General features: G+C 45.0%; 6 protein-coding genes and 1 long non-coding RNA gene across 12 annotated transcripts in view; 4 read left to right on the top strand and 3 right to left on the bottom strand.

Moving 5' to 3' along the window:
- The first annotated feature begins 4,143 nt into the window (after positions 1-4,143).
- wnt4 (wingless-type MMTV integration site family, member 4) lies at positions 4,144-13,742 on the top strand. The gene is made up of 5 exons (XM_027024958.2): positions 4,144-4,705; positions 12,225-12,460; positions 12,547-12,678; positions 12,778-12,920; positions 13,019-13,742. Exons 1-5 carry the CDS (start codon positions 4,629-4,631, stop codon positions 13,487-13,489), a joined length of 1,059 nt encoding a protein of 352 aa, XP_026880759.1. The 5' UTR covers positions 4,144-4,628; the 3' UTR covers positions 13,490-13,742.
- Positions 13,743-21,542: 7,800 nt separating this feature from the next.
- On the bottom strand, positions 21,543-33,379 carry cdc42 (cell division cycle 42). Of its 3 annotated transcripts, none has more exons than XM_027024955.2 (6): positions 33,278-33,379; positions 27,715-27,858; positions 27,326-27,398; positions 26,393-26,502; positions 26,054-26,251; positions 21,543-22,815 (listed from the first exon to the last, which is right to left on the bottom strand). In XM_027024955.2, exons 2-6 carry the CDS (start codon positions 27,817-27,819, stop codon positions 22,726-22,728), a joined length of 576 nt encoding a protein of 191 aa, XP_026880756.2. In that variant the 5' UTR covers positions 27,820-27,858; positions 33,278-33,379; the 3' UTR covers positions 21,543-22,725. The 3 variants fall into 3 exon arrangements, with proteins under 3 accessions (XP_026880756.2, XP_026880755.2, XP_026880757.1); XM_027024954.2 differs by having other exon boundaries at positions 33,217-33,325; XM_027024956.2 differs by lacking the exon at positions 21,543-22,815 and adding an exon at positions 23,758-24,578 and having other exon boundaries at positions 33,217-33,326.
- Positions 33,380-34,006: 627 nt separating this feature from the next.
- ap5b1 (adaptor related protein complex 5 subunit beta 1) lies at positions 34,007-37,578 on the top strand. Of its 2 annotated transcripts, XM_035520358.1 has the most exons (3): positions 34,010-34,035; positions 34,251-34,437; positions 34,526-37,578. In XM_035520358.1, the coding sequence occupies exons 2-3, from the start codon at positions 34,294-34,296 to the stop codon at positions 37,178-37,180; spliced, it is 2,799 nt and encodes a 932-aa protein (XP_035376251.1). In that variant the 5' UTR covers positions 34,010-34,035; positions 34,251-34,293; the 3' UTR covers positions 37,181-37,578. The 2 variants fall into 2 exon arrangements, with proteins under 2 accessions (XP_035376250.1, XP_035376251.1); XM_035520357.1 differs by having other exon boundaries at positions 34,007-34,437.
- c20h1orf50 (chromosome 20 C1orf50 homolog) lies at positions 37,354-42,208 on the bottom strand. The gene is given in 6 exon segments (XM_027024964.2): positions 37,354-38,141; positions 38,602-38,733; positions 38,898-38,983; positions 39,082-39,148; positions 39,150-39,199; positions 41,994-42,208. Coding segments are annotated over 6 exon segments (567 nt in total). The 5' UTR covers positions 42,040-42,208; the 3' UTR covers positions 37,354-37,955.
- Positions 42,209-43,105: 897 nt separating this feature from the next.
- p3h1 (prolyl 3-hydroxylase 1) lies at positions 43,106-51,379 on the top strand. The gene is given in 16 exon segments (XM_027024027.2): positions 43,106-43,635; positions 44,473-44,625; positions 45,343-45,532; positions 45,620-45,751; positions 45,953-46,092; positions 46,436-46,525; positions 46,623-46,675; positions 46,784-46,905; positions 46,989-47,143; positions 49,099-49,194; positions 49,371-49,521; positions 49,727-49,856; positions 49,959-50,034; positions 50,190-50,330; positions 50,592-50,915; positions 50,918-51,379. Coding segments are annotated over 16 exon segments (2,643 nt in total). The 5' UTR covers positions 43,106-43,176; the 3' UTR covers positions 51,149-51,379.
- A 2,978-nt stretch (positions 51,380-54,357) lies between these two features.
- On the bottom strand, positions 54,358-55,983 carry LOC113586046. The gene is made up of 3 exons (XR_003411571.2): positions 55,893-55,983; positions 55,674-55,806; positions 54,358-54,727 (listed from the first exon to the last, which is right to left on the bottom strand). It is a non-coding gene; the product is annotated as an uncharacterized LOC113586046 (long non-coding RNA).
- Positions 55,984-65,693: 9,710 nt separating this feature from the next.
- Positions 65,694-70,615, top strand: part of cldn19 (claudin 19) — a 9,272-nt gene continuing 4,350 nt past the window's right edge. For 2 of the 3 annotated variants that reach the window (XR_003411618.2, XM_027024579.2), the window contains exons 1-2: positions 65,694-66,476; positions 70,113-70,277. Coding sequence is in view for 2 of the 3 variants with exons in the window: in XM_027024579.2 (XP_026880380.1) it covers positions 66,254-66,476; positions 70,113-70,277 (388 nt within the window). In the remaining variant the exon portion in view is untranslated. The remainder of the gene's footprint in view (positions 66,477-70,112; positions 70,278-70,615) is intronic. The other variant, XM_027024570.2, reaches the window with a different exon arrangement.

Here is a 70,615-nt window from a genome sequence, read left to right as displayed (position 1 = left end):
AATCAGGGTTTATACTTGAGGGCAGACAAGATAGCAAACATGATCTGCTGGAAACTATGATAAGAGACCTGCAAACACTTTCACTGAACCTCTGAGCAATGTCCCCCATACACACACACACACACACACACACGCTCGCACACACACCACACACACACACACACACACACACACACACACACACACACAAGACACACGCACACACACACACACACACCACACACACACACACACACACACACACAAGACACACGCACACACACACGCACACACACTCATACATTATGATCCAGGATATGTTTCTTAGCAGTTATTTTACAAGTGTTATTTCAATGAAGGTTATGTAAAATGCAAAGAGAAAGACCACACTAAAACGCATTCCCCCACGCAGGACCATCCCCCAGACTCCACCCCCCCAGATGGCAGGACTCCACCCCCAGATGCCAGACTCCACCCCCCCAGATGCCAGACTCCACCCCCCCCAGATGCCAGACTCCACCCCCAGATGTCAGACTCCACCCCAGATGCCAGACTCCACCCCCCAGATTGCCAGACTCCACCCCCCCAGATGCCAGACTCCACCCCCCCTGATGCCAGACTCCACCCCCAGATGCCAGACTCCACCCCAGATGTCAGACTCCACCCCCAGATGCCAGACTCCACCCCCCAGATGCCAGACTCCACCCCCCAGATGCCAGGACTCCACCCCCAGATGCCAGACTCCACCCCCAGATGTCAGACTCCACCCCCAGATGCCACACTCCACCCCCCAGATGCCAGACTCCACCCCCCAGACACCTTCCTGTGGGGCATATTCCTTTTCTCTCTCTTCTGTCCTTCTCAGTGACAAAACTTTTTCCCTCCTCCTGCAGTTCCCGTAACCCCACATACTGCAGGCTTCCGTTATAGGAAAGGTCTGTGTTTGCAAAACACTGGAACATTTGAGGGGGAAGGAGATAAAAAGGAACTGATGGTAAAAGGAGTGATATTTTCTGGGAGGAAGGCGAAGTGGCAGTGTCGCTCACCACAGGCATGGCGGGTTCACCCACTCCTTCTCTTCCAATGGTGATGGGGTGGATTCAGGAGTGGGACAGGCAACCACACGCAGCCATAACTCCGGCCAGGGTGGAGGGGGTGTGTTTATAGTGGGCCCATGCTCAGTGTAAATGTTAAAGGGGTGCTGTACACCATCGTTTGAAATGCCTCCGGGATAGCCGTTGCTACGGAAACGCCGTGGAAGTGAGGCTATATAAAATCTGTCCAGCTTTAGAATGTCATTGTGGCCAGAATATACGTCCTAATCCAGTTGCCAGGGGCGACGGGGCGGTGAAGGAAAGCCTTTCTGTGACTAAGCCCTTTTCGCCTCCTAGGGTCCATTCACTGGGGGGTTATTTATCGTGGACAGTGATGCTCCGGCCAGATCCTACTCACTCACCTCTCTGCACTTCTCGGGCCATTTCTCAGTGCATGTGACGACCAGTGTTGCCGTAACGACTGATGTTGCTGTGGCCATGATGATGCATTTTGGTGGCCGATCATGTTGGGTTACATTTTTTGGTGACGTTTTGTGCCAGAGAGTGTACAGTGAGGAGGCTGGTGATAGACACACAAATCCTCTAAACTCTAATCACTGGAGAACAAAGTGCCAAGATACCAGACAGCATGCTAGAGCAATTTCCACCTCCAAAGCAGAGGCCACGCCACCCAGACAGGGTTGTTATTTTCTGTCCTTCACATTCTGCTCTGAGTTTGAGTTCTGAATTTTTTTGTCTGGAATTATCATCCTGCTGTTTAAACTCTGGGCCTCTTCCATCAGAAACCTCGTTCTGTTTAGGACTCAACACAATGCAGAAGTTGTGTGAGTACGTTGGAGTGAGGAGAGAGAGAGAGAGCGAGACTGTGCCTTTGCTATTTCAGGATGGTGACTGGATGCACAGTGTGGGCTGACAGCAGCATGCCACCGCTGGGGGGGTTTGGGCCACGATCTCAGAGCGCCGCGGTTACCACAGCCGCCGTGTCGTAACCGCGCTGGGGTTGCTAGCCAGCGTTACCAGCCAGAGATGCAAAGTTGCTGCATGCAGGCAGGGTATCATGGAAGCAGCTGCTCGGCCACGTCTCTTAGTCTTGTGCTATGCTAATGTGCCCTGCGTAGTTACATACATTATTGTCTTTAATGTCATGGAGAGAGTGTAGAGAGCAGGCCTGAATTTGGTGGCCAGTCAATCATTTTCTCGGGGTTTATTCAGGACCGCACCACAGAATCGTATGTGCCACTGCCGCCCACAAGGAGCCAATTTCACGAAAGCAATGTGGTCCTCATCTGTGACACCCAAAGATTACAAGACTGGTAGGAGACATACTGCAGCCAGAAAGAGACAGCCGTGTCTGACCACATGCTACACCAGAGCAGCTAATCTTACCCTGGGCCACGCCTCCCCCCAGAACGAAGCAGTCTCTGTTGTTTGCTGTCCCAAGACTGATACTCTCTTTCATTGGGAAAAGGGTGAGAGTGTAATCAGAGTGAGAAAGAGAGAGGGGGGGTGTCTCCTCGTCTCCTTGGCTGCAAGTCTCATTGCCGACATGGGCAGCAGCGTCTGTGGGGATAATGGATCACACACTTTTTTCTCCCTCATCGGCGTGGGACGGCGTTGCGTCCAAGGCTCTGTAATCAGCGTCGGTGGGGTTTGCGGGTGGGGCTCCAGCACGGCACTTGCCTAAGAAATGAGCCCACTGGAAAATGTGACACAGAAAATCACGGCTCACCAAGCAGCTCAAGCCTGGTGCTGGAGGGTAGCAGGAGCTCTGGGGAACTACTTGCAGAGTACCATGCTTGATGCCTTGACAACTCACGTCAAATGACGATGATGATGATGATGATGATGAGATGCAGAAAGGGGTGATGGGAATAATCACAGCTGTAATGACTTTAAGTCACAGTAGCAACCTCCTTTACAGACTGGAGGTTGACGTTATGTGGCCAGGTGTATGACATTAGATGCCCTGTCTCGCTGTTAGAGCCTTCAGGTTACTCACTCTCGCCCTCTGTTGGTCACTGATATACTTCAGTAGCTCAGTGAGGTTCATTTTGCTTCAATAAACTGTATCTCATTTCATTAAAAAATGCAACAACAAAACGATGCAACAAAAACTTAATTCCTTTGTTTATACACAGGAAATTAGCAGACTTTTAGTGCATGAAAGAATTGATTTTTTTTGGGGGGGGGGGGTTACATTTTAATTTCATTTTAAGTTACAAGTATCACAACACAAAAATCACCATAAAATGGAAGATAGAATAGATTGCTTAGATTGTTGTCTTTGAGATTCAACACTGCAACACTTCAGGGGAGATGGAAACGGATCACTGGAAACGGATCACTGGATCCTGGTTCAGTGGGAGTCTGGAAGAGAAGGCAAATAAGAATTCGTCTTTCCTGATGCGAACACAGTCCGACCTTCGCAAAGATGCATCGCTTCTGCACGCACACAAGGTGCGTTTTTGGCATTGCACGCGCAACGAGTCCAACTGCAATTGCTTATTCAGACTGAGAGTCTAAGTGTCTAAGCAATGCTGCACTATAAAGACTTCCAGCAGGGCCAACAAACGGGAACACGGGCGATCATTTTCAATAAACCATATGAGAAAGGTCAACCGATCAGGTTTTTCCACTAGAATCATGTAGAAATATTACGTTGAAGCCCCATCCAAAAACGCGTTAGCCTTTAGAGTAGAAGAAAGAAAAGAAAAGTAGCTTACTTGTTTAATTTATTATTATTTGCCTCCCTTATTAATAAGGGGGGAAACGCTGCCAAAACGTTCTACCTCGATCACGGTGAATAGCTGCTGTATTGAATCTCTCTGGAGGACTCCCAAACCGCTGGGCAGTTACGGAGGGGAGAACGAACATAAAGCGCTGCGCTTTAGCATGCGCTAAACCCGCCTTTATCTCCACACACACACACACACACACACACACACACACACACACACACACACACACACACACACACGCACGCACGCACACGCACAAGCACACGCACACGCACACGCACGCACACACACCAAAACCTCCCCCAAATTTCGCACCGCCCCTCCGAAATCCTTCAGGAGTTAGTAAATTCGGCACTCAGTCCCGCATCGCGCTCAGAGTGGCATCTCCCGGGGTTATCACACAGGCCAGAACTTCAGCGAGAACACACCGGCCCGGGCTCTACGTTAGGGCGCCTGTACAAACACCGGAGGGATTCAAATCAACTCGTGTCGTTAATTTCTTTTCTTTTTTCTTACAGCATTCATATTTGCCTGATGGTGTTAATAGAAAAACAAGACCTGAGAGGCGATTACGCACGACACGGGGAGACGGAGGTGGCTGACGTCGGTTAGGCGACGATCAGACTATTCGGGTTATCTCGCTCTGTTTGAGAAGGCGAAGGCTCCCACCGTTGGCCAGGACCCGCGCCTCCTCGGGTGCATGTCCGATGATGGATTAATTGCTTTTAAAGGGATCGACTGATCTGAGCGGCCCGTTCGCGAGGCACCCCCGCGTGCTTCACCGCGCGAACTACTTAAATAAACTCACCTCCTGTGGATTGTACACCAGCCTTTGTGGTTTTTATTCGGATTCAAGATGACATCGGGATATGTGTTAAGGTCACTGCTGATGCTGTTTCTGGCTCTCTTCTCCGCAAACGCGAGCAACTGGCTGTAAGTACACGACCAAGTGTCCTCATTCATTCTCTGTCGCGTGTCAGTGTCGCGCTGGCACGACAGCTGATTAACCTGCCAATGCATGTCAGTATTGCTGAGGACTGCATTCGGTAGGCCAACATATCTGTACAGGCGAGCTGTACCTCCGGTGTGAGTCTTTTTGCACACTCCTACTTGCGAAGTAACCCAGCTGAAATGCGCGCGGCCTTTATTGGCAACCGTCTTGTTTGCGCTTCATACCTGTGCAGCGACTCCTCGCGCTGCACGCGTCTCGCATTGTGAAGTCCGCACAGCCGCGCGCGATATACGAGGCGCGTCGGGAAGCTCGTTTAAGGGTAAACTGTTGCAGTTTGTAATGGACAGAAAATGCACGAATGTGGACGGCTGTTGTCGTCTAGCAAGGGGCAAACCTAAGCAGAGGTCTTGGTTTACAGCTGAGAGTGACGGGCGGCGCGCTTTGGCCAGGTAAGCAGCGACATGAATGACAACTCATCAGTACGCGATATCCAACTATCAGCCAGCAGCAGTTTGAAGTCGATTCATGCAACCAGTCCTAGCTAACAGAATGGGTTTCACAAACGACAGATTTACACTTATAGTCTGTGAGCAAACGCACCTCCCAATAGTGTTTCTGACTGTTTTGGACTTGCTATAGGCGTGGTGAGAGGAGCGGGTCTCGGACAGGCAGGGGCATGCACCACACTCGAGGAAAACGTCTTACCTGTCTACAAAATATGATTATTTTGACAGAGTAATGCGAACAGGAGCTCGGGCCCCTACGCCCCCTTCTCAGCACAGGCTGCCAAACCGGACAGAAACCAGAAACGTCTGGATGTCCGATTACTGTGCATGAAGTCGGATTTCAATTACAGGAACGAATTCATTTATAATACAACATAACGCGCGCGAGAGTAATTCTGACAGGTTTAAGACTAAATTCTATAACGTTATATACTATTACAGTGTAATATTAATTGCACCAATAGGCCCCGTGAAAGTTCCTGGGTTACGCGTCTTAAAATGCGCTGCCTCCGTAGACGGCGGATTACAGGTGTATGAACCTGGGCATTTAGAAGCTAGACTACTTGTAGCCAATACTGCAGCTGAATAGGAATAATCAAACTCCAAAGAAAGTAGCTGAAATTCAGTGCGAACACTTTATTAAAAACGGAAATGTTCAGTGGATGATTAACCAGCCGACGGGTAGAGCGTACTGGTATATACTGGTATAGTGTACTGGTATAGCGTACTAGACAATTAAGTCCGAATACAGATTTACACAGTTTGTATACTAATAGCCTAACGAACGTGGCATAAAGAAGAAATGTAAAACTGCAAGGGTTCAGTGGGCCATCTTTCACACATTTCCATTCATTCTATTGCACAGTTCACACACTGCGCCAGTTTATTGCGCTTTGTGGCACTTTAAACGCGCTTCTTAAACAGCATGTGCGACGAATTGTGGGACAACAGTCACAGAATTGTTTGTACTTTTTCGTATAGATATTGTGTTGCCATTTTTGTGTAATAATTTCAGGCTATAACTGAAATGTTTCAGCAATACTCATGCGACCTCTTGGCGTATGATAGGGTATTTACTGTAGTCAATTTCGTTATCGACGATGTTAATGAGCATTTACAACGAACAATGGATATTTGGGTAACTTTCTTTTGGGTAAACCGAAACAGTTTTTAAACATTTCAAAAACCTGTTCGCGAGAGTTTTTATAGTCATTTTATTTTTCCTACCACTTAAACGTAGGGACCAAGTACGGGCTTTGATATGCGTATAATTTTACGAAATCCATGTTGACGGTTTAATTAGATGTACAAAGGGAGAGTCAATATTTTAACCATTCCCCGTATGTAGTTCATCGCCCATCGCTCTTTGGTGAAGCCAAGGTCTTTTCATTCGGGGATTTCTGCAGTATTGTTGTGCGCGAGTCTCTCAGCACTTCCACTTCACATCGCGCCCTGTGACCAAACACGTTCTGCTGCACCTGCGCGTCTCGTGCAGCTTCATTAAACTCACACGCGAGCGTGTGGAGTGGGGGCACGAGAGGAAATGCCGTGTAGAGGCGCACATCAGATACGCAAGCATAAGGGACTACATCGTTAATAAAGAAGTGAAACAATTAGGCCTGTAAATAATCGACATTGCAGAAAGGCCTTATTTCATCACTTTGAAGATTGTTTTACTTTTTTTAAGTTAAAAGGGAACATCTGACATGAAGATAAAAGAACTTACATATTAATCAAAGTCAAAAATATTTAAAAAAATTTGAATTTACAAAGACGTATGAATATTACTCAGACATTTAAAGGTATTCTGTACCATACACTCCTTGTGATATTAAGGAGTTTGTGGAGTGCTCAGTTTCATATTTGTAAGTTTTAAAACGGCTCAAAAACTTCCCAGGTGTTTAAAAATAAACCTCATGAACATAACATTTGAATGTTTCTTCTGATTAACTGGTTTTTGTATGTAAGTTGTAAAGGTTGATATATCTTATATCACTTGTGTTGTTGAGGAAGGTTTAAATGTGCAGGTTGCATTTTCAGTTTTAAAAGTTTTAAAAGCTCACGATTAATTTGGAGTCGTTATTTGAGATTCACTGATCAACACCCATCGTCGTGTCTGATACTGCCTAGCAGTGCTTTAGGAAAAAGCTTTTCTCAACAAGATCACTGATGACGACAAGCGTCGATGTTGTGCTCAGGACTGAGATGAATATGGATACACAATTCCCCTTATCCCTGGTGTCCAACCATCGTCTGGTCTGATCATGTGTGAGGTGTTGGGACATCATCTGGTCTGATCAAGGGTGTGAGCCCCACCATGTCACAGCACTCTGCCATGACCGTGAGTCACACTGGCTGCGATGGAAAGAGCAGAGGTTTAACCATCTGCGAAGGACGGTCAAAAAATAGTTCACAGCTGATGAGCAACACGAGAAGAGAACAAGCCCTAATGTGAGCCAGATCCTGGCACCTAAATAACCCCCCTGACAACAGGTCAATGAAACTGGGAAAGCTGGAATCTCACATACCTCCTGGGTCTGGCCGTGTCCTGCGGCTCCTCTCTGGAGCCTTGCATGGCTGCTAAAACCTTCCCTTCCACACTCCTCCATCAAAGTTTTCCTTCATTTATTGGGAGAAAATGAAAAAAAGCTTTAACAGATTTAGTAGAAGTAGACAGTGACATGTCAATCACAGCTCAGCTCCCATGGCCCAGCATGCATTGCTGTGGTCCTGGCCTCTTTCTTTAGACGTATTCGTTTGGGGATAAGGGTCAAGTGGGCAATTAGCATGTCTTTCTTGATACGTTCCTTCTAGCTAGACCACCATTTGAAATGGGGCACTAATCTTGTTAAAGGTCTTTTTTTCACATTATTTTTATGAGCAGTGTGATGTCTGCAAAAAAAAAGAAAGAAGACGACGAAGAAAAAAGTGCCTGGTTTTGCTCGAGTTAATTTTCTCCGAAAATAAAACAGCTGCCAGAGCTGGAAATAGCCTTCACAGTAACCCTGCGCATCCGGCAGCACCAGCGCCAAAGCTTCCTACCCCTCCTCCACTATTCCTGACGTTCCCACCTTCCCCCCAATCCCTCCTCACTCCTAATGATCTGAGTTTTCTTATCGGGAGATGGTACATGACACTGCCGGGCTCCGGGGCTCGGTGGCTCCGTGGGTTTTTCCAACGCTGTGATTGGGTGTTTGGAGGTGAAGGCACCACTACATCTGAGCCAAACGTTTGAGACCCACAGCTGAGTTCTCTACATCTCATGTAAGACAATTATGACCTTTGACCATGCTAACCATAGTAGTCCACCATTTGTTTTTCCCAGCTATGGTTAATTGCTTCAGAGTCTTTAACCACATTCATGCCATGGTGTGCATGGCAGATACCTGCAGCCAAGGGGCTGAGAATTCTGGAGGAAACGTGGGTATTGACTACCTGCTGGTTGTGGAGAAGAGAACAGCATTTGTGGACAGTTTGTTTCTTTGTGTAGGGTCCAGTTCTAGATCCAGTGTGATGCTATCATCTCCCCCATATCCACTCTGGACTTCCCAAAACTACTGCAGTCATTGTAAAGCATCAAGCATCACTGGATTTGAATGTTTGTATATAAAACTCAAGTAACTGCTTCTATAACAGCTGATCTTCGAAACAAAAATCAAACCTTTTGCCTTAAAGACGTAGAGACGCAACACTTGCAGCTTCCAGTTGTTGTTAGTGAAAACTCCTTCCTGCATACAGGACTAGACTGGAGCTATATTGGTGGCTTTGTTTTGTTGTAGTAGTAAGGCAACAGATTTGCATCAGTCATGTATGCAGTTCTCCAAATAATTCCCAAGGGAGCAGCTGGGATCGCACTGCCCTCTAGAGTCCAACAGAGATCCTTGGTGCTGCGAGGGAAGAGAGGAGTAAAAGCTGTTCTGTGCTCGCGCACATCTCCACCTTGTGTGCGTTCCCAGAGCTGAGAGCTTCCGGGACAGCATATCGGATGGGGCTCCGAAACAGGGAGTGGATGGTGTGATTTAGGTGGTTGGTGGTGTGATTTAACGGGAGGATGGCATGATTCAAGGGGTAGATGGGGTGATTTAGGGGCTAAGTACATGTCCCCTTTGATACTGAACACAGTTGTGTGCTGTGTGATGGGGACAGGAATCCACTTTATAAATGTCCAGTTTAATATGCCGACGTTAGGAGCGTCCAGTCACGTATCTGCATGAAATCAGAATACAGACTGCCAGGTTTTATTCATTATCCATTGTGCAGAAGACATGGTTTGAAAGCATTTTTAACATAAAAAATAGATTTGATTAATGCCAATAATTGAGGAAAAAGACATACATTTACTCTGTGATAACAGGCATTTACACCATCGAAATTCAGTGTTTTGGGTGGGTTGTCGTATTTAAGTATTCCTCATTAACAGGTGGTGCTGTTTGATTCAGAGAGTGGTAAAAGAGTTCAGATGAGGGGGATTCACCAGCTTCTCTAAGCATCCCCCATTGGATGGTGAAATAACTCCAGATTGGCTCTTCAACACGCAGTCATGAGCATTCAGAGGTGCTGTGCAGAGAAATATGTAAATATCAAATATAGTTGTAAACACAGGGAGTGTGAGGCTCGTCCGTGGCGTGACACACATCTCTGTTTGCAATAAGCAGCTCTGACACACCTTCTATTCACCCCCGCCTATTTACCGCTGACAGTTTCCCCCAAGACAGGAGATGTAAACAGTGCTGTAAACAGGGAGGATTCATGAAACTGACAAACATCTCACAAGGAGCTCTGCTTCTCGAGGACTCCGCTGTCTCATTCTCACTCTTCTCTCTCATTCTCACTCCTCTGTCTTATCACTCTTCTCTCTGTCTGTATCCCGTTTCTTTTTTCATCCCTCACTTGGCTCATTTTGCTGTCAGAGCTGTCCAAGGTGAGCAGAGTTCCAGAGATCTAGAACTTTTATGAGTGAGCTGCACCTTTAACATACCTCACCCCCATCCTCCACACCACACTCCCTCCCCCATCCGCTCTCCCTCTGATGGACAACCTCAGGGGTCACGTTCGACCCTCGGAGACCAGAGCAACTTAATTACACACACACAAAAACCCCACACAGCAGAGGGAGTGGGAAACACTGCAGGTGGAACGCTCCGAGAAGCAAAAAATCCCAGATAGCAACAGTGGAGGCTCATTCCTGACACAGCTGCCTGGATGCCATCGACACATTTAGCTGTTTTTTTAACCCTAGAAAGTGGAAGATATGCAAGCAGAACACAAAAACCATGAAAGCTGGCCGGGAAGAGAGAGTGCGGAAATAAAACATGAAGCACCGTAAACATCTCCCTGCCCTCCGTTAGTACCGATGTCTGGATCAAATTTTTTCCCCACACGAAAAGGCTTCAGAACTGAAGAAGAAACCCCCTCGCATGTGGTTCCTCAGGTGTTTCCTTTCTGGGAGAGATGGGTTTGTTATGAGTGTTTGCACCACAGCGCCAGCTGGGGCGGATATTTCGTCTCTGATCCGGACTTCATCCCACAGACCGGAGCAGTTGTCTGTGATCTTTATAATCGCGTGTGTGTATGCTGAAAGTTTTGATGAGACGCAAGTTTAAAAAACGTTACGTTTATAAACTGAAACTGTAAAAGCTCCTAAAGAGTGTTGTACATTACACAGGCACGTAAAAGGACTTAACTGTTTTACCAGCCATGACAATTTATGTGAGAATATTAATAACACATGAAGAAAGGTCATATGAGAGAAGCCACTTGTGACTAGTCTGGAACATGAGGTCATCTTGCTTGCCTTAGCGAGACAGAACTTGTAGACGAGGAAGGTGAGGAAGGGGTTATCAGTCTAGCTGAGTGCTCAGATGAGTGTGTCGCGGACGAGGAGGTGTTTGTGTGCCATCTGCCCCAACCCTGGCCCACAAAATCAGGCCCTTTCAGCAGCAGAGGATGCTGGAATATGTCCCAGCCTATGGATTCAGATAAAGGCTTAACTCGAGAGAAGACCATCCAGGGAAACTTGGCACCAGTGCCCAAGACTCATCACGCTAAAGGAACAAAACTGAGCTTCGGCACAGATACAGTACGACTTAAAAGAATCTGCAGTATTCCCTGATGGACGTATGAAAGTGACCAAAGTGACAATCAACAAAAAGCCCTGAGAAGTCAACTTCACCAACAATATGGTGTATGTTTAAACAGCCAGAGGGAAATGGCAACTGACACACCACATATTTTATATCTGTATCTACACATGCACCCCCCCCCCCCCCCTCCAACCCACAGTGCCTCAGTCCAGCCATTAAACAGCAATGCTTTCATCTGACCCAGTCCTTGCTCATGACGCTCTGGGAAAAGATTTGTGCTACCCAGACGTTTCTTCTTTCTGCCATTAAACTTGCAAGAGGACTGGTTGTTTGGACGGGAACCCCTAAGTGTGTTTTTGACGAGCTCGTGAAAACGGCCTATTTTTATAAGGTGCCGTTAAAAGGTGAGTGGGCACCGTAGAATCTCCCTGACCTCTGTGCCCTGGAGGTGAGAGCGCCAGATAAACTCCAGCCGCCCCTCGGTGTTCCACCGACCTCCTCCATGGGCCAGAGACTTCCAAGAACCTCGTAGCAATTCCCCGTTGTTTAGGCTTTCGATGTTTATGTTCACCAGATGGTTAAACAAACAGATCTCCATGACGGGGTTGCTGAACTCACAGAAGGAAGCTTTCGTCGATGAAGTGCTCTGTTTGGTCAGTCTCAAATTATTTACCACACCACATTACTGTCGTCCTCTCTCCATGCCATCCGAGTTTGGTGATGTGTTCTGCAGAGATTTATGTTTTAAATGATACAAAAGCCCCTTAGATGCATTTTCGGACGCAGACAATATCCGAAAAATCGGTTTGCAGGTGTTTCCACGGCGACCCTTTCCTGAACTTGTTTGCCATCTGTCCATATGTCTCTGTGCAAAACTAACTCCCCACAACTTTTCTGCCCCTGTCTCCAAGGTACTTGGCCAAGCTGTCATCGGTCGGGAGCATCTCAGACGAGGAGACCTGTGAGAAGCTGCGTGGACTCATCCAGAGGCAGGTGCAGATCTGCAAGCGTAACGTGGAGGTGATGGAGGCAGTACGCAGGGGAGCCCAGCTGGCCATCGATGAGTGTCAGTACCAGTTCCGCAACCGTCGGTGGAATTGCTCCACGCTGGACACTGTCCCGGTCTTCGGCAAGGTCATCACGCAAGGTGAGCACCTCCCACCCTCAGCGAAGCCACAATGAACGTCGCTTTATTGATTTATTTGGTTTTTTGTGTGTACGATTTTGGAACAGGCACTAGGGAGGCCGCCTTCGTGTACGCGATCTCTGCGGCCAGTGTGGCCTTTGCGGTGACCAGGGCCTGCAGCAGTGGTGAGCTGGAGAAGTGTGGCTGTGACCGCAATGTCCACGGCACCAGTCCCGAGGGTGAGAGACACACGCCACAATGGCACTTGTCTTAAATCATTAAGATAAATGAACCGGGGACAGTGTCTCACCTGGCTAAATGGCTCTCTGTTGCCACAGGCTTCCAGTGGTCAGGCTGCTCTGATAACATTGCATATGGAGTCGCCTTCTCACAGTCTTTTGTGGACGTCAGGGAGAGAAGCAAAGGCCAGCTGTCCAACCGGGCCCTGATGAATCTCCATAACAACGAAGCAGGAAGGAAGGTAAGGCTGACGGGCACCTGCCTGAATGCACTTCTAGGTTCATTGGGAGACATAGCAATGCAGCTAAAAACTGTAACCGTGTTGTCCGCTGCCCCCAGGCGATTCTGGGCCACATGCGTGTGGAATGTAAATGCCATGGTGTGTCGGGGTCCTGCGAGGTGAAGACCTGCTGGAAAGCCATGCCACCTTTCCGCAAAGTGGGAAATGTCATAAAAGAGAAGTTTGACGGTGCCACAGAGGTGGAACAGCGGAAAGTTGGAACAACCAAAGTGCTGGTGCCACGGAACTCCCAGTTCAAACCGCACACAGACGAGGACCTGGTTTACCTCGACCCCAGCCCAGACTTCTGCGAACACGACCCCAGGACGCCAGGCATGCTGGGAACTGTGGGACGCTACTGCAACAAGACCTCAAAGGCCATCGATGGCTGCGAGCTCATGTGCTGTGGGCGGGGCTTCCACACAGAGGAGGTGGAGGTGGTGGACAGATGCAGCTGTAAATTCCACTGGTGCTGCTACGTCAAGTGCAAACAGTGCCGCAAAATGGTGGAGATGCACACGTGTCGGTGATCCACCGTGTCGGCCCCACGGAACTTTCTGGAAAGACTTTACTGCCCCCTCGCCGCCCAACTACCTGGGGAAACCAGGAGAACCCAAGCAAAGACACAAATAATCCCTCTCACTACACACGTTTATGAAAAAACATGTCATACACGGGACATATAAGTGTAGGGGCAAATACAGATCTCTCTTTTTATTTCAAGTCCCACTTGAGAGTATTTTTCTCTCCATGTTTTCAGTTTTCTTTCCTATTCATTTTATTTCCTTTTAATTGTGGTTGATCGCTTGTTTTTTTTGTTTTTTTTTTAACTTATTGGATTCAAAGAGTGAATTTTTTTTAATGTGACTTACTACAAGGAGAGTGGCATTGAGTAGTGGAGAGATGATCAATTATACGGTGGGAGGGGCTGAGTGGTGGGACCAGACAACAGGGGCAGGGTAAATGCATGCTGATGGATTATTGCCCCTCCTACCACCTACGCTGCTTAAGAATTTCATCAGGCGTGACGGTTATCAAGGGAACTTCCATCTAAACTTCTGAACATCAAGAATCAGAGATATTACATTATGACATTATGACATGCAGTCCAAGTGTACATTTGAACAGTAGCATGTTAGAAGTACACGGCCATTTTTATGTGGCTGTGATGCTACATCAAAGAATTATATCATACTAATATGTACAAATCTGGTGTGTGTGGGTGTGCATACACACCCACACACACAATATTATGGACTTTCTCCTCTTTCATGGGGAATCAAACCATCTCTACGAAGACAGAGTGGAAATATCACGAGCGTCGTGTTCCCTGGATGGACGTGTAACTTCGGCAGGTAAACCCAGTGAAACAGCTGCAGAGGTGTGAATGGGACCCAGTCATATCGGCGCTTGTTCCTGACGGACTGACAGTCACGGGAAGCGTCAGCCATGTTTCCATGGATACTGTACAGAGCGAAGCTGGCACTTTTAATCTCCAGACGCACATACCACAAACACATGAACCCCAGATCATTCCCGTGTCCATTAAACGCCATGGAGAATGACTGAATTATTTATGACAACTATGTACAGCTGCCGTAATTCCAAGTTGTTCTATAGTACAAACATGATATTCAGTATGTTTCTAAAGAAACATAGCTCTGTAAATGACTCATACACTGAAGACGACTATACTGCATATGAATGTACATTTGAAATATATGCCATGTGAAAAACTGACATATCCATTGTGTTTCTTCCCAAACTGCTGAGAGGGGGAAAAATTCCCTTGTCAGGATAATTATCTCCTTGTGTTTCACACAGACAAAAGCATCCTATTATAAAACCCATTCTGTAGAGGAACTGACTAAACCTTTAAAGACTGAAGTCAAGACTTTACACTGTAAATCTTTGGTTTGGCGCAGTCGTGGATTTGGAACAGCTTCTTCCATAAATGTAGCGTCCCCACCATCGAAGCTTTCACCGAGTCCCTCAGACTACACTCCAGAGGCGTTCTTAACCAATATCTAACGCAAGTAACGTCAATCGCGCCTGCATAGGAGATGAAAGCATGAATGTAGCCCCCTGCTCCACAGACTAGGCTGGACCCAGTCGGATGCCAAGGACAATAAATATTTATAGAAACTGTGTGTGGAATAATGGGAATACTGGGAGGAATTGGGGATGTAACCCACACACATGCACAGTCCAGCTCCACACCTCACAAGTGCTAAAGATGGGGTTCACGCTCGCCACGGCGTCACCACTGGTGCAGTCGTTCCCTGCTGGGGCTTTTTAGAAGCATCAAATCCCCCCACCCCCGACCCACAAACCCACACAACCACACACTTTGGGACTTTGGGAATGAGATAATTACCATGGAGGACGTGCGAGTCAGTTGACACCACAGTGGCTGGACAGAAGGAGTATATGTAAACGCAAGCCGGATAGGAAGATGCACTTGATGACAACACATGGTGTCGTAAAATATGGAAGAGAAGGCACTTATTCGTTGAGGTTACGCCCTTAGGGAAATAAAATCAGATGTTAAACGGTTGTCCAGGCGACTGGTAAAGCTGTGCTCAGAACATTAGACCGAACACATGGGGCAGTGCTCAGTGCTCGGTGTCATCCTCGCCTAGAGTGGGTCTAATGCTTACTGTGCTGTGGTGAGACACCTCAGGCAGCAATGCATCTAAGCTGACACTTTTAGTTTAGTGTATGTAGTGTAGGTGATCAGACTGCCCGGGGCCGTGAAGGTGGTCAGACTGCCCTGGGCCGTGCCATGTGGGATGAATAAAACGACACCTTTCATTACATCTATATGATGATTTCCAAAACAAATCTACTTTTATAACTCTTGCTTTATATCATGGATGGAGGTATGCCTAGCACAAGAACAGCTGACGTCTCACCAGCACATGGCCTCCAGAATGACTTTTATAGTCTGGAGGGGTTTTATTTTTTTTGGTTAGGTCTGGTTCTAATAGGAGGCAGTGATGGTCTGGATTCTGGGTGGGGGGGGGGGTGGAGGATGGGTGGAGGATGGGTGTAGGATGGGTGGAGGATGGGTGGGGGATGGGAGGAGGATAGGACGTTCAGGGAGTCAAGACACTGTAACTTTGGATGGCAGAATGAAAGCGGCCATATCTCTGTGGACACGGGATGGGAAAATCCCGAAGGAATCCTACTAACGTTGGAGCATCCTGTGGAAGTCCTGACAGGACTACGGCTTCTGTTCTACACTGCGGTCTGCAGCCAGTTCAGTTACACACACATTAACCACTTTGCTGTAATTTGCCCAAAGTTGACAGACCTTTCTAGAAAAAACTAATAAAATGCTTGCTTAACCCTGAAATTAAGAGTCACTACTCAGTATTTGATAAAAAAAAAGTGTCCCTTTAGAAATGAATGGGGTGTGTGTGTATGTATGTGAGAATGCGTGTGAATAGACCTGAAATGTGCTAGAGGGAGTCTTCACTTCGAGAAATACAATGCTGTCAACAGAACAGCCCTGTCACCACCTCTTTGATGGAAATACCACACCGTAATTTAATATTTGTAGAGGCTTTTCCTGGGACATAACATAATTATCAAGCTACAATTCAATAAAGAGACCCAAAGATCAGGGGCTTTTGCCTTTCAGCTACTTTTAATATGACTTTGGTCTCTGGAGTCGGCACCGAAAACTTTGTTTGGTTAGGCGAGGACATGAAAGTGTTTGGGCAACTGGTTGGTTGCAGAAACTAATCTGGGATTCCTGAGGGCCATGTTCCAATATTCCCCCACTCACACAAGTCTCTCAAACTCAATGGAAAGTTAACGGTGCCCACCTCCAGAGCCAGGCTGCCGTTCACGGCCGCACATCAAAAACATGGACAAGCACGACCTGTTTATTTTCCTTTATCAGAACCATAACCAATAACTGAAGCAAGTTAGCAAGTTTCGCTGTTTAAAGACCATAAACGCAAACTTCAGTCGCTCAACACGAGAGTGACTGGAGTTCCTACTTCAGCATATTAAAGCGGAATGACATGGAGGCAGAGCAATACTAGAAGTTACTATGTTCTCTACCTGAGTTAGGTTGGGGGGACACATGGGATAGGTCATCTACAGGTTTCCAGGGGTAAAACCTCAACTGAAATGGAATGAGGTCGAAGAGACCTGAAGTGTTTCTCTCTCTTCCCAAGCCTGCTTCAACGTTCACGGAGCTCCACCAACATACTTCTCATATTAAAAGAAAACAAGTTACACAAATGAGACAGATGGTTCTTGTTTGTGATGACAGTTGCAATACTCCCCCCTCCATCTACTGTTTTTTTCTTCTTCGTAAAAGCCCCAGGTTGTGCAACACGCGAGAGGGGCCCTCAGTAAACACCAACCCAGTGGCTCTTCGCTGTGGGGCCCAGTGACGACCACATCGCATTAGTTGGAAAGGTCACACTTTGTGTGGGACGATGTCAATTTCTTCCCGGAAATCTCCCTGGCTTTGCTCACCCCAAGCACACAGGTGAGCTACCCAGGAAAGCTACCCAGACCTTTTCTAAAATTTTAAAGAATAGAATGTCTTCTAGAAAGAGGAAAAAAAACCCACCATGAGATGTATTATGAAAAGTTTTTAGAGGAGCCCGTGCATGTAGATGATAAAAGACACTTTTAATCCTACTGCATTCTCGTCCTGTCCTGTTGGACTGCTTCCCAGGTGGCTGCCGGTGTGGAGTTTCTGCGCAGACACTGAGCTGTCTTGCTGAGGCAAAGCTCAGCTCTGCTGTTTATGCGCCATAAAGCGCAGAGACCCCATAAACCTCAGTGTCCAGCCTCACCTATTTGACTTTAACAAAGACAGTCAGTAGTGGTAAAGTGACCGAGGTTGCAAACTTTAGCGTCATGATCATTAACGTCACTACTATTCTCGCATTTAAAAAAACAACAAAAAACCCATCCCACCGTGGGCGTTTTGAACGATTGGAGCGGAATTTCAAGTCAAGGCGGGCCCTGATGTTGCTAGGACAGCCCCTCCGCGAGGCGTATTGTTTTAGTGTGAACCGCAAGAATTCTTCCACGATGGCTCATCCGTCAAGAAGTGATATATGAGGTCTTGCCCAGCACACCAGCTCGCCAGTCAGGAATCTAAATTTGTATCCACATATCTGATGCAACCGCTATATCGGCAAAGGTGAGGTGCTTTCCATGCAACCCAATATCGCGCCTCGGGATCAGGCATGGCGGAATTCGAGGACACAGGTGCGGAGAATATTATGATATTGGTAACCAAGGACCAAAACGTTTGAGGAACCAGAGGAAAATAACGGGAATGGAAGGTTATTGGGTGCAAGATGAATCTGTCACCTGGGACGTCTCTTGTTAAAAGGTAGAACCCTTCCAGCCACCTGTACCTGGGCGCATGCAGGCTTCTCTAGTTTAGATACGGTTGTCCTGCGCCCGTGTTATGCGCGAGAGGACAACCGTCAGCGCGTGACGCGTCTGGACACACCTGTAGGATTTCTAGTTGGAGCGCGACGCTCGAAGCAGGCGGACCGTGGAGGAGACACAGGTACACAAGCGATCACGCGCGTCATAGTGCACTGCACCGAGGCCTGGTGCCGTGTGGCATACGGCTGTAGTTCTTAACTAGCCACTTACAGAATACGTTTAAAATAGAAAACGTAGCCTGTAAACACTGAAAGAACCCCCTCTACCTGTCTATTTATGTAAACAATATCCATCCATTTTTACATAAATAATATAAATACATAAAAACCACCTTGCAAAAGCTCACCAAAAATTTAAAATTTTGCATTCAAAAACTTCGTCTCGTGGATGTTTTCCCCCCCTTCATGGACAAATTAAAATTAAGCATGTTTACAGATGTGATATTTCCCCCAAAGACAGTGAAATTATGACCAATACTCCAATACTAGAAAGAAAGAGGACCAGCAACGATGGCGAAATTTAGACCACGATTAAACAAGACTGATCTACGACTTCAGCGTCAGCCTATAAATACGGATGAGGGATTGCATTAACATTATAAAAAGAAGTGTATGCACATGAAATGAAACCGAGTGCAAAGAAAAAGGAGAGGCAGCGTTTGGCCCGAGAATGCAATATGTTCCCTGAGCCTGTCCAATATAAAGACATGCTGCATGTTTCGGCATAGCAGCCACAGTAGCGAGGCATGCGAGGCTTCGGGTCCAAGCCCCGCACGTTACCGTGGCGCAGATGGCGGGCGGGGTCGGGAGAGATGTGGGCTTTGTGATTTAAGGCACTGTGGTATTTCACTGCGCATAGCTGTCTCAGTCCACAGGCGCGCTTTTCAACAAATCCCGAGCATGTTTGGCTCCGAGTGGCACACGGCAGTCGAGGCCTCCCCGAGCACTTCTGCAGACACAAGGGCCTCGTGTACGCTTCGTCGCCCACCGCGCTGACATACAGCTGACACGTCACCGACAACACCGTTACGCGCAAGGCCAGGGGGAAAGGATGCCCCTTCCACCGCGAGCATCTATGAGGCTCATCAAGCCTTCGGTGGTTCCGCTAGTGTTCAGGGCTTAGCATTCGACCCTAATTGGTCTTCCCAGAGGCACCGATTAAAACAAGGCCTCCAGAAATGATGAAGAGAAACGCCATCTCGAGGGAGACGTCACACCGCAAGCGAGCGAAGCGAGCGCCAAGCCACGTGTTTGCTTTGGCCTGGACTCAGCTCTACCGCTACGCCCATTAAGGACTCGCACCACCCGTTACAGCCTCTCCTGGATGACAGGCAGACCGTTTTTGTCTCAGATATGTGTTTAACGTTTTAGGAAAGTCTTTTGGGAGCCTGGCAAATACATGCATGGAAAGCACGCGCAAAACCATGTTCTGAGGTGTCCCTGCACAGCATCAGTCCAGTTTCAGTCAAACCTCTGAGGACACGTGCAAAATATAGCGCCACAGAATATACGGTATAAAGGAGAAACGTTGACAAAGAGTTTGTTAAATGGGTACCAAGGGTCCCTCCTCTCGTCTCAAGGTCACTTAAAGGGAGTAGGGCGTTAACAGCCAGTGATAAATCCGAGATAGCTTGGTAGGTTTGGCAAACCAGGCTCAACCATGTGTGCAATATATAAACTCAGCGGTTGTTAACAGTTGTACCTCATGTAACTCTGTCCCACTCACTCCCATAATACATACTGACCTTATTTTTTGAAGGTTTTATTAAACTAACTTTGGAAAGTTAATGCGCCGACAGCACAGCAGGCCCTGTTTCCACCCCATGAATGGATGCAGGTAAACCGACCAACATGCTTGATAGCGAGATCCTGCAGGTGGTCACCACCAACTACCAAACCCTGACAACGTCCACCATTCCACACGTGTCATAATTAACCGTGTTCTGCAGCTTTTTTACCACAAGTGCTCGCTGAGGGACGCCACACAAGATACTTGAGGAATGCGTAAAGGACCCAGCCTAGCCCCATGGAGAACGCTGAAATTGCGGTATGTGCCTTGAAGAGCTTCTCTTACATTTAATATACAGAGATTCCCACAATGCAGATCTCCTAACATATATGCCCTAGGTAGGGATTAAGTCTAAACTTGCAATACATTATAAAGACTTGACTATGCCAACAAAAATCTTATCTATAGGTGAAATATCTATGCTTTTAAATACTGGAATACATCTTGAAGATATAGATAAATTAGAATTTTAGTTCTGGACACAGATGAAACAGACTAAAGATTTTTCAAAGCAGAATCCTCTGAGATTACTTGATGTGTGTCCAGATATTTGGCCCTGCACTGCTCAAGGTTCAGGTCCTCTCTCTCTTCCTCACATGAATGATTTATGGCTTTCCCTTTAAAATAACGCACTCCATGAAGGAAACCGAGGTGAAAGGATGACATACAGTTTCTTTTCCAAAGACATACTATCTCTCAACAGCCAAGGGCAGGAACGCGGTTCCAGAAGCTCACTAAAGCGCCATTAATCACAGCCCAGTGTGATGCTAGTGTACATGTCGATGCTCTTTGCTGAAGACAAGTCCAACATGGGTCAACAATGTCTGAAGCTTTAGAGCCACAAGCGGAAGCAATAATTTAATTGGTGGCATGTCGTACTTCCTTGAACTGACTTCACTATGACACTAGTACAAGTTGGCAACCCATTTCTTATTGCAGATGAAGTGCACTGAGACTACACACAGTAAGTTGCACCATGTGGAATGGTAGTGCTAAAGTCAAATATGTACATTTCTTTTCTTAAAAAAAAGAGAATATCCTAAGCTTTAACGTCACAAGTCACAAACAGATCATAAACGAGCACACAGCACCCTCTGGTGGCAGTAATGTTTTAGATGGCTTGTCACCCTTTGAAAAATGAGAAAATCCAGGAATCTCAACCTTCTTCACATTCAACTTACACTCACTGAGTTGAAGAAAATTAAACTGCATTCCCTGCTCTTACCTAGTCTGTCAATAACTGTTAAAGCAGGGGTGCAGGGAGACCATTCCAGTAGAAACTCAGGCCTGGCTGTAAACAATATTTGGGCCCAGAATACACACAGGCTCATGATCCTTCATACACAGAGCAGCAAAACAATGTAAAGGCAATTAAGATATAAGTTTAATATTTAAAGATTGCTTGTACAGTACAAAGGACAGACTTCATACGTAGTATTTGGTTTTACACCAAAAACAAAAGTAAATGACTGAAAAGACCAACCATGATCCACCTGTGCAACACCAACAGTAAACTGGATAATTTGGTTAATGGGTAACAGAGGCTTAATTTGCCTGCTTATTTATTTACTTTCTGATGAGAGGAGAGGTGCCTCACAGATGGAGCAGTGTATGGTCAGGATCCAGCCCCTAAACAAAGTGGAACAAAACAATTTAGCGCGCACACACACACACACACACACACAAAAAAAAGAAAAAAAAGGAAGGGGGGAGAGGGGGAGAGAGAGAGAGAAAAAACAACCACAACAACAAAAGGTCACAATGAAAAAGAAGATTGTTTTGGTAAAAACAAGTGGAGCCTACAACAGCTTACATTTTTTAATAATTAAAGTTAACTTAAAGGAACCCAGAGGCTTACCTACATGCATTACACCAAGTTTCTAAGCAATGCTTCTGTCATCCCTGGCAACACATTAGGACACGCCACTCGTTCTTCTAACACTGTTAGACATTTCCCTGCCTTGAAAAGACTGATTCTTGTGACAGGTCGAGATCACTCATTTAGAGCACTCTTATTTACATGGTTACCGTCTCAACCGTCCATCACATGGGGTGTTGGCAAAAGCAAAATTGGAGCTCATCTTTTTAAAGCCTTGGGGGGGGGGGGGGGGGGGGCTTTTGTCCTTCAGGCCAGTAACTACTCAAAAAATAAAAACAAAAACCCAGAAACACATTTAAAAGAGAAATTAGTTGTTAAGTCTCAGTTAAATGACAAACCAAGTCAAGGCAGCACTGCCACAGTTCCCCATGAACTATAGAAACAAACGCATCTCATATCAAACATGGAAAAGGCCCTACAGGTTCTTACATTGACGGGAACTTCAGCCGAACAAACCCCTGTTGTGCGACACTGATCTGTGTGAACGTGTTTGAGAGTATGTAGGTAGGGTAGCCTTTATTTATTGCAAGAAGGAGGAAGAAAAAAACAACCAACCAAAAAAACAACCAACCAAAAAAAAACAGAACTCACTTCTTTTCTACATTGCTTTTAGAGTACAAAGCTGTTGGGCAGCTTTAGCAGAGCAAGGAGAGGGTGGAGAACTGCTCAGAGCAGCACACATTTACGCTTCTTCTTGGGCTCTGGGGGTTCCAGGGCTGCCAATATCGCCTCGTCAAATACATTCTTTAGGCCTTTCTGTGGACACAAAGCAGGGAAGACATGGAGACTCAATGTGGGTCAACACGTAGACAAAATAAGGAGGGGTGTGTGCAACAACACTGCAACTGAAAGCGAGTGAAGTGAAGGGGACAAATATGGAGCAGTACATGCATGTGGGGTTTCATATGAACTGATCACGCAACACATGAAATTAAAATGACAAAAAAGTGAGCAGATAAAAAGAAGTATGATCAAGACCAGGGAGGTGCTGTAGGACACAGTGCTGCGTACAGCAGCTGACCTCAAACCCAGCAATCCTCTGCTTTGCATCAGGCTGAACAGAACCGTCATCGTATCTTTTGGATCAGATGAATGACACTGGGACAAGCCAATAGGCCATTTAGAGAAAAACAACCCCCCCACCCCAAAAAAACAGTGGTAAACAAAGTGGAGAAGCAAAACACAGGCTCAGAGACACACAGGGACTGGAGACGCGAGGGGGGCGGGAAATTAAATGGAAGGCCCTGGACTAAAGCAATCGCGCGTGTGTGCGCACACACACCAGAGCAGAGTGATGTCCTGCGAGCCATGGAAGCACACACGTACACATGCTTGTACGAACATGGCCTCTGTCAAGTTGTCGCAGCACACAGGGAGGTTTCAACAGAACCTGGATCAGCAGGCCAGCCAAGAGCGAGCACTGGCAGGGGAATCTCCCCCCACAGAATGACCTGGAGGACATCTGTCAACCAGAACCTCATCTGAAACAGGCACACACACGTGTACGCTGATCTACTGACATCACAGACACGCCTAGCTCAGGCAAAAACCTGACTGGATCTTCAAAAACGAAGCATGAATTCAACCAGTATTCCCCATGGTACACACCATTTCATACAGTATGTAAATGTTTAGTTTGTGGCACCACAACCGATTAGTGAAATTCTCAAATCATAATTAAGGACACACACGCACGGGCAATTTTAATTGTCCTTTATTAAATGACACAAATCATTTCACAAGATTATAGTAATTCACCAAGATAGGTATTAATGGCACCCAATTGCAAATTGCAGCCTTATATTATGCTGAGATTTCAGTTTCTATGATACAATGGTTTTAGTACAAAATAATACATTGAAGTAAAGAATGAAGATAGAAGACGTTTTTAAATTGCAATGCAGTTGAGCTGCTTGCTCACAGTACCTCTCTGACCGTGGCCCCTCTCAAACAGTGGACCTACCAGAGAAGTATGTAACGATCTCACTAATGCCTACCCCAACAATAACAGGAGGTGTGACATGGGAAAGGGGAAACAAACCTGCGTGATTATGACTACTCCTCAGATTACTACCAAGAGAGTTCAAAAACAGCAACAATATGAAAACAACAACAATCATAATAATAACAACAATAACAACTCTAAAACTGGAGATGATAAACATTTCTGTCCAATCCAAAATGCAATGCAAAATGACACAGGGGAAAAACTGAATACAAATCAAAAAATAAATAAAATAAAAATTATGGTACAGAGAAAATACTCCAGTATTATAAAGCAAGAAAACAGAACACATCAGCTTTATTTGTTAGCTGTCAGGAAAGGTGTTTCATGGTGTTTTTTTTTTTTTTTTTTGGAATGAAGAGGTAAACTGCAGGCAGCAGTGAGCGTGTGGAGGAGTGGGGCGTTAGAAAGAGCCAGCACGCCTTTAGAATATACAGCACTTCCGCTTTCGCTGAGTTTCAGGGGGCTCAAGGGCGGCTAGGATAGCTTCATCAAATACATTCTTCAGCCCTCGCTACAAAGACATAGAGGAAGGGAAGAGAAGAGGTAGCAGGGTTAGCAGTTACAGCAAACAGACCTCAGCACAGAAAAGGAAGGGGGGGGGGAGAGTAGATGGAGAACAGAACAGAATGCAGAACAGAGCAGGTAGAGGAACCATGACAGCCTCAGAGGACCACTGAGCAGGCAGCCATCTTCACAGCTGAAGCTAGAGTCTTCCTCAGTAAAGAGGAAGGAAACTGGTAGAACCGCGCAAATGGGGAATCTAAGTGACAAAGACGTTTGTGCACAAGTCGCCTGCACCAGTGGCCACGGTGCTAAAATCACAAGAACATGCTTTCACGATCAACACTTCACACTACAGCCTTCATTTAATCGAACTCCACATACAGGAACGTCACAAAAACATGGTTTCAAATCAGGACACCTGCCAGAGTTTGGTAGAGCAACTATGATGAGTCACATGGTACACTTTGGTCATGCATCTATAGTTCAAGATCAGGAATCATTCTAAATTAATTTCTTTATCCATTTTAAAGTTGCCACCTTGTGTTATAAAAGAAAACCGGCTGAACAGGGCCTCAAAGCCCATTTCAAAAGGTTACGGGCTATCTGATGACCCGGGACAAGGACAGGCCTTTCTGCCCATTAACAAATGGCAAAGCTGCAAACCCAGACTGACGCAAATACTGGTAAAAAGCACAAGGTTTAGAAAAGCAGGCGTTTCCAGCTCCAGGACAGCCACAGCGTAACAGGGATGAGCCCAATGTGTCTCTGAGCCTCTGTATGAAGCGCTTCCACTTTATTAAGTGGCACTGGCTTCGCGCGCTCGCGTGCACACACACACACACACACACACACACACACAACCCTAAACAATGTCCACTGTAGGGCCAATTAAAATCTAACAACATTTGCAATGTCATGATATTATAATTATCCTGTTTCAGGCATTTTATTACGCTGCTATGACTCATCAGGCTCAGCGACCACAGAGACCAACACAGAGCATACGACTGAACCAAACAAGACCATGAATCTATGCATAAAAGCTCCTGTGATTCATAACAGCTCATTTGGAGTGCCAGTCTAGGCAAACAAAAACACTCTGAATGCTGTGATTTAAGACAGCAAGGAGTGAGTGTTTTCCCCACAGTTTACTGTTATAGGGAAATATTTTAATAATACTATATTTATTACTGTTTAATACGTTTAGTAATAACATGCAGCCCTCAATACACTTACGCTTTCGTTTCCTGTCGAATTACCAAAAAAAATGTGGTGCTTCCTCTGTGTTCTTCAGCTCGAGTAAGAAACGGCCGTGTGTGTGCGCACACACGTAAAAGACTCAAGGAACCTTAACCAAGTGGTCTGACACGGTCTCAGCCTGCGTGTGTCTTCGTCATTATCTGTGTTACACTGCAAGTTTGAATGACCAAGCCTTAACAAGGAAGTATTCCTGGCATGGTGAGACAAGAAGGCGTCACCCACCTGAGTGAGGGCGGAGCACTCAACGTATTTCACTGCCTTCAGGTCACGGGCCAGTTTCTCAGCCGTCTCCGGGGTGATGGGTTTCTGTTTGTTCTTGGCGAGCTTCTCGATGGTGGACGGGTCGTCTCTCAGGTCGATCTGCGTGCCCACCAGCAGGAAGGGGGTCTTTGGACAGTGGTGGGTAATCTCAGGTACCCACTGAGAACAAGGCACAGAAGGAGAGGGTGAGATGCAGGAGGGGTAACATGCAAGAGAGACCGTCAGACGTCCACTACAGGGGACATGTTCCACCTCAGACACGTATGGAACAGCTCATATAATGAGAAAGGCCAAACCAACCTTTTCTTTGACGTTTTCAAATGAAGAGGGAGATACGACAGAGAAACAGACTAAGAACACGTCTGTTTGGGGGTAGCTCAGAGGTCGTAATCTATCATAATCTTCCTGACCTGGTGGGAGATGGCAAAAACACACCATTTTAGATGCACATAAAACAAAAAAGAGCAGACACAGCTAAGATTGAACTAAATTCCATAAATTCAATGTTTTCAAGCGGAAGTCATGCCTTTGTTACCAGTTTGTGTGTAATTGTGTGTAATTACATCCTGCCGCCTCTTTTGTGGTGTGTAAGAGAACTGACATATTTTGAGGAAGGGGAGGTATGTCAGCAATTGTCTACAGAGGCAGCAAAACTGCTGCAGTCAGCAAAACCCTGTTCTGCCCTTTGGATAGAACTCCACAGATCAGCTGAGTGACAACCCAAGGTAGTGGGAACAGTGGCTTCTGCCACACCAAGCAGGTGTGCTCCTCACAAAACTACCACAGCATATGATGAGCAGAAAAACAAAAACACCTCAAAGCAAATAAAAACCAAGAACACAAACACTGAATAAAGTGTACAACATATGCTGACATCATACAGCAATGGAGGAAGTGAGCCAGTCATACAGCGGCAGGTCCAGAGGGGACATATTGGGGGGGGGGGGGGGGGGTGCACAGGATGTGACATACTCAGTCAACATCCCTCATAACAACAAAAAGACCTTCAGATATCCACCTCCCTCCACAGGAAGGTGTGGAATGCAGAGAGGACCAGTAAACCCAGCCCTGCAACAATGACCATGACGAACACCGCCCTCGTCATCGATACTGGAGCTCCTCCTGCACCTCCAACCACTGAGCGCATGCCAGCTGAGGTGAGAAGGCTCCCTAAGCAAACATCACACCACCACACAGCAACACAAACGAGCCACTTAGGGTTGTGAACCCTACCTGCAGTGTCGAACAGTCCCAGGGTGTAGGGCTCCCCACCAATCATAACTGTGACTGCATAGTTATCGAACACCTGCACACAGACAAGATGGGTCATGAGATATGCAACAGATATGCACAGGCCTTGTTTTGTGACAACATTCACAGTTCTCCACATTCAACTCCATTTTTATATGTTCTCCTTATAGCGTAGTGTGTGTATTAACAGGCCAAGGCAGAGAGAGCAAACATTTTGAAGCCAAGCTTAATAACATAAGTTTCCTTTTGAGATGTTAAGCCTCATTTTAATCAAGAAGAAACAGCTGTTTCTCAATAGTGTAACCTACAGCACTACACAAAGTTAAATTTAGATGAGTGTGAAAGGTGTGAAGGAGAGAAGTGCTACTCACCGTTGGTACATATTCAGAGGGGAATTTGTTAGTTGTGTAGGAGATTAATAGGCAGGTTTTACCAACAGCACCATCGCCAACCACAACGCACTTGATCGTCTGCATAGCTGTGCCTTTTCAGAATCCACTCTTCTCATTCAAGATCTGTGGAAACACAAAACAAAAACCTTCAGCTCTGGAACAGATGCCTTCTAGTAGGTGGAGCCAATGCTGAATATTAATTACCACTCGTTTAGTGAAATAAGATGGGCACGAATCAATCAGGTTACGTAAGCATTCACTCAAATGATTTGTTCAAGGGAAAGACATTTCCCCAAGAAATGTGTGTGTGATCTGTAAAATTACTCAAGTTGCAACCAAAAATGGTGTACCCCACATCAATTTTGTCCAACAATTGGAGACTTTATTACTAGCCAATGACAGAAACTACCCAGATTCAGTGATAATTTTAAGCTCTGTATTTTTAATACATGTGTCTTGAATAAAAAGGTTCCCACTCCGTGATACAGTTCCTCATCTCTTCTCCTCCCTCCCATCTAGAGACGAAGGCAAGCATATCCAGGTCAGTCCGACTGCCTCCAGCAAGGACTCGTACACCATTTACCAAGGCAAAGGTATCCTTCTCCACACAACAGCTCTTGCTTTATACTGACAATGGCTAAAGTGCCTCAGTCAACGAGACAGGGAGGATGAACAGATCTGAGCAGCTCATACCATGTTGTCTCTTTACCACAGAAACAAAACAACCCCGCACACGCGCACACACACACACACACCCCTTCCTTACAGTCTGTGTTGGAATGGAGGATAGCTCAGTGGTTGCTGAAGGTTGCTGGTTCAAGCCTCTCCACTACCAAGTTGCCACTGTTGGACCCCTGAGCAAGGCCCTTAACCTTCAACTCCAAGTTGTACTCAATCAATCATAAGTTGCTTTGGATAAAAGCATCAACTAAATGCCTAAAATGTAAATGTGGATCATTACTGTGGTCAAAGACTTCAGTAACAATCTACAGTACACTCTAAGGATCTGCAAGCTAATGTCACAATCACAACAGTCGCTTTGCTATTAGAACAAAAACACAGACACTTCACTAAAGCATTTGTGTCATTAGCATCAAATCAACGGGTCACTAATTGTACTACAATGCTGTAAACATCAGATTAGTGTTTGACTGATAGGAGTTTTTAAATGACTGATGCAGAGCACAGGGTGGCCAATGGTCTCTCTCTCTCTCTCTCTCTCTTTCTTGTGCAAATACCACAATTTAACACCAACAATGACAATTGCTGAACTTGAATTTTAACCGCATTTAACACTTATGGTTTTTGCTTAAGTAGATTTGCATTCTGTCTGCAGTACAAATTTTCATTTTTAAAAAATGATCAACTAATGCCCACAGGTAATCAAAAAAACCTCAGCTGACACCAATTCTCAAAAGGGCATTTAACTAGCCAGATAATCGGTTGCCCACTATATCAGATCTATAAATTAACACAACATGAACACTGCCTATTTGCAGTTCATTTCCTCCCAAAATTATGAAACAAAGTTACAAGCAACACATTAAGTATATGTTTAAAAACAGATGTGAAAAAAATTCAAAATCAAATGTTTTTAAAGAAATGATCTGTCCTTTCACTAGCATTGTCCACCAATTCTCCCTCTGACACACTCTGCTTCCATGGTTTTCCTCCTTCTGAATTTTTTGTTTGTGCTTCAGTAACGCCCTGCTGATGAAAGAAACATGCAGTTGGAACACAGCAAGATCACAGCCAACCAAGGGCATTCGGAAGGCGGGCCAGAGCTAGGGCTCTCATCTCAGATCTTTCAAAGGTTTTCTCTGAAAACAAACATCAGAGAAATATTCCTAGATGCTGAATGGATTACATGGTCATTCACATGAGTCAGAACGTACAAAATCATTAAATTATTATAACTGCCAGTATCAAAACGTGGACCTTCTTTCACAAAACCAAGCCTGTGTGTTAGTGAGTTGATCTCTTTCTGGAGCGGTCACTGCCATCAAAGGCAGCACCAGTGTACTGGCTTCTCCTGAAGAAAGCACTTGTAATCATTACAAAGGCTCAGAGTGCAGGAGGACTCCTTGCTTTCCAGAAGCTTCCGCATGGACCTTCATGATCTCCATGACACCCAGTCTTTGTTTTGAGGTGTTGTCACCCTCATCCATTGGCTGTAGCCCCTCACTTCCATTCATGAACTGCTGCCCAGAAAGGCACCGCCTGCCCGATTTCACTGAAGACACGGACACGCTACACCTCATGATGGCAGCCTATCTTCCCAAGTTGTGTTTAAGTGCAAGGTACTTCCCCTAGCTTGTACATCACAAGTGTTCAGCAGACTGAAAACTGTCCACTTATGTAGGGAGGCTGTGCAAGACTGGTACCTCTTCACCAATACTTGTTTGAACAGAAAATGTGCAAAGTGCACATTGTGTTAACAACAGAAGAACACTCCTTTCAGCTTTACATCTGATTACAGTAGCTAATCATAATCTAATTCAGTAGCTATACCTTATAGTTGTCAACATTTAACCACTAAAAGGAGAAGACCTCATTCCTGTGAACAGGGATCGGATGAGTCATGTGTTAGCGGTGTATGCTCAGTCATTAACCAAGTAACATTTCAACTGGCACTCCATTTATTTGTTTGACATTTTCCCCCAGCCTGCCAACCAGGCAGGTCTGCACAAAACCATAACATGAAGCTTCATTTACAGTTTAAGTCTTCATCACAACAGTTCCCTAGGCATGTAGTAATCAATTTGCCGTGCAAGACGACCTCTATAAAAACGCAGGATTTGTAAAAATGATATCAAAGATGCAGGAATGTTTGTGAGAGGTACAAATTTGTTCAGTAGCCGAGTCAATCAGTAAGGTGACAAGCCAAACAATTCACAGTTTAGACAATAAACAAACAAAAATAAGACATACATAAACCAAAAGTAACCTGATCACCCGAGAAATAGATGAAAAACAAAAAGCCACAAATTCTTTGTACTTCTCATACTTGCAGGAGGAGTGACTTTCCCTACAGCTGTACGTTAAAAGCAGAGCCCCAGCTCAGCTGGCCTGGACCTTCCCCCTGTGGCTAGCTGTGGGTTACTGCGGCTTTAAGGTCCAGCATAACGTCATCCATTCAGCTGCAGTCACACACACACCCCCATGGATAGCACAGCCAGCCTTGGAATACATGAGCACAGCTCCACCCGCGGGACCTGAGGCTGTGGCAGGCGGAGAGAGGCACGGATGGCGTGGCCGGCTCCATCCGCGCTGGAAAGAGGCTGTGTGGAGGGACCGTGTGCGCCTAGGGCTAGCCGTGTTGTGTGACGGGCAGATCAGTCATTTCGGCTGAACTCGCAGTAGGCGAGCAGAGGCAGCGAGCAAGGGGGAGCAGGCAGCCCTGCACAGATGGCGCAGGATGGGGAGGGGGTGGAGACTGTCCTGCCTGTTTCCTTCCTAGCTCACACGGCAATGTGCGGAAGTCAGGGTTGACCTCATCCCACTGTTCTAGGCACAGCACACCCACCCGACCCTTCACACTCCTGCGGGGTTTCATCAGGTGACAGGCTGGCAACATTTTCTCATTATAGTAGGATATACAAATTCTAAGTGCCAGAGTGCTCATTCAGAGTTGTAGGTGAATGCTTAGAAACCCGTCATCAAACAGCTATGGGCTGGGAATCAGTGATGCCTGGTAGCTTAAAAGTTATTTTAAATACACTATAATCACACGTCATTAAAAAGGGTCTCAAATGCAGAGCCGCATGTCCACAATGATTGCATTAAAGGGAACTTCTCTGATCTGCCCAAGTAGTTACTGCTTAAAACTTGAGACTGAAAATGACTGGATTAGAGTTAGTATAACCAGAGATATCAATATAAGAATTCAGTCACCAAGCGTGCATTCAATTAAACAAAGTGAAATGTTATGTTGACAGTGCAAATACTTAAGAAATTCACATTAAATGCAAATACTTAAGAGATTCACTACTTTTGTCCTACAACCGCATCCATCTGTCCCTGTAAGCCAGGCCAAAGAGATACTGGCAACTTTGCAAAAAGCATTTTTGGGGGGGAGGGGGCAGTGACAATTTTCCCTAAACGTCAGCCACTTGGCAAAGTACCCATCTGGTGAGGAAAAAATAAATACTACACTGAACGTAGACTGCAGATCAATATCAGCATTTCCATAGATCAATTAGTTAATAAATCAATAATTCAAAGCTTCAAGAAAGAGAAGGAAAATGAGATCCTTGAAAGATTTCTGAAACACTCCTAAATCATTTAGCTATTGTAACCCAAATTAGACCTACTTTGTTATACTTGTTCCAGGCATCATTACATCCACGGGAGCAAACATAACTAGGATGTTTGTAAATATTTCCTCAAACAGGAGCTAGGCAGCTAACTTCACTGTAGTAACGCCTTTGAAAGTACTGGCCAATTTAAACACAGAAAAAATGCCCAAGCTCGTCTACACGCTTTATAATGGCGCTTGACTTTATGATCAACATTGGGTAATTATGGACATAAATATTCAACGATGTAACCCCAAGTTGCCACGGTGGAGTGTATGGGTCGGGGGTGGGGGCGCTGCTTAATTTAACGACGTATTTGATGCCCATGGCCACATAAATCGAGACATTTTGCTTTTTGGATAGGGCAGCTAAGCTAACCTAAAGCTAGTTATCTTACACACCTAACGCTAACTGTCTATTAGTAAGCCTGACTAATGATGGCTATCTTATCTAGACAACTACCTACCTGGGTTATAATGGCCCAGTTTAGATTAAAAATGACAAAATGACCACTAGCACTAAAGGTCTGCATTTGATCAAAGAGCTGATTAGATAATGTTAGCTACAGAACTACCTGCCTAGTTAGCATAAGTATCTGGAAAGCTGACAGGCTGGCTAACTTTCCGCTTTACTAACCGTAGCCATTCACTTAGCTAGCCTGGCGTAGCTGCCAACTTTGCCAACATCATTTAGATAGCAGTTAACTGCAGGTGGGAATATGAACTAAAATATGAACTAAAACTGCACAACCTTCAGACCACACCAGACACATGAGGCGACCAATATGACCAGTAGCTACCAGACCCGTTAGCTAGCTAAGATACATCAAACAGCTAGCTGGCTAACCTAGCTAGCGCTAGCCCTAGCCCCTAATAACGGCAACAGAAGTAACAAACGTCAGCAGGCTAATTGTGGAGACATGTTCAAGATTTTACTTACATTTAGATGGGAAGAGAAAACCTGCACACGGAGCCAAACTGACCGCTGGTCAACTAAAAGCAAACCAGTCAGACCAAACAGCAACGGGCCGGTTAGATCATCGCGCGCTCGCGAGCTAAGCTAACTAGGCTAGCACAGTTGCTGTGTCCGGGAGTCATTTTACCCGCTTTGTCGGACGGTCGACACAAACGTACGCATTCTGTTTACAGACGGCCCTCGTATGTCGGTATATGTACAAACGCACCTGTAATAGTCACTGGAACACCAAACAGGTCGCTGTAAGTGAACACTTCGTTTCCACTCACCGTATCCTCTCAGCTTCTCTGCGCCGGGCGTTGGCAGGTCTGCGCTCGGGGTTTCCTGGGGAGAAGCGCAGGGGCGCGTTGCGCTCTGCGTAACGTCAATAACACACTCCGAATAAAACCCGCACTCATTTATTTAGGTCACGTTTAAACTTGTAGTTTGTCGCAATTGTGATGAATAATTGTTCTGATCTGATTATTTGTTATTGTTTATTTGCTATACATTTCATGAAAGCATGCTATACTGTTAAAAAACGAAATAATTACTAATAAAATAAATTTTAAAAAATTACTTCACTGTATATGAGTTGAGATTGTACTAGTTGCTGCTTATTTTCTTATTTCCATCAAGACACCTATAACCGGAATTTACAAACGACTAGTTTTTTTTGTTGTTTTTTTTGAGTTAACAGACCAACACACGATGGCAGTAGAGTGCTTTTCAATCAAAATTAAGGTCAGTTATTTGTATCAAATTAAAAGTCGTTTTACTTATTTGTAGTTGCCGAAATACGTCATTGGGAAATGAACAGGACAATATTTATCAAAAAGTGCGATAAATATAATTGCATTGTCTTCCTGAAATAAATATGATTAATAAATGCATTTGACACGAGGTCTTACATTAAGATATAAACGTTCATATTCCGAACTTTTATATTAACGTGTGCGAACGGTTCCACTTCTCGTTACTCGCGTCATGTGACATTTCGTGGCCACATGACGGGCGTAATGGGTTAGAGGATACAGGCTCCTGCAATGTGAGGCAGGAACACACTAATTCGTGCTGGTTTTTAAAGTCCACATCCACTGCATGCGAGTATAAACCTTTTGATAACTATGTAAAATTGGTCTTGTAGCTATATAAGATTCTCTGCCACTCTTTGCTTTGAAGCTGGATAAGATAGCCAGTGTTATTGCTGCTAAACAAGACTTGTTTACCTGAAAGAAAACGTCTTTGATATTTGTCCTACAGCTTCAGCCCTCACGCCTTAGAGCGGAGTTATTTAACCTTTGCCATGGCGACTAGAAACTCTTGGGATCAAAGAATCTCCGCTTTTTTACTGAGTCCGTCCCAGTTTTTGTCCTGCACCACCCCTGACAGTTTTTTATCGGAGCTTCTCGACGAACTGAGGGATGATAAGCCAAATGACTACAAAAAGGTAACGGTGATGCGCGCACACACACACACACACACACTCTCAAATAAATAGAAATAGTTTCTTATTTGCTTATTTTTTCCTCTCACAGATACTCCTACTGAAATTGCTGTTGGAGTATCCCACAGTTCTCTGCGCCACCACCTCAGTGGGAGAGGGGACGGCCCAGGAGCTCATGTCCGTTCTATCCTTGACTCCACAGAAATCTGTCAATCTTAAGTGCCATCTTTTACTGGCTATCACCAACATACTAATATGCACATCTTGCTTGGACAGCCAAGCAAAAGCAGCAGAGGACTATACAAACTTCCTATTCAGTATTATTCAGGACACCAATGACAACGCAGGTGGGCCGAGCCTCCACCTCCTCAGGGTCACTGCCTGCGACTGTCTGAGAGAAATGGAATTCTGTCACCCTGGACTTCTCTCGCAGAAATTAGAGACACTTTATTACCTAAAGCAACAGGAAACCACAGCCTTGCATCAGTCCTACTGTATGTTGTATACTCGGGGCCTCAAGAATGCCATTCATCTCTTGACACTACAAAATGATGTGGATAATGCAAAGCTCAGGGGTGTCTTGGGCGGAAACGAAGGCTTTGCTTGGAAGTCTGCCGAGTTGCCGTTATGCACGCTGCCGTTCAGTAGTATGAGCCACATTCCACAGCTGCCCACAGCGCTAGACTGCAAGGAGCTGAAGTCCATACTGTCCTTGCTCTTGGAGGAATCTTACCTGATGACTCCCACTTTGCAGGCCGCCGTGCTGCGAGAACTCGTGGAGGTAGTCGCCATGATACCAGCCGTCCCTCCGGTGATATTCAAGTCTCAGCTGTTGCGGCTTTTTGGAACGATGGAGGTCGAGCTGATGCACGCAGCGCTGCTGATGAAGGGGACGTTCACGGACAGCCTCTTCACCACCGAGGACGAGAACTTCTTACTGAAGCGTCTTGTGAGCATGGCACAGCATCCGCTGCTGGGAGAACCCGACAAGCAGTTTTACATGGACTGTGTTCTCCACTTCCCTGAGAACAGGCCCATCTCGAGCAGTGGAGAGGAGGGCCTGCCTGTGCTCGTCACCCCCCGCCTCACGCTGTCACTCCTGCCTACCGTGTTCAAAGACAGCACCACCATGCTCTGCCAGATGCACCTCCTTTCCCTGGTTCACCTGGAGGCTGATGGAGGAGATGAGGACAGAGGGCTCACCTACCTGTTCAATCATCTGATGGCCCTGCTGAAAATCGTGGAAAACAACGGGAGCAAGGAGATGGTGGTGACCACCTTCAGAGTGAGTTTCATTTTCCTCACGCACTTCCACCACATGGAGAGGTTCTCAGAGAAACTGGTCGATAGCTTCCGCCAGCTGTATTTACGACATGGTCGCCTTGCTCCACATCTGATCAACTTGGTGGACCGAATCCAGGAGTGCTTAGCAGAAAGTCTTTGGCCAGTCCAGCTGTTAAGAGCGCTTCAAAAGTCCATTGTGGAAATGCCGCTTTTGCAGCTGACACTGCAGGATTTGAGCTGGCACCTTAAAGTCTTGGGACGGGCGGCGCAGGAAAGTCAGATTGGTCAGAGGAGTACTGTTGTCTTCATCCTCAACATCCTCATCAACTCCAACCTTTGTGAAAGGCGGAGCTGGCAGGTTGGCAACAGCATTCTCGCAGTTTGTCGCCACTTACTCCAGCACCCCACTCTCAGCCAAATGTTCACAGAGATGGCTGACCTCCTGCAGCACATGAGCAGGAACTATGAGGACACAGACATTCAGGACCACGCACGGTTTTACTACACGCTGACAACCAACCTGTGCTGGGCGAAGCTTGCGGGAGTGCTCGCCAAAGGTCCCGAGGGAAGGCAGACCAAAGTCCGATCATGGTCGGCCATCTTGGCTGACAGCGAGGGGCTCACTAATTGTTTGAATGTCCATCAGACCGACGGCTGCGTCTTGCAGCTCAGCGAGACGCATGAGCACATCCCTCGGTGCGAAGAGACTGTTACGGAGACACTGAAGACCCCGCATGAGAAGGGGCTGTTTGAGCTCTACCAAGAGCAGCTCAAAACCTCAGGCTGTGCAGTCCAGCTCACCCTGCGGTACAGTCTGACCCACGCAAAGGGAACAGATCCTAGGTTTGACAGAATATTCACAATTTGCCTGCACTTTGACACAAACACTTCCCACTATGAAGACGTCAGCGACATCCACGTGCCATGCCTGTTCAGGGACAGGAAACCCCCTGTGGTTGAGCTGAGTTTAAAGCTACGTCAGCCGTTCCCCACCAGCCTACGGCTTAGCGCCATCTTCACGACGGAAGACGGCCTGTCCTGGCACACGCAGATGCCCGACGTGGACGTCTCATTCCCAGAAATATTCCTCCCAGTGCCTTTGCCTTTAGGCACATCGCGTGAGTGCAAGGAGGAGGTTTTTGATCACATTTGGAAATCCACTTCTTCAGGGGAACCCAGTAGCTCTGCCACTAGCCTGTTTTGTTTTAAGACTGGAAGTGATGCCCTAGCCGATCTGATCAAGGGGAATTTTGAGGACTACCTGGTTGCGGAGACATGGGACCAAAGCGTGTGGAAAGTCTTCACGTTTCTTCCGCCTCTGTGTCATGTGTTGCTGATGATCGTGCAGGCCGAGGATGCCTGTCAGATTCACATCGCAACAGACAACTGGGAGCTGCTGCCGCATATCGGCTCCTACCTGCAAAATATAACCGCCCTTTCCAAAAATCCAGCTAGCAGCTAGTTGGGTGGACTTGTAACTGTTCACCAGTTCTGATGCTGGAGTATCCAGACACTGTGCCTCTTTTAAAGGCATACGAGGCCTGTTAATTAGCAAAAGAATCTAAAGGTGAGGCCTGTCCTAGTAGAGAAAGCAGTAAACACGCAGTCCAGGAGAAGTGCTGTTGTGCACTATTGTAGTATTATAGCCAAGTGCTGGATTTTAATTAATAAATATGCTGTTTTATCATGTTTGTATCACAATTTAATTGTAGCTACAAATTATATTTTGATACTTTCCCAACTTCTTTCCTAAGTCCTGTGAGACCTGTCAAATTTAGATATATGCAAAACTATGTACTGTTGGACATGTATACTGAAATAAGTCATGAATGATGTAATAAAATGTAATTACACACTGCATATGCATTTGACATGATAAATATATCCTAGCTCAGGCTGCGAGATCTCAGTACATGCTTTTTTTTTTTTTTTTTTTTTTTTTTTTTTTTTTTTTTTTTAAATTATTGACTCAAAATTAGAAAACAGGATTATTTTGGTCTGACAATTATTAAATTAAATATAAATGTATTAAGTTGTTTTAGGTATATTTAGAGACTTTGTGACAGTTTCATGGTATGGTCCAGTTATCTGCCATGTTTTTACAGTGATAATGTGATTATAAAAGGTTAATTCCCATTCCAAAAATTAAATAAATATTAATTTGCCAGGTACAGCATTTCTACCTCACATAAGCCCACGAGGCCTCTATAATAGCCAATCATGAGATCAGTGTCCCTTCACTTTGAAAGACCCTCAAAGTTGGGTCCTGTGCATGTAGGCAGAGCTGCCTGACTGTCCAGTAACTTATCCATTACACTCATTTCACCATCCCTCTTTTCAAGCTCTTCTATCGGAGTCCATGACATGTCGTGCTGTAGTTTGTATGCTCCTAGGAACTTGTGTGGACAACTAGGACCCCATTCCTAAACATCAGGAAAAAAATAAGTAAATGGACTTTATAACAACATTTATCTTCCACTCCAACCAGCATAGTTCTACCTGCGTTTATGTTCAGTTTGCTGAAAATGCCGAAGGTATGTATATGCATGCAGTTAAAGTTGTGATCATTCTTGTATTTTCTAAAGATCTGACAGATATATAAGAAACACTCTTGACATTACTTAAAGGGAAAGTTCCCATCTAATTATTTACTGAACTAATTCTAAATGCCCCAGAGTGATAAATGCATCTGATTATAATTTAGTTTACCAATCTGTCATGGTAAAAAATAAATGAATAAAATATTTAAACTGCAAACATTGATTCAAAAACCTATTTTATAGATCTATAAAATTTGCAAGATGTGTCTAAAGATGTGATTTTGGGTGACTTTTCCCTTTAACTAATGCCTAACCTTCAGGAGCAGCACAGTTAGCACGTTACCTTTGGGGACAGAATAGAGAAGTAGCGCTGTCCAGACTCACGCTCATACAGGTAGTACGTGTCACCTGCCTTCTTCACAACATTGCAGGCTGTATGGTGCAGTTCTGCATCTCTCTTGGCATCCTCCAACACCTTGGGAATTGAAAAGTATAATGCAAAATACAGTTTACCATTTAGCCTTGGCTCATATGAGAATAGAACGGGGAAAAAATCACAATTGTGAACAACAAAAAAGACAGGGCAGTAAGGTAATTGTATTAAATCATTGTTTGTAAAATGGTATATAAAAATCTTACCTTTCTTGCTTTTTCCTGCAGGCATCTTATTTGGTCAGCAATGACAGTCAACCTGTTGCAAGCATTGCTCTGATAAGTTCATCTCCCTAAAGAAAGAAAAGGAAAAAATGCATAAAACCCACTCAGAAAGACCAACGTGTAAGTAAGTAACAACCCCCCCCCACCCCATCATAAGGCAGCTCACCTTCTGGACCTGCTGAGCCCAGAGCAACAAGGTCCATGGGATCTCCAACCCTGTTGGTCTGGTAGGGGGCTCACCATAACTATACCACTTGGGTTCCTACTGGTTTCCACCAAAGTGACTGGAATTTTAACAAGATGATAAACAGGTGAATACCAGCAATGCCCTAAACATGAATGATCTTATTTCAAAGTTAACTTTGAGCATTAATGAAGGTGATTTTGTCTTCACAAGTGCAGGCATAGAGGCATCGCTATGTGAAGAATGTGTGTCCCTGTGTCACATTGTTGGTATGAAAAAAATAACTCGATACTGTAGTCACATCTTGTTGTCTAACTTCTAGGAACAGTCTCAATCAACTCTAGACTGAACTTTTAACTGGACTGAAATGTTTCGAATAATGAGGATAATAAAGTCTGGATATAAGCACATTCCTGTCCTGTCACTAATAAGAACCTTAGCTAAATCTAATCGAAACGCCACCGACCAGCTAAAGGTTTCTTCTTGTTATGCTACCGGCTAAAAACAACTAGCCTAGCCTAGCTAAGATAGCCAGCTAGCACCTCTTGTGTGGGAGAGTCATTATTCACTGGTGAATATCTTCACATGAGAAGCCCACTTATGTAGGGATTCATTCTAGCCACCTAGCTAGCCATCTTACGAAATTAGTTCTTTGGGTGGCTATTTCAGCTAGCTAGAATAGACTATAACAGGCCATACATAGGTTATAATGGGCTGTAACGTGTAACATTAGTCTATAACAGGCCATAAATATGCTATAATGGGCTGTAACGTGTAACATTAGGCTATAACAGGCCATATATAGGTTATAATGGGCTGTAATGTGTAACATCAGGCTATAATAGGCCATATATAAGCTATAATGGGCTGTAATGTGTAACATTAGGCTATAACAGGCCATATTATATTATGGCAGAGTGGACTCTATTCCAGTTCTCTTGGGTGATGATGACACCCCAGTCATTACCAATTTCGAAAAGGCGAGTGTGCTGGGGAAACAATATGCCATTACTTTCGTATCGGAATCGCCACTGCCATTAGATATTGTGACTGCTTTCATGCCAGCAGATCACTCACTTTGTAGTGTGGAGTTTTTAGATGGTAGGGTGCTCAAGGCTCTACAGGAACTGAATCTATTGAAAGCATCAGGGCCAGACGGGTTCCATCCTAAACTCCTGAAGGAATTGACATCTGAACTGTGCGTTCCTCTGGCGGCAGTGTATCTGAAATCGTTCGATTCGCTGCCTTACCTAAGGTCTGGCGGGAAATTATGATTTGCCGAGTTTTCAAAAAAGGTGAGAGAAGCAGCCGGTGAACTATAGGCAGGTTAGCTTGACCAGCATTATTGTCAAGCTAATGGAGAGGATTGTTCGTGAGCAGTTGGAGGATTACCTAACTAGGCACCATCTACTGAGTGATATTCAGCATGGTTTTCAGAATGGATAGTCCTGCCTGACGAACTTGCTGTCTGCCAAGGAGATGTGAGCCGACATGGTTGAGCAAGGCCATGCTGTAGATGTAGTCTTTATAGACTTCTGCAAGGTGTTTGATAAGGTTCCACATCAAAGACTTTGTTCAAATTGAGAACCTTTGGTATATGTGGCAGGTTGTTGGACCGGATCTCGGCCTTCCTCGACGGTAGAGAACAGTGTGTTCATGTTGGCACTAGCATGTCACCTAGGACTGCTGTTATTAGTGGGGTCCCTCAAGGGTCTGTACTTGGGCCCATACTGTTTTCCTTGTATGTGAATAATATCCCTGAGGCCTTGGATCTGTCATCCCTGCTGTTTGCAGATGACCTTAAACTATGGGCTCCTATGGACAAGCCTGGGGGGGGGGGGGGGGGGAGTTAACTACACAGTGCCCCAGATCGGCTCTGGGGTTGGTCGAAGATATGGGAGATGCCAATCAACCTGGAGAAGTGCTCTGTACTGAGTGTCGGTCCCAAATTGCCTGCAAACAAGCTATCATCTTGGAACAGTTGGAACAGTCCCCTCCGTCAACCAGATCAAAGAACCAGGCTTCACATGTGTTCTATGGACGGTTCGTAGGGCCTTTGGTAAAATCACCAGTGACATATTTGTTAGGATATTCTCTGCGTTTGTCAGGCCACACCTGGAATATCGCGTTCAGGTGAATCCACCTTGTCTCGTGAGGGACAAAATGGCCCTGGAACACGTTTTACGGGTGGGCACTAAGATGGTATGCAGCATGCGAGGCAAGGACTATGGCACTAGGCTTGAAACCCTAGGGATGTTCTCATACTCACGCTTAAGATTGGACCTGACCCAACTTATTTACACAGCTATTTACACAGCTCCCCTACCAGGCCTTTGGGGACATTCTATGAAACTGACTAAGCCCAGGTTGGATCGCATCAGACCTGAGGCTCGGCTTCTCTAGGCGGGTTATAGACTTGTGGAACTCCCTCCCTGCACCCACAACTGCAGCTTCCAAGCGACGACTGGATGCCCTTTCCCTGCATCTACGCATGTTCCCCGCATGTGTAGTCCCTCTCTTCCTCCTTTACTTCTGAGCATACCTTTTTTGTTGTTGTTGTTGTTAAATTTTTCTTCTGGCTTTGCCTTCATTTTACTAATTGACCCCGCCTTTCTCCATCCCACTTAATTATGTCCCTTATTATGTCACGTGATTGGTGCCAGTGGTACAGCTGTCGCTGTCGTGTGGGCCTTACTGGTTGGGATGTGGTTGACTGTGTGTACTACCTTGGTTCCCAGGTTCCCAGGTTAGCGGCCCTATGCCAATACCGACGCACAACTGGAGGAACAATCACAGGATTTTTTTCCTAACCTTCCGGTCCCCATCTGAATCTGAATATATATGCTATGATGGGCTGTAACGTGTAACATTAGGCTATAATAGTCTCCTCTTACCGGTGGGTCTGTCCGCTTGACTGGGTAAACCGACAGTTCGCTCCATTTACACAACTGTAGCTTGTATTCGCGAGGTTAATTGATTCTGAGAAGAAAGCGTTCCGGTTTTTTCTACTCTAATTTCATTACTGGATGTGCAGCTATTTAATGTTTATGACTGTAAAAGTATAATCAGAGAAGTAAGATCCCGCAGGGTCTCTGCAGCTGTTCGGCGAGGTCCTATAACTTGTTTTCAATATCGGTGTTTTAAACGCCTGTCTAGATATGTAACAGTTTTAGTAATGCCATTTAAATTTGTATGAAATATCTGTTATATTTTTGTTATTATTACATATATAATTTGAGGAAAATGTTTGTGAAAGATGTATACATTAATTTTTGTAAAACGTAAAAATACTTGTCAGGCATCTTCGGGCACACATCGTGAGTGCTGTTGGGAAGTGTAGGAGATGTCGCAGCGGAAACTTCTGCGATAACAAATAACAGTTTTGCTTTAAACACGAAAACAGTAGAAAGAAAACAGAAAGTGGTTTTTACTAACAGTAAAAAAAATACTAACTAAAATAAAATAGTTCAGACCATTTTATCAGTCATGTTCCTTGAATATGGCCTAGCTATATATTGTTCATTGAACTCTGTATTTAACTCTGTATTTAAGCCTCATTCGATTACTATCCACTGAATTCAGCCTTATCACTATGAGATGTTTTAAATGTGGCTGGCCAACATATAACATTAGAAGAAAACAGACCTACAACGATATAATTCCCCCTTTCAAGGTTTTATTACCAGAAAATGTTACCTACAGAAAGATACTGTATGTCAGCATGACTGGAAAATTCTGAATGTTTTCCTCAATAGATGTGACCAATAATCCATATTTCTGCTTCATTTCACTGATTGGGAATTATTTACAAATTACAAACTACAATGTCTTACCAGTTAGTCATGGAAGTGGAAATATACATTTTAATGTGTTTTACCAGTGACTTGGCGCGCGCGCGCGCACACACACACACACACACACACACACACACACACCACACACACACACACACACACACACACACACACACACACACACACACACACACACAATAAAGCTCATCCTACGTCAGCGTTTTAACCGTGTAAAACCCGCGTATGAGCCCTCAAGTCTCCTACGGAACTCCGGACCTTCAAAATGCGGGCAGCATCGATCCTAGTTATTCTGACTTTATCCGTGTTGGACGACGCACTATGTGACCCACAGATAAGTGGGGTTTTGGAGCCGTATGATTTACTGTTTGATAACGCCGTTGAATCCTACTACAAACAAGACTGGTTGTCGGTCATCCTGAACATGGAAAGGGCTTTACTGAATAAGGGGACGGTTAGCACAGTTAGGACGCGCTGTCGGTTATCGTGTGCGGACCAGAGCAATGTTGGAGAGCCCGTACCGGGTGTGGGTGTACCGGTCCCAGGAGCCGGTCCACTGGAAGATCTGGGTTTTTTTCAGAGGCTATTAAAACGGGCAGAGTGTGTGACTGCGTGTGAAACTGAGAAGCTGGGACCACTGTCTCTACACAAAGTTAGTGACGAAGTAGAACTTGAGTTCAGGAAGAGGACTCCTTATAATTACCTGCAAGTTGCTTATTTTAAGGTAAGCTCTTAACAGTTCTGCACGCTTTTACACACTAGTCTGAACTCTTATTTAACAGTGAAATCACTGCAGCCCTCTGGGTTAGAAAAGTCACTGTGTGGACTAATTCTGCATCACGTAACTTTAACACCACCCAGTTAAATTATATAAAGATGCGTCTGCGGACGAGGGAAGACGATTAGAAATGTAGTTTATTTCACGTGATAAACGCACATTTTAAAAATGTCTCATCTGGTATGTTAAACCTAGGAATTACCGTAGCATAGCATCCACATCCCCCACCCCTGAGAGCAGGCAGCTCTGCCACGTCTTTAGGCGGAGCAAACGGTCATGTCGAGACACATTACGACCGATTCCTCCAAAATACCGGCGCTCTCCTGCATTCGTCAACTAAAACAACTTTAATGAAACTATTAAAAATGTAGATTCAATGTTAAAAATGTATTTTCCCGGTTCAGACAAGGGGACGTGCGTTTTGTTTGGTAACCATACGTGATATAAACGACAAAGTTCTACAGGCAGACCTTAGGCCATGTTCTTTGTGATGAGCTGAATGGTTAGGGTTAGGGTTAGGGTGGGTTTAACCTATAGCTCTATGTAATAAACATGAAATAACAGAATAGTCTATCGGTGTGCAACCAAAGTGTTTGGGAATATTTGTATGATTCAGTATTTGAGTTATTAAGACCTATAAGGACATTGTGTTGACCTGTATTGCTTGCAGTAGTTGCACTAATAGTGACTACAGCGTAGCAGACATGTTTTAGATATAACCTATGTGTTAGGGTTTTATACTTTCTCAATGACTTAAATGATTTGTAACCTCCATGTAAACAGATAAACAAGCTTGACAAGGCTGTGGCTGCAGCGAACACGTTCTATGTTGCGAATCCGGACCACATGGAGATGCGTCAGAACTTGGAGTACTACAGTTTGATGGCTGGCGTGCAGGAGAAGGACTTCAAGGACCTGGAGGCCCAACCCCACATGGTAAGACACTGCAGATGGATGAGTGTATGAAACGGCACCCTCTTCTGCTGCTGTCGCACGAGCAAGGCACCTTAACAGGCACAAACACACACACACACACACACACACACACACACACACACACACACACACACACACACATACAGAGCTCTCCCAGAGGTCAAGAAACAGTTCATTTCTCAGATTAGGACTGTTTTGCCATGTATAATTCAAGGGCTTTTGGTCTTGTTAGTGTTTACTGTTTTTGGTAGAAATCTTGATTTGAAGCACTCTGGTATCAAGTAGAAACACTTTCAGAATGATTCTATGAGAAACCATCAAACCATGACTCATCCAACACCATGAGAAACCATCAAACCATGACCCTTTGGCACCAAACAGGTCAAATGAAATATCTAAGCAAGGTTATCTATCTCTAAACAGGTTATCTTGTCCCTACACTGATTGGCCTAAGACCCTGTATGCATGTATGCATTAAATCTTAAGGCAGCATTTATCGGACACTAAAGAGGTCCAAATCTTTTACGTAGAAAGAATGCTTCACACCAGGAATCCACATTCAACCCTTATCTAAAAAAAACTGATCCTGTTAAGTGGAGAACACGTGTGGTTTCCAGCCCTGTTTCGGTCCCTGATAGCAGAGATCTTAGTCTTGGATCCACACCGCAGCAGGCCTCGGCTGACTATGACGGCAGCATGCTGTTGTGTCTGTTCCAGGAGGAGTTCCTGGAGGCCAAGAGGCTGTACAGCGCCGAAGACTTCGCCTCAGCAGCCCAACACTTCGAGGCTGCGCTGGAGGAGTATTTCTCCGCTGACGAGGAGTGCCGGGTGCTGTGCGAAGGGGCCTATGACTATGATGGCTACAACTACATGGAGTACAAGGTCGACCTCTTCCAGGCTATCACAGGCAAGCGGCACGGCCTCACGGCGTGGATGCGTTTGGCGTTCTTCGCTGTGTAACTGCTGGTTAACTGTTGGCATGCTTGCGTTACAGATCACTACCTGCATGTCCTGCACTGCAAGCAGAGCTGCTCAGTGCAGCTGGCTACCGTTGCCGGGACAGAGAAGCCCCTCGACGACTTCCTGCCGTCGCTCCTCAACTACCTCCAGTTCTCCTTTTACAACAGTACGTTTCTTACTTAAAGGGGCCATTGACTAGTTTATCACTTTCTTTAAAGGATGTGTGAATTTTCTCCATCCGTGTTTTGCTGTGCAGAAAGTCGGCCCAGTTTATGCCTTCAGTGTAAGCGGATGTCATATTTGATGGGGTGAGTTTGAATAATTGCTTGGAAACTCACCCTCTACATGCCGTGTGGTTCTGTCCCAGGTGAGAAACATGAAAAGGCCATCGAGTACGCTAAAACCTACCTCCTGTTCTTCCCTGACGATGAGGTCATGAAGCAGAACCTGGCGTATTACTCAGCCATGCTGGGTGAGGAGAAGGCAGTGTCTGTCCCACCCAGAGGGGTACGTGCCACACATCCCTGCCACCCTTCTCTGGTTAACTGGAGCCCTGAGACGTCGTGCTCTTGTGGCCAATTTATGTGTTCTTGCTTGGCAGAAATAATTTCTTAGACCACAAGCAGGAGGCGTATGTGGAATATTCTAAAAATGATAACGAGTAATATTTTACTATATTATACTATATTTATATCATTAATAGTTATACATAAGAGTAAACACATTTCAAGAAATGTGAGACATTCCATTCTAACTGCACCGACGATATTGTTTTGATTCTGCATATTATGGTATATAAAACAATAGTTCATGGCAATTTAAATATGTGTGCACTATTTTCCATCTTTAGGAAGTTCAGAAATATATCAAGAGGTCCTTACTTGAGAAAGAACTCCTTTATTTCGGCTACGAATTTTTTGGAATCGTGTTTGTTGATCCGGTAAGTCCCACGAGCGCGATTCATATTTTTCTGCATCTGCTGTCGTGGAATAATCTGAGCTGTCTCATTTGAGTGACCCTGTATGTGCCTGTTTCAGGACACCTGGACCCCTGAAGAGATTATGCCTCAGAAACTCAGGGATAAGCAAAAGTAATACATTAAGTATACATTTATACTTAATGTATAATTTTAAATGTAACACATTTAATCAAATGTCATAAAGTTTGTCCGGAAGTTGTTTCTCATTGTCGTTTACAGAATTGACAAAGAGACAGCCGCCCGGATCACAGAGGAGATTGGCAATCTGATGAAAGAGATTGAGACGCTAGTTGAGGAAAAGACCAAGGAATCAACAGACATTGCCAAGATAGTTAACGATGGTGAGCAAAGCGAAATGACATCACGGAAGCTGAGACGAGCGATACATCAGACGCTTCATGCTGATCGCATTGTTTGTTTTCAGGAACGAGCCCGTCGGCTTCTGCTTTAGCAGGTAACTTGGCGCTCAACGGCACGGCGGTGTCCATGACAACAGAGGCTTTGAACGGTTCCCAGAGAGTCGTGTTGGATGGAATCCTCACAGACGACGAATGTGGAGAATTACACCGACTGTCCAACGTGAGCGTTTAGTTGTTGAGGGTACCGATAGCTGTGGGATGTCTGCGGGCTGCTCGGTTCCTTTTTAGTACCACAACAAAATGGAAATATGTAGATGTGCTTTCAGTACTACATGAGGAGTGGAAAAAGTTTCCAAAACAGAAATATCAAAACTATAAGACAAATAATGCAGACACTTATGTAACAAGGGGTTTCATACACTATAGGGCCAGAAGTATGTGGACACTCTTGCTAACAAATGTACAAAGTCAAGTGCATAGCCATGCAGTCTCTATGGACAAACACTGGCAGCAGAATGGGTCGCACCGAAGAGCTCAGTGACTTTAAAGAGTGCACTAGGATTCCACCTTCACCACGGATCCCTTTGCGAAATCTCTGCCATGCGCCCCGCTCAACCGGACGTGCTGTTGTGGCCAAGTGGAAGCCAGCTGTGGCGTGGGAAAACCACGCAGGCTCGCCGAGCAGGTGCCGTGGGGTGCTGAAGCATCTAGCTTGTAAAAGTCACCTGCCCTCTGTGCATCCCTCATGGCAAAGTTCAGCCCTGCAACATCAGCGCCAGACCTGTTCGCAGTGCCAAGAGTCGGCGAAAGTGGGGCGGAGGATGTGTTTACCATCCTGCCAGAGTCTGGTGGATGAGTCTGCCACGACAACACTACATACCAGAATATATAGTGCTGTTTTTCAGAGATCAGGCTAACCCACAGGTTTCTGTGAAGGGCAATGCTAATGATCTAGTATAAAAACATATTTTTGACAAATATGTGCTTCCAAGTTTGGGGCAGCAGTTGGTGTGGAGGATCTCCCAGTGTCATGCATGGAGCTCTGAGTGCGACCCAGTGACCACCTTTGGGATGAACTGGAGTGTCAGATGTGGATGTGAGCCTGGAATGTTCTTTAGAACATTTTTTGTACTGAATGGGTACAAATCCTTACAGACAAGCTTCAAAATCTTGTGAAAGCTTTACTGCAAGAGTGGAGGCCGTTCTAATTGTAGGGGGACAGGGGGACGACTATATTAACGTCTAAGGTTTTGGAACTGTATATCCAACAAGCTCATGTGTTTATACTGTAACGTGGACCCAGGTCAGATGGGTGATGACACCAACAGACTACTGGGTGAGCAACCACACTCTAATGATGGTGGGCCCGTGTGCAGAACAGTTAGATCTTGCATCAGGAGGAAACAAGGAAAAACTAAACACCACACTGAGCGTGGAAAAAGGGAGAACAAAGGACACCATGGGAAGGATGGCAACCCCGATGCACTGGGGAAAACCAAACTAAGACTTCCCAAACAAAACCAGAAAATGGGGAGGAACTTGAATGGCTAAGGGAAGCCTCGGGAGAGAGACAGACTTGAGAGAGGAAAACTGCAGAGGGGAGGGAACGTGTAAAAACATCAACACCCTCGCAGGGAAGAAATGAAGTGTAGCACATGGGCTCACAGACCTCAATACCCGAAGTTACCAGCTAGGAGCTGGGCTCAGAACTTTGGCAAAGACCCAGCACTGAATGACTGGGTCACTGGGCTTTTATAGATCTAGCCCAACAGTTGGGCAGCAAGCCTAATTAGTAGTGTGCCTGACTCGAGGCCTCCCTCTGGTGGCCGGAGGGGGCCTCGGCCTGGTGCCAACCCTTACATGTATAGTGTAGGAGTATAGGGAACATTGCATTGCATCTAAGGATAGTTGTACTATAACACATCTTGTCCTTTACATTGCGAGAGCTGGGACTACTATACTGTGTTGACCTTCACAGTTTTGCACAGCAGCAGGAAAGGTATTGTGTTTTGACAGGAATATTTTGTGTTCTAGTACAAAGGGTGTTTTAGCATATGTGTATGTGTTATACATGAATCCTTGGCAGAGATGTTACTAGAAAATCTGTAGCTTTGTCATGTGTGTTTACAATCCACAGGACAGTAGTATGATTTTTGTCTGTACATGTCCCTGTAGACAGTGGTGCATGTGGGTGATGGCTACCGAGCCAAGCCTAATCCTCACTCAGCACGGGAGATGTTCCAGGAAGTCAGCCTCCTTCAGGCTCTCCAGGTGAGACCAAACAAACGTGTCAGCCACGCATGCTGCAGATATCCAAGGTCTCTTCCATCAAGTATGGTCCTCTTTCCTGTTTAGCTTTGTATTCCCTCGAGAATATGTTCAGTTGGAGAATGTTTATGTGTTTGACCTTCTGACCTCTTTGACCTCTTCTGACCTCTGCCACGCAGCTCGGTCAGGATGGCACGCTCCCGTGGAAGAGCGCACGCCTGTTCTTCGATCTGAGCGAGAAGGTGCGTGGAGCCGTGGCGTCATACTTCAGTCTGGAGACGCCGCTCTACTTCTCCAGCTCCCACCTGGTGTGTCGCTCTGTTGTCCACGGTGAGCCGAGCTCTCGCCGAACCGTTTTCACGTCACACCTGATGGTCCATATCTGCTGACATGGTTCTCTTTGTGGCTGCATTACGCACAAAGCTGTTCTGTGGAACCACATGCATGACTTCCTGATCGTTTACTGAACATTGTCCATCGTGTGTGAAACACGGTTGGTAGGTATGTTCAGCATTTATTGTCACTGCCTATTTAGAGAAGCAAGAAGAGCAAGAGAACGGGAGTGATCCTGTACGTGATCCTGTACATGCCGACAACTGTCTGCTCATCTCAGAACTCAACGAGTGCATCAAAGATCTGCCCACGTACTCACACCCAGACTACAGGTGGGCTGATAACAGCGGAACACGCTGTGGGAACATTTGTGAAGCCATTTTGATTTTTAGTACATGATTAATAGATACAGATATATCCTGTTTTGTTTTCAGTGCCATTCTCTATCTTAATGATGATTTTGAAGGCGGAGAGTTCATCTTCTCAGAACTAGATGGCAAAACAGTCACAGTAAGATTTATTTTACTTTAATGAATGAGTTTTAAAAATGTATACATTGACCAGTGTGGGGCACTGTTGAGTATTGTTGCTTCTAGCTAATTTGCATATAATCTGTTTAACCTTATAAAGTCAGCCTGTAAGGAGAAGTCATGTCCTGTCCGCAGGCCACAGTGAGGCCTCAGTGTGGTAGAGTCGTGGCGTTTGGCCCTGCTAAGGACAATCCCCATGGTGTTAGGGCAGTAACCAAAGGGCAGAGGTGTGCTGTGGCTCTCTGGTTCACTCTGGATGCTCGATTCAATGAGAAGGTAAGCGTTTATCGTAATTGTCATAATCCTGTGGCAGTGCTCCGTGGGGTTCATACTATGGTGCATTATAGAGGCAATACAGTGAACAATAATGAAATAAGACTTTTTTGTTATTATTGTGGTTTCATTGGATTTTTGCAGCCAGTTTTTGTGCAGTCCTGAGGATTTTTTGGTAATTAAGTAATTTTGATTCTGTTGACATTTATAAAGAGTTACAGCTGGATTTCTTTAACATTTGTTTAACATTTTTGGGATCTTCAGGAAGACGTTCAGACTCAGGAGCACCTCCGAAAGCTCTCCAGCATAGTGTCTACAGACGTCCAGGAAGCAGCGCAGACCAGCAGTGGTGACACTCCATCAGAGCCCGTGACAACACCAGAGCCAGGCAGGGCAGAAACGCCCACAGAGGAACAGACGACCACGCCCGCTCAGGAGCAAGCCAGCCAGACTGCCGAGCAACACCACGATGGACCAGCTCATACAAACTCTGGCCTCAACAAAGATGAGCAGTCGAAGGCTAAAGCAGCACCTAAAGCAAAGGCCAAAACGTCATCTGACAAAACCAAGGCCAAAACGTCATCTGACAAAACAAGGCCAAAACGTCATCTGACAAAACCAAGGCCAAAACGTCATCTGACAAAGCCAAGGCCAAAACGTCTGACAAAACCAAGGCCAAAACGTCTGACAAAATCAAGGCCAAAACGTCTGACAAAATCAAGGCCAAAACGTCTGAAAAAAAAAGAGAAGTCAGTCACAAAGAAGACAGGAAATGTATTGTCAAAACAAACTGTGGATGGCACAGAAAGCAAACAGCGTAAACCAAAGACCTCAGAGGCGAAAGACTCCGAATTAGACGCACATCAAATAAGGAGGAGCTGTGAGCCTGAGGCACGAGTTATTTTTTAATGTCTGTTTTATATATTTTCACTGCATTAATAACTTTAAGCCTGTGTGATGGATCTGAACAAAGGCTGAACAAAAAATGTCTGATTGCTGACAAGAAATAGATGACTCATCACACTCAATGAAATAAAGTGGATGTCATGTGAGTTTTATGTTTATCTTATATTACATAAAGATGACACATTGTCATCTAAGCATTAGGTGCATTTTTGTCTGACACCTTGACACTTTGTGTGATTTTTCATTGGTGAAACCATTTTGGATGGAATTATTTTGTCAGAAGCTAGCTAAATGGGGCGAGCCTGCACTAACTTCAGCTTGCACTAGGGGGCAGAGTTTAGCTGGCATTGCACTGAACTGTACAACATGCTGCACGTCCTCAGTTTTATTTTGTGTGGTGTTACTGTCAGTTCAGAATTCAGTATCAGATTAGATTTTTATTGTTGTGTACCGTTTTTTTCATAGTATACCAATTTTATTTTATAGTAAATAGTGGGTCCCCTCCGACCATTTTAAGTATATATGTTGCCAAATATAGTCAGCATAGAACAGTTGGTGTCTGCAGATAGACTGATAAGCGATAGTGTGTTTCAGAGGGGATTTTTGCTACCCTTACAAGCTGGTGTGGTCTCAAACTGCGATCGCCCTGGCGGCCTGTGTGAGGTCAGCATGGGGAGCCGGTCAACGTCCAGCCCGCGCCTGACCCATGTCACGGCCACCTGACGTGTGCGTGCGTGAGAACTGTCGGAGAGAGCGGCACGATCGCGCTGGCTGCAGTGTAACGCCGCAAAGATGTCGACTTTATGACTTTTGAATAATAGGCAGCTGAGAGAATAAATGCAATTTTCCAACACGACTTGTATATGTTTGGGTTATGTTTCAACGTATCGATTTGTAGAGATACTTTGACTGAAAGCACGGCAGATAATCAGCCAAGACATTTCTGTCAGTATTAACATGACTTTAACACACACTAAATGACCTTTTTAATCAATACCCCCTCTGACCACTGAAGCCTAAATTGCTATTGACTGAATTTTTTAAAAGCAGGTTTCCCGTTCACAAAACAAAAAAATGGTTTATGGTTTCTGTGATAGTGCGATAGTGGTGGTTATTTTAGTGGTTTGTTAGCTGTTCCGCAACCTGCTAACAGCTGCTCGGCTAGCAGACGCAGGCGACCTTCAACACTGCATTAGTAACTTCTGACTCTTTGCATTGAGAAAGCATCCAAAGTTTGTATGGGGGTCACACCAAATGTTTGTGAGCAAAAACATAAGCACAAATTATATAACACCCCCCCCCCCCCCCCCCCTCCCAACCACCACCACCACCACCACCACAATTGTTTTTTGACTCCAGTTTTTAATCTTAGCAATAAAGCTTCATTCCTCTGTCTTACCGAAGCTTCTGAGTTTTGCTGTGGTGGTTTTCTAATATATATATATTTTTGGAGAGACGACTGCAGTTATGTATTACACAACGTTCGGTGTTGGTAGTCACACCAGGCCACAGGCTGCAGTGTGAGATGCTTTGTGACTGAGAGGAGAGACAGCGGAACTGGGCCATGAGCCAGGATGTTGCACCCACCCACGCACGCACGCACACACACACACACACACACACACGCACACACACACTCACAGACACGCACACACACACACACACACACACCACGCACGCACGCACACACACACACACACACACACACACACACACACACGCACACACACACTCACAGACACGCACACACACACACACACACACACCCACGCACGCACGCACACACACACGCACGCACGCATCGATCCGTAGTCTCTCCTGACACACTGGAAGCATGCCACATCTTAGAGACAGTTCGACATCTCGATTGTTTTTCAAGTTGATGAAAAAAATTCAAATTTCTGAAATGCACAACAAATGCATAGCAATTCAGTTCTCATGTTTAATAACTATGAGGCATGTTTAGTAGTGTTATGCTTTCCTTAGTAGCATACTTGAGGAGAAGACTGAATCGGTGAAAGTTGAAATCATTTTAAAAGGCGGTTTTGGTCAGTGCCAGTTCCAAAAACAGAGCACATTAAATTGAGTTAATAGCTCGTTTTAAAAGAACTTGCACTTGGAAGCAGTGAAATTAGATTTGTCCCCGTTATGCAAACCTCAGAGAATGCTAATGTTCTACTGTGGCCAGAGACCGTTTCAGACCACTCCCACGCCCCGCCCCTCGCTGGGCGTGTCCCCATTCTGTGCTCTCTTTGTGTGTCTGTGCTCACCGTGTCTTGGGGTCGTGCCAAAGCTGGAAGACACAGGCCACATTGTCTTCTGCAGGATTTGTGTTGTATGTGGTTTGCTATTGTTCTGACAGAGCGCTGGCTCCCAGCACCACAGCATGCATACAGTACTACACGTAGCACTGCCTCTTTATAGCCCAGGAACAAATGCACAGAATAAATAAACAGTTGACATATCCTGTTGTGCCTTTGTCTTTTTTCATTAGCAGAGGAACAAGGACCAACAGACAACAGCAATAGTGCTTGTATGTGAAATGTCATTATGTCCCGATTTATTGGTCCCCTTGTTAAAGAGCAGAGAATTGATTCCAGTTGCAATACTGTGCTGGCGGCTATGATGGCACAAAGCAGAATAACGTCGCGGCATTATTACAGAGGAGAGCAGTGTGGTACAGAGCGCCAGAAGTTTAATATGTTTAAATCGCTTGCCCAAAAACAAGAAGCGTCAACAGTAAGGCAGTCCAATAATGCACTGGCGAAGACCACATATGAGAAGCAGTGACGTGCCTCGTGTGAAGTGCACACGGCCTGAGTAAACAGCATCTGTCCTGTTGTTTCTCTTCGCGGAAAAGACTCCAAAGGAAAGTGGGGAGAATGCAAATATCTGCTAGTGGTTTCCAGGGAGACAGACGCAGCACGTCTCTCCTGGGGAAGGATTAGGCCGGACACAGCAGGATATGGCCTGACAAAATTAATTCCAACTCTCTGACTTAAAAAGGTAGCCAGGAAAATTACACAGCAGGCTAATAAGACCCGACACAGGTTAGGCTAGAGTTTCCAAGAAAAATAATCATATTGTGAGCATTTATTTAATAAAATAGTCCATAAACATAATTCCCTACCATTAGTAAACCAAACATCATTACACAGGCATATTATATATTTTTTTCTGACGCTTTTGTAAATTACAGAAAAATAATTAAGCTTAGTAGCCTACTCTTTAGGGAGTTTGAGGTTAATCTTGGGCAGTCCGGCACAAAAGGACTGGCCATAGCAGTCTTTTGTCGTTTTCTAAGCTCCTTGCCTAAGGTCTAAAACAAATCTTGTCTTAATGGAAAACAAAGGAAGGCCTTGTGAGTAGATTTGATGGATGCTTGGATGATGACTTCAGCGAGCGCTCCGATGAACTGTCTCTCTAGGACCTCCCGCAGGACTTGGATGGTCCCAGTACTGACCTGGGATGGGCCCCACGTTGCTGGAGTACATCTGGGAAGAGAAGTAAGAGGATCAGCTGGGCAAGGTGACAGGGGACCCCAGGAGGAAGGACGTAGCCATCAGGTTAATACGTAGACCAGGGATACACCGCCACTGTCACGGTGGCCCGAGTGCCGCAGGGCACAGGGCAGGACGCACAGACTCCCTCGACTGTGGCATACATTTATTGCGTTGAGACGTAGACAACAGTGGCACTCACACACAACAGCAAAGAAGAACATGAACACACACTTAACATCGACAAAGATTAAACAAACATTGATTTTAACTACACAACCGAACATTACCGCAACATCTACATAGACAAAGACCAACAACATTGCACAAACTAGCAGGGGTTTATATACACTGACCTACATGCAACACTAAACCCTGTGCAGGTGTGTGCGATCAAGGGGGCGTGGTTACAAATAACAGGCGTGAATCCTACTGCATGCGGCGGGCCATACCACGGGACTAGTGGGGGGGGGGGGGGAGCATTCCATAACAGCTACGGTGCTGGAGAATCAGAGTTTAGTACAGTTTGGTAACATCCTTGCCCCAATACACTTGATTCAACATTTCAGTTAATTAGCAGGTTTGATAAGTGTTAGCAGGGAAGTCGACAAGCTCTCCCAGACCCCTGGATTAGCCAGTGAAGACTGATGTAGTTTGTAACTGTAGGCTTATTAGTGAATTATGCAAGTAATTCCCAAACCAGCAGTGTAATATCAGTGTTGGACACTGAATGTTTACTTTAAAAATCAGATCCTCAAGAGACCATGGTTCATGAACCAACCATTAGCAGTAGAAGGTAAGCAAAGTTGATAGGTTGCTAAAAATGGCACGTTTCCAATAACATCAGTTTAGTTTGGATAAAGTCAGTTTAACATGCATGGCATGTTCCCCTTCAGGGAAATCACTGCATTAACATTTTCAGCTGAAAGCACCTGCTAACCTGAGCGGTCCTGAATTCCCTTTGTGGTCTGAGAGAAGAACCATTTCTTGGAGCCTCTTTGTTGCGGGCCTGTCGAGTAGAGATGTCACTGAACATCGTCATGGAAACAGGAGAACCCAGACAGGCCTCTCTGCTGAGTTGAGCAACAGATGGAGAGTGTGAGGCAGAGGAATAAAGTTGCCTGAACGCTCACGTTTGCCCTCCCTGTACATCACTAACCTTCTCAATTTGAGCAGCACACACACAATATCTGCACTTGCATCTTAATTATTCAGAATTCCTTCAGAGAAAAGAAATCATGTGTCTGACGGCGGGTGAGAGTCAGACTGTCGAGGGCATCCGAAAAAGATGCCACAATGCTACAAGCATATTAGCCTCTGCTATTTCAACACATTCCACTCCTAATCCTTTTTTGGTTTTCGTGCCCAGCTCAGCTGTGATGCTTTTCCCATGTGACAAGGGTGTGTCGACTCCGGCCGGACTCCTGCCGGATCCTCCATATTGGTAGGATCGGTCATGCTCCACCCATGCCAGGTGGAAGCTCTTCTGTAACAGTCCTCGCTCTCCATGGTCCATTTGATCAGGTGTTCAGGTGATTATTTAGGGCCTCTGACCAGGCATGGCCAGGAGCACTGTACCATCCGGGGAAGTGGAGCCCTCCCGTCTGGCCTGTTTGCTCTTCCTTCTGTTCAGCGGTTGCTCCTGTTGAGTGCTCTCTCCAATGGTCCTGGACCAACCTGGACACTCGAGTCTTATCCCATAGTAGGTGAAAAAAGATCCTTCAATCCAACTAACAGGAATGCGTTGGTCTGCCCTTCTGCCTGAGCTTACAATAGCAGCAGAGGAGGGGCATCAGTTCTCCAGGAATCGATGAGAGGGTGGAAAAAGCTATTCCGGAAACCGTTAATGGGGTTCCTAAGCAGAGGGAACAAAAGTCCATCCTTTCCCATGTCGAGGCACGTAGCTCAGATCCCAGCCCTCCGGGAGGCCCCATCCATATATTAGGAACACTCTGGTTCTTTTAGCCAGAACATGGCATTGTTTCTTTGATCCTGTCAACTGATTTTTAAGCCCATCTTAGCATTTGACAAAAACCCATGCAAAGGGGAGTCCAAACATAGCAGCTGCTGGGTGTGGTGCCTTTGAGCTCGTTGTACATCATTGGGAAATCCTATTGTGGTCATACAGCTCCTACTGAAAAGGATGTAGCAGGTCACCTGGACATGACATGATTGGAATGTTATGAAAAAACCTCATTTCATGTTCAGTTCACATCATGTTGTGATGGGCATTTTATCTCAAACATCAGTATGAGTTATGAATTAATTATAGCATTATTATAGCAGTACTGATTCAGTATGAATTCATGATTACATGGACTTTAACAGTAATGAGCCATTATGCATTCATTATAACATTATTCTAACAGTACTGAGTCATTATGAATTAATTGTTACATTATTATAACAACTTATCAGGTGTGTGAGTATGTAAAAAAAGTGATATTTGTAAAGCGACCTTGAGTTTGAGAAAGGCACTATATAAGTACAAATAATAATAATAATAATAATAATAATAATGAGTCATTATGAATTCATCATTATATTATTATAACAGTACTGAGTCATTATGAATTAATCATTACATTATTATAACAGTACTGAGTCATTATGAATTCATCATTACATTATTATAACAGTACTGAGCCATTATGAATTCATCATTATATTATTATAACAGTACCTAGTCATTATGAATTCATCATTACATTATAATACAGTACTGAGTCATTATGAATTCATCATTATATTATTATAACAGTACTGAGGCATTATCTAGTTCCTAAATGGGTCTCAGTGTTGTTTATTTAGTGATAGAAAATCTGTTATCTTAAATTATTGTTAATGCTGAAGTTAAATTAGGACATAAATTAGAAAGGATAACAAGAAAAAGGTTCATTCCTGTACCCAGCAAATGACAAAGGATCTTTGAATTGTGCTGCTGAAGGATGTCAGTGTGGTGTTCTGAAAGGACAAGCCCTCTTGAGGCTGATCTGTGTGTCTTGGATTGGAAGTCTGACTGACAGTGCTGAGTAGTTCCAGCTGGTGTGTGGGATTCATGGGACTTGTACGCAGGGTTTCAGGAATACAGAGGTCCAAAACCTGAGCCTACTAGGGGGCATCAGGGGCGTGCCCCCCACCCACAAGTCCCTGACTCTGCCTGACCCAACATTTAACCTGATTAATTATCTTTGAAACAGTAGTTTATATCAATCAGCTTAAATGTTGCCATGAATTATGTCAACTTGAAATCACACCAGAGACAAAAATAGTCATGAAACAACTGAAAATGAATGTTGGGAAATGTGTAATGCGGTTCATCTGTGATAATAATGTAAATGACAGTGGCCTACGCTAGGATAAACTTGCATTGAAAATATAAATATACAGGGGTACCTCATTTTATCATGCATTTCAACCATTTAAAGAAAGAAAATAATTCACTTTCATTGAAATTTTATCAGGATGACATTGGATGTGCTGAATTAAGGTTAGTAAGCAAACATTAAACCTGTCCAGCTAACGTTAGCTAACATTAGCTAACTAGCGAGGTAAACCTACCCAGCATCACAATAGCTTAATAGGAATTTGGACACAGCCGATGTGTAGGGACTGAATGACATCCGTTAATAAAATTCTGGTTACCTGTATCACATCCCGTTTGGTGACATTAGCAAAGAACCGCTGTGTTGAGTAAAGATCATTCACTCCAAACCACGTTACCGCAACGATGATGGTGAGCAGATGAGACAGTTGGTGAGCTTGGTGTTTTATAATATCTTTGCAGAACCAAGTAAAGTGATTTTTAGTCAATTATTTCATGTTTTTATTATAAACACTACGGAAAGACTATTCCAAGGTCCGGTAAAAAAAAAAAAAAAAAAAAAAAAAAAAAAAAAAAAAAAAAAAAAAAAAAAAAAGGAAATTTATGTATGTGGTAGTGTGTGGTAGTTTTTGTAAAAATATAAAAATACTTTTCTCAACAGAGTAATAACTGAAGGTGTTTCGAGCTAGTCTGCCAGTCACCATTTTATGTGTGGGACTGAAGCTCACCTGACAGAGCAGGTATGGTGCAAGTGTCACCAAAGGTCTGATTCCTAGAAAACACATACAAGACATAGACAAGAATGTCTGTTGTGTGTTTTGAAGTTACCAGTGAACAAGGCTGAGTAATTACCATGAACATCTTCCATCACAGAGTGGTTCTGAGTCATCACCAGGGCCCAGGAGTTGTAGAAATAGCTGGTATGGTCAAATGTACTCATGTTTTGTCTGTAGTAAACTATGATGTGCTTTTGTCTACCATCATTAAGAAATATCTGTGGTCTGTATGGGTGTGTGTGTATGCGTGTGACACATCCTCCTCCCTCACAAAACCTATGAATGATATTCCATCACAGGCACTCGGACCAGAGTTGAGTGTGGTCTAGGTGAGACTTGGGAGACAGGTTCCCAAAACACTTGCAGGGTTGGATAGTACCAGAGTACCGACAGCTTATGCCGTGCGGGAGGCAGGATTGCAGGGGTGGACTCATTCAGCCCTGGGTCAAGGAAACCTGCACCTTACGCAGGCAGTTAGCATGCCGGTGGGTCCCATCCGAAAGTTTGAATGAGGCCAGACCGAGCCATCTTCTGACCTGGACCAGGCCTCACCAAAACAACTGAAGTTTATCCTCATGTTGAGGATACCGGATCCTGACCCGGACGGAGAGCACAAAAGTGGTTGGCCTAGTATGTGGAACCCTGTCAAAGTATGGCTTCATCCGCTGCTGTAGTGCAGGTAGAAGGTGTGGTAGAAGCTGTGGCTATCAGGGTGGAATGGCACTTGGGAATAACCCTGGCAGTGATGCATCTGGGAAAATCATTGAGCCATGGAACTGTGCAGAGAAATCCTGGGATAATGTTCAGCGCTTTTAGAGCCACACAAAAAGCACCCCCCCCCCCCCCCCCCCACTTCTTCATCGCCATCAAGTTAGACATCCAGAGTGGTGAATCCATCTGCTTGATCATGTCAGCTGGATGTTCTGCAGCTCCGCTGAGATGCTGCCCCGCAGAGCAGGTGCAGAGCAGGGGAGGGGCTCTATGAACAGTTGGCGTAGAATTCACTAGCGGCCAGAGGGCGAAAGCAGCCTAACAGCCCAAAGCTCTGAACTGTGCAGGTCGCTGTTGTTGCCAAGGGGTGGCGACGGTGTGAATGTCTGAGCCTGTGGCATCCAAACCACTAAAAAGATCAAGGCCGAGGACGTTGGCCCCAAGACGTGCTGCAGGGAATCTGAACCAGGAAACTGTGTTGTCACTGTATCTCACCACCAATTGGAGCAATTCCACAATGTCCCTGTCTGAATTAGAATAAACACAAAGAATAGTGGAGGGGTATTCTAGTGACCTTTGACAAACAAAACTATTCCTAAGTGGCCAGGTTCGATAATGACACAGTGGCTCCTGTGTGTAGGAGGAGGGGCAGAGTGGCATCACTTATCAATGAACATATTTGGAATGACATCTGACCTGTGCTGACATGGTGGACTATTGTTGTTGATAACTGTGGGGCTCTTGCAGGGGTTAGGGTTAGGTTTAGGTTTAGTCTTTAGGATTAGGGTTTAGGGATAGGGTTATGGTTAGGGTTAGTGTGAAACTCGGGGACACTCAGTAGGGCTGACATGTGTTGACCTAAGACACTATCTGGAGTCTTGTCTTAAACAGTGTAGTAGCAATGAACACACTTTCAAAACTGGCTGCTAGGTTGTAAACGCGGAAAACCATCAGACCCACAGCACTGGTAGCTTGTGTGGGGCCACCAGAAGAGGAAAGAGTGGGAGCAGAGAACAGTCATCTCCAACACCAGTGTGGTGTGTGAGCTAAACTTGCAACTCACTCCCTTTATTCGCAGTATCTAAGCTACCACTGCCCCATGATCTTGCTGTTAGCTAAAGTTGTTTTTTTTTAACCTTTAAAATAACCAGGCAGGTCATTAAGAACACCTTCTGTCCAGGACCAGGAGCCAGTTGAGGAACAAACAAATAAAAAGTGGACAAAATAGTCGAGGGCAAAACAAAACACAAACAGCAGTGATAAACTGAACACAACTCTGATTGGCCTAAAATAATCAGGCAGAGGCAAAAAATCAGGCAGAGGCCTGGAGTAGAGCAGAACAACACTGTAGTTAAACCACACCCAGACAACTCAAAAAAGGTCTGATAACTCCTACCCAGACAACCCACAAAAGGTCTGATAACTCTAACCCAGACAACCCACAGTCTGATAACTCTAACCCAGACAACCCACAAAAGGTCTGATAACTCTAACCCAGACAACCCACAAAAGGTCTGTTAACTCTAACCCAGAAAACCCACAAAGTTTGATAACTCTAACACAGACACCCAAATAACAGTCTGATAACTGTAACCTGACAAACCATGAAGTCTAATCATGCACTGCTTTGCTTACTTCGTCAAACTCATTTACCAATTTTCCTTATCAACTGCGTTACAGATTGCCATGCTCCTCTTTTATACTGTCTACAGCTACTGTCTGCCATGTTTCTATTTTCCACTATCTACATGTACAACACACTGTACGTTGCTGCAGGCACACATATTACAAACAAGTATCTTATACTGCATCTTATACACTGAACTGTTGCTTTTATTCCATGATCTAACTTTATACTATCTTTGTTTTCTGTTGGGCTGCTGTGATGTTTTTACTGTCTGCAGAGGTAGAGAGAAGCCTTTGAATGTGTAATTATCTAGCAGTGAACTCGACCAGATGGTCTTTTCAGAAACTGGAGTTGGAAAGAGTACAGCTCCATTCCTATTCACAGCTTCTCAACACTGAAGATGAAGACGCTTTCTGCTACATCTGGTGTTCTTTACCCCATATGTACTGACTGTATGATATATAACAGTATAAAATAATATGGTATGTATATATTTCATAGATGTTTTGATCAGCTTCTCTGAAGGGTTACAAGGAAAAGCCAAATGATGCAGGCTCTCCCCACCCAATTCATCTACTGCTTGACAATAGAGAAACAATTGGAGCCATATTCAAGCTGTTATTCGTGTTAATATTTTATAGTCCTATGTCGTGTAGGCTCTTGCATTCAACATCAGTCACTTTAAATGTGTTATAAAAATAAACATTACTTATCTATTTACTACATGATAAAACTGCTTAGCAATAAATATATAAAGTGACAACAGTTTCAGGGATGATAAAAATGTCAGATGGGATGTATTATACTCATGTTTACTTGCTTTGGTATTTTTTGTTATGCTTGTAGAAGCTTGGACTTGTAGAACTTTTGTAAGATGGTGACACCGAACAAGCCCTCAGGACTTTTATTTTTGGTAAGAGGAGGAGAATTTCCACCATAGACCAGTAGAGCTTCATTAGTGATGTACGAACATGATAGGCTGTTCCACAGTATAAAAGGACTGGAACCATCAAGAAGATGGCTGAGGTGACAGGTCATCAAGAAGATGGTTGAGGTGAGAGGTCATCAAGAAGATGGCTGAGGTGAGAGGTCATCAAGAAGATGGCTGAGGTGAGAGGTCATCAAGAAGATGGTTGAGGTGAGAGGTCATCAAGAAGATGGCTGAGGTGAGAGGTCATCAAGAAGGTGGCTGAGGTGAGAGGTCATCAAGAAGATGGTTGAGGTGAGAGGTCATCAAGAAGATGGCTGAGGTGAGAGGTCATCAAGAAGGTGGCTGAGGTGAGAGGTCATCAAGAAGATGGTTGAGGTGAGAGGTCATCAAGAAGATGGCTGAGGTGAGAGGTCATCAAGAAGGTGGCTGAGGTGAGAGGTCATCAAGAAGATGGTTGAGGTGAGAGGTCATCAAGAAGATGGCTGAGGTGAGAGGTCATCAAGAAGATGGTTGAGGTGAGAGGTCATCAAGAAGGTGGCTGAGGTGAGAGGTCATCAAGAAGGTGGCTGAGGTGAGAGGTCATCAAGAAGATGGTTGAGGTGAGAGGTCATCAAGAAGATGGTTGAGGTGAGAGGTCATCAAGAAGATGGTTGAGGTAAAGGGTACTTTGATGGATGTCTAGGGGGTGGAAAGGCTCATGCCCTGTGTGTGCACGGACTTGGAAATGAAGACAAGCAGAGTCTTGGCAAATGAACTCCTCGACACTCGTAAGTGTCATTTAAAGGAATGTTATTGTTTCCCTCTGTTCAAATTTGTGGTATATTCTCTGAGTTTAGTCTACTGGCTGGTTAGTGCTGCTCTAACTGATTTATTGGCAGCAGTGTGAGAATGTAAGTCAAGGCCAAGTGGAATGAAGACAGGGAAGCAGCAGCCACAGGTCCTGCAGTGCCATGGGAGTCATATCCAGGTGAAAGGATCAGAGTTCTGCTTGATGGATTATTTCATGCTTCTAAAATTTTTTTAGAAGGTATGTTGATATGTTATTGTTTTATAAGTTATCTTGTGTGTCTCTGTTTAAATGGAATGGTTGAGTGTTATCTGACTATAGGCATCAGAGTGGGAAGACAGCGGATGCAAGTTCCCTGTTGGATCCTAGAGAGGACGGCCACCCTACCCTACCTGCCAACCTACCCTACCTGATACCCTGCCCTACCTGCTACCCTGCCCTACCTGATACCCTACCCTACCTGCTACCCTACTCTACTTGCTACCTGGCACTGTTAAGGGCTGACATAGGCTTGAAATATCTGGTTGCTACCCAGATAAAAGGATTTGTGGTACCCTTTTATTACATCTTGCTGCAATTTTGTAATTACATTTTTTTTACTGGCTGGTGGGTAAAAGAGGCTGATTTACTTTTTTCTTGTTTACTAAAAATGGTGTAACTATTGGCAGCGTAGAAGGAGGAATTACTGGGGTCATAATCCAGGCTGATGAAGGAACTGCATCGTGGCTGAGAGTGTCCTGAGTAAAGATCGCTTTTATTGGAAGTATTAGCTGAAGTGCTGGTTATTGTGTGTTGTGCTAGGAAACAACACACAGAGGTAAGGAAAAACAAACAAAGGCTTTGAAATACAGACAGGCTTTCAAAAACTTTCCGACATACAACCAAACAGCCAAACAATGAACAGCCAAGACACAAGGAACAAGACAGGGTTTAAATACATGAACTTAAGACTAGAAACGAGGAACAGGTGAAAGTAATGATGGGTGTGGAAAACCAAACAAGGGATGGAGAAAATGAAATGAAGGAATGAAACCAAAACAGACAAGACAGGGAAACCATGGAGCACGAAAGCTGGTAGGGCCTAACCATTACACATGTGTGGGCCTCGACATCCAAGCCATAGCCTGTTGTATGTGATCCTGTCTGCCCAGCACTCTGGCTAATTGGCTTTGTTTAATATTGTTTTTTATGAACTGATGAAAATGAAATAAAACTTCATTGTTTGTTCTTGCCTGGTCTCCTTGTTGGCTGTGTGGTTCAGAGGGTTTGTGAGTCCTAGAAAATGCAAGTGAACTCAAGATTAATCCGGCCTATTCAGTTCACCTTGCCAGTCAGATAGCTACTTATGAAGTTTTTTTTCCTTTTCATAGGACTCTTACTTTTAAACAGGCCCCATATTTCCTTTGAGATTCATACTTCCTTTATATGTTAATCATACTTGATGTCCATGGACCTCATACTACACTTGAAGACATTTATTTCTGCTTCTCTGGAGTGGATGTCTGGACTGTGGGGAGGTGAAGAAGGCGGAGATGGGCCCATCCCCGGGTCTCAGTCCTGGCTGCCTGCATAGAAGTTTTCTGTAAAGGCCCATACAAGTGTGGTGGCTTGGTATTTTAATCTGGATGAAGAGGTGTTTGGAAAAGGATCTGTCCAAACCACAATTTTGCAGAGATCCACTCCAGTGTAAACAGCAAGCCATGAAGTGGCAGCGTCTAGGGTGAGACGCGGTGATCAGCTGGGGGTTGTTTTGGCTGGAGGGGTTGATAGAGGGCAATCTTGGGTCCTCAGTGGGGATGAAAGCAAATTTTACCATCTAGATAACGACACTCTCTGTCTACAAAAACATATCCTAGGTGGGCACACAAACCATGACTTCATGTGCTGTGTGATCTTGGACTGGATACATAATCCTGATTCAGAATAACCCATTACACGGCTACAGTCAACATGCTGGACCCTTACCGAGGGAGTTACTGCAACACTTGGGTCTTTCATGTAGTGTTATTTTGGAACATTTTAAAAACCTGAAAGATCCTATGGTGGATATAGTTTGTACTTCAATTCTTTTTGTTGTAAGAGCTGAACTTTTGCTAATGCATTTAACATTGATGACAATGTGGTTGAATCAGAGTACTCTCTCTCTCTGCTTGTGTATATTTTGTGTGTCATTTGTCATGCGCATACTTGATAACAGATTTTAGTAGCCACTCAGTGACTAACCCAGTTTCTCTCTTTTCCTCTCCCTTGCTGGGATTAAACTGAACAACGTTCCCATGGAGATCCTGAGGGCTGTCATGGGCCAGCCTCTAAATCCCCAATGCAGGCAGCTGGTTTTGTCTGTGGGCGACGCGTCCTTTTCAAGAGGACTGTTCTAAGGGCTGACACATGCACATCGTTGCCAGGGTTCCAGGCTTTTCCCCACTTATGCAAATGATACCACAACGGACCACAGACTCTCCAGTGCGAACACCTTCACTTTTCACTCTTGTAAGAGTTTGTACTTGAGCAAACCCGTGGATGGTTTCAATCAGGCTCGAAGCATTTTTCACAACGAGCAAATTATAAATTAGGATTATGGCATCCACTACGGCAACTCCTGGTTCTGTGGTTCACCTCTGTCAGTGACATATGGGTTTAATGAGCAGAACTTTACATTCCTTTCAGTGGGCGTCTCTTTAGCAGATCTGCCAATCGGACTGTGCTCTGAGGCCTGACCCCCCGCCCCCTTTTTGCATGCAGCCTGTCAGGGCTGTGTTTGTGTCTGAAGTATTCCCTCTGTTTTTTTCCCCCATTACTACTGCTCAGCCCCGCCAAGCACCATCCAGACCCACTGGAGTGTGGCAAGTACAACGATGCAGTCTCCAAAGCAGCTCTGAGCCCAAGCCTGACGGCACGCTCGGCCACACGCGGCTCCTTGCCCAGTCTGCAGACGTCCTGAGGCTGGAGGTGTGCTTCTCAGAGGAAGAAGAGCAAGCAAACGCTCTCATTAAGGGTGACATCAGGACAATAAGTTGCAGTTTGGGCTGCTGGTTTGCCTGACAGACAGACCTAGTAGTGACAGAGGCAGGGACCAAATGCCATATACTGAAGGCGGCGTGTGCAACTAGTGGACACAGCAAGTGACCAGAAAGTTGGCCTGAGGAAGAAACCGATCACGTTTGATCGAGTGCTTAGCGTGCCGTGCTTTCTGGTGCTACGACGCGTAGGGACATTGCTCAGACTTCAAAGCTTTTATGGGACAGCTGCTTGGCGGGACAGGTGTTTTTTCTTCTGGAACAGCATCCTGATTCATAAGAAGACGAAAATCACCGAAGGCTGATTCTACGGAAGAGAGTGCACAAAGGAGCAGGAGCAGAAAGAATGGCGAACTCGGGATTCCAGCTCCTGGGCTACTTCTTGGCTCTGGGTGGCTGGATTGGAATCATATCCACCACGGTGCTACCCCAGTGGAAGCAGTCGTCATACGCAGGGGATGCCATCATCATGGCCGTTGGCCTGTATGAAGGCCTGTGGATGTCCTGCGCCTCCCAGAGCACGGGGCAGGTGCAATGCAAGATCTTCGACTCTCTGCTCTCGCTCGACAGTAAGTACCTCCTTGTCAAAGACGCCGGCCTCTGATTGGTCGAGCAGCATGGCGGGGTTCAGCTATATGCACAAGAAGCCCTTGGTCTGATGCTTTTAGAAGTTTCACATGCAACGGAGGTTTCAATGAAGTCTGTGAAATGGGAAGGAGATAAATATTTTTACTATGAAACTACATATTTACATTAAGGCATCTTCAGTCCCACTGAGACCAATTAACTTTGGCATATGCTGACAAATGAAAACAGAAAACGAGAAAATATAATCAGCCTTGCTACTAATACAAGCATATGGATTTAATCATCCTTTAAAATCCATCAGATTAAAAATATGCAATGGCTGACAAATGTTAATGAAAGCCATATGCGACCCACAGGCAACCTCGGTGAGGCACTCGTTGACTGCTGAAACAGTGTGGGATACCATTTCACAGCTATTAATCAGTATTTACAGCCACCGTCACTATCAGTTTTGTGGTGGCTTGTTGATTGGGATTTAATGAAGAGCAGCAGTCTTCCCCAGCACTAATGTGAAGAAGACGTCTAGAAAATTATATTCATTATGACTCATTTCTCAATGGAATATTTGAATTCGTTGTATATATTATGACATATAGTGGCACACCCACATCAGTCATTGTTTACACTTTACCACTGGTACAATGGGTAAATGCTACAACTACTTCTAATGTTGGGCATATATTGGGCACACACAAGGGCTACTACTAATATTCAGCATTTATTGGGCAAACACAAAATGTATATCTAATATTGGGCATTTGTTAGGCAAACACAAGGACTACTTCTAATAGGTTTCTTTAAATATCTTTAAAATACAGAATGTAACATGTTTGGTTGGATCCTAGGAAATGCAACAGCTGTTTTCTTTTGCACATCACTGTAATAAAAACAACTTATTGTCCTGATGTCATGAATAGTAGTTGTTTTGAGAATAAAAGGCTAGTGTTTAGTCAAACACCAAAGATATGTCTAGAATGCTAAATGCACTTCCCCACACAATACGCTAGCATTGTTTCTTTCTGTCCTAATAGGCCTATGGTAAAATATACACTAGAGACATACATTATCATGTGATTTCAAAAGGGCATAATTCTAACACGACCTGATGCCTGGCACATCATTGATATTACATCATTACATAATGTTTTTGTAAATTGACGTCAGAATTCATTAAAAGGATTTTCCAAAATTTCCAGAAATAAGCGGAATATCTGCTCCTTTATGGGATAGGTGGTGAAGGAACAATTCATATGTAGTTTCACAGATATGCTAAAAAATGTAATAGCAGAATCATTGTTGGCCTAATATCTTTAGTATGAATGCAAACTTTGCAAATGTACACAACATCCACCCCCATTGGTGATAAAATGAAACACCCACATTGCGATTAGTTAGAAAAGCTCTGCAGACCAGTCACAGTACTCCGAGCTCCACAATAGAAGTTCAGTGCACAGCAGCGTGAGCTGAGAGAGAGAGAGAGAGAGAGAGAGAGAGAGCTCTTTGCATCTTTGCAGCTGAGTACTGTACAACTTGCGGAGGAATCTCCTACCCTGCATGCACAAAGGCTGAAGGGGCTGTCTGAATCCACGGTTCCCTCCCGTGCTAGTGGCATTGTTTCACCCAGTCTTAGGTCATCTGGGGAGATAGTGACTGCAATGTTCTAGCTTATGTATGTATGGGCTTTCTCCCACAGCCCTGCATTGTCTGACGCTCATGCCAGCGGTTCTTCCTTGTCCTTTCTTGAATAATTGTTATTATGTGTGGTGTCAGCTGACCTCTTTAACCGTGGGGACACAAGCCCTCCCTGCAGAGATTCTTTATGAAACAGGAAAGGCAAGAGGGAATTCATAAAGAGCTCTGTTTGGATGCAGGGATGTTAAAGGAGAGAAGTAAAAATTCAAATACATTTGAAAATGTACGTGAGTACATACTAAACATCTGCTAATGCAAGTATTAGAAGTCTTAAGGGAGTACGTGTGCTCTTTTAAATTTACACAATGTGAAGGAGTGTCAGGAGTGAAAAGTCTTCGAAATTCTGGTGAACGTGACGTCAAAGGGTTCTGTTTTCTATGAGGAAAGTGTAGAGAGGTGCTTGAGATATGACGTTTGAAACAGCCCACGAGTCGCCACACAATAGACAAAGCCCCAAAACACACACACATACCCTTGAAGTATGCACTCTGTCAAAGTGCACGCTCGTTGGCCTTGCTTTGTCTGTGCCAGGCACTGCCAACCTTGGCACTGGGCAGCGGCTCGTGGGAGGCAACCTTCTCTGCCCTCGAGACGCTGACTCCAACTTCTCCTATTCAAACAGGACCCCGGGATCAAAGCAGTGCCCTGCTGGGTCACGTAACACTCCTCCCATTTAAAGGGAAAAAGAAGGCTGAGGCAGAACGAAAACAGGCAGAAAGAAGAACCACTTTCTCTGCATGACTAAAGTCATGCTTCAAAGAGGACTCCTACACATATGAATCGAACATCAGAAGTCATGTGACATTTCCCTATTCATCCCTTGTCTTTGAAATGTTGAGAAACTTGATGGTGAATTTAATATGTGAAGTTGATTTGTTTCCTTTTTCTGGACTACTGTAGAATTCCCTAGGGGTTAGGGATAGGGGTTAGGAGTTAGGGGTTAGGGATAGGGCTTAGGAGTTAGGGGTTAGGGATAGGGGTTAGGAGTTAGGGGTTAGGGATAGGGCTTAGGAGTTAGGGGTTAGGGATAGGGGTTAGGAGTTAGGGGTTAGGGATAGGGGTTAGGAGTTAGGGGTTAGGGATAGGGGTTAGGAGTTAGGGGTTAGGGATAGGGGTTAGGAGTTAGGGGTTAGGGATAGGGGTTAGGAGTTAGGGGTTAGGGATAGGGGTTAGGAGTTAGGGGTTAGGGATAGGGGTTAGGAGTTAGGTGTGGCTAGAGAGATACCTGGCAGAAGTACTTAGTAAGGTGCATTTGCTGCTGTGTGTAGAACTGGTGAGGGCACATCACGGTCTTTCTGGATAAGCCGCATTGTGGAGCTGCTGCTGTGAGTTGGATTAGCATGTCATATGCATCTACCTCGTAGAAAAGGATGGCAGGGTTGTGCAAACAATCCTCCTTTGTGGAACAAGTCACACTAATTCCATCTGTGAAACATGTAAAAATGTCCCTCCTACGGCTGTGTGTATGCGCTGAAAATTGTGTGGGTTATCTATGGAATTTCACAGTTGAATCCACTCAGATGCAATTCTGTGTCACCACAGGACAAATGAAGTATAATGTATGAAATACATGAAGTATAATGTCAGAATCATGCTGTATGTAAAGGTTCAATTGTATTCATTCCATTTTAAAGGGAGTTTTACGTTAAATGACTTGTTGAATCAACTGTAGAGCATCTTGCAACCATTTTTAAAGTGGACCAAAAAATAGATTTTCATTTTACTTCCATACCAGACAAAGCTACATGCACGGAAAACAGGATGCTGTTTTCTAATGTCAAATAGGTCATAGGTTATCCACTGATATTATTGCATAATATTCCATAGCCAAGTAATGTAGTTTCATTAATAATATTACAGTGGATTAAAATCCATGAAACCTTTGCTCCCCGCTGAGTTTTTAAATCTTTCCTTGACCTCCTCAGTCCACATCCAGACCTGTCGAGCTCTGATGGTCATTTCTGTGCTGATGGGATTCATCGGAATCATCGTTAGCGTGGTGGGGATGAAGTGCACCAAGGTGGGCGACAACAACCCTTCCACCAAGAACAAGATTGCCGTGGCAGGAGGCGCACTGTTCCTGCTCGCAGGTAACGCTGGCCCCTTGCGCCGCACGCGCCCCGTCTGCCTCACGACAGCCTGGCTGTCTGGCTTATACAGACAACTGAGAGAATTCGTGGGCAAAAGCTGAGTTGATTCTTCAGGATGCCTCTCGTGGTGTTTTGCTCCAGGCAAACCCCTGGAGAATCATTCTAATAAGTCCAGAAACAGCAGAACATGTTTATGCTTGTAATTGCATGTTCAGTTGTGAGTGGCACGGAGGCAATAGAAGTGTAACTGAGTTTCATTTGGGAGAAAGAGTCCAGGTTGCTCACCCTTTCACTTTTTGTAAACATCCTTAATTACGCTTAATTATTCGTTCATTAAC

This window comes from Electrophorus electricus, chromosome 20 (assembly GCF_013358815.1).
Source record: "Electrophorus electricus isolate fEleEle1 chromosome 20, fEleEle1.pri, whole genome shotgun sequence".
Taxonomy (NCBI): Eukaryota; Metazoa; Chordata; class Actinopteri; order Gymnotiformes; family Gymnotidae; genus Electrophorus; species Electrophorus electricus.
This window is presented reverse-complemented; position numbering and strand designations above follow the sequence as displayed.

Coding starts and splice junctions, on each gene's coding strand:
- wnt4 (XM_027024958.2), top strand. CDS start 4,629: ATGACATCGGGATATGTGTTAAGGTCACTGCTGATGCTGTTTCTGGCT. Junction 12,461..12,546: donor CGGCAAGGTCATCACGCAAG/GTGAGCACCTCC, acceptor ATTTTGGAACAG/GCACTAGGGAGGCCGCCTTC. Junction 12,679..12,777: donor CCACGGCACCAGTCCCGAGG/GTGAGAGACACA, acceptor CTGTTGCCACAG/GCTTCCAGTGGTCAGGCTGC.
- cdc42 (XM_027024955.2), bottom strand. CDS start 27,819: ATGCAGACGATCAAGTGCGTTGTGGTTGGCGATGGTGCTGTTGGTAAA. Junction 26,252..26,392: donor TTGAAAACGTCAAAGAAAAG/GTTGGTTTGGCC, acceptor CCTTGTTCTCAG/TGGGTACCTGAGATTACCCA. Junction 22,816..26,053: donor AGTGCTCCGCCCTCACTCAG/GTGGGTGACGCC, acceptor TTGTGTCCACAG/AAAGGCCTAAAGAATGTATT.
- ap5b1 (XM_035520357.1), top strand. CDS start 34,294: ATGGCGACTAGAAACTCTTGGGATCAAAGAATCTCCGCTTTTTTACTG. Junction 34,438..34,525: donor AGCCAAATGACTACAAAAAG/GTAACGGTGATG, acceptor TTCCTCTCACAG/ATACTCCTACTGAAATTGCT.